Genomic DNA, 72,089 nt, shown 5'->3' on the forward strand with positions numbered 1-72,089 from the left:
CTGAGCAGACTCCATGGCCTCTGCATCAGCTCTGCCTCCTGGTTCCTGTTCTGTTTTGGTTCCTGTCCTGGCTTCCTTCAGTGATCATCTATGATATGGAAATGTTAGCCTAATAAATCCTTTATCCCCAGTTGGTTTTTGATCACAGTGTTTCATCATAACAACAATAACTCCAAGACACCATTTATCTGATTTTCAGCTTCAAAGTTTTGCTCTATTTTTTTTCTTCTATTTCCCTTAAGAATGCAGGGAATATCTAAACAAATTAGACATGCTTATTTTAGGTTTCCCTAACCCTGAATGTCCCATTCGGTTATGGTTTGGATTCTGTTCTAACCTCACCTTTTGGTCTTTTAGATTCTTTGTTGACTTTGTATTGTAACCTCACCTTTTGCCCAGTTTTCTTTCTCCCTCAGCTCCTGTCTTCTCGAATTGGTCCAGAGCTTCCCAACAGTTTCCCGATCCTTGTTCTAAGTCAGTTTTTGGAGTTGAGCTCCTCTTTTGAGTTTATCTTCCTTCATACACTACTCTGTTTTTTAACTCACGTTTGTGTTTATAGTATCCTGACTCACTACAGAACATAGATGAATATGCCCAGGCTTGTCACAAAGCTCTCTGATGGTTGAATTCTCTTCTCAGATCTCAAGCTGAATGGAAGGTTGATGGAAACAGCACTAGTCAAACTACCTCGATGTCATTTTCTTTCATATGTCTATAATCTCATTGTTTTGGGGGCTATCCTGGACTACACAGCAAGACTTTCTATCAAAAGAGAGGGGGATGAATATCTCTTGTAATTAAGTTATGCAAACATCTTTTTCTTGGTAAGATCTTCTCTGAAAACTGGGTAGGAATTTATCATTTGGTTCCCCTTTTAACACAAGGGTAAAGTTTGTAGGTGGAACACTTACCTTGATTGTGTGTAAGACCCTAGGTTTAATCTCTAGAACCTCAAAAAGAAAAGTAAACAACAGCAACAAATACTCCATTAAGGTTTTCCAGTTGCTGCCTGGATTTTACTGTCCATTCTTAGTTTGTCATCAGAAATATGTTTGAGGATGGAATTTAAAGTCTAGCATTCCTTCCCAACCTAGCATACAGTTGCTCACGCATGTCCAACTGATAGCCAGCTGGCTGAACATAGATGAGGTAATAAACTTTCTTAAAGCATTATGAAATAGTTTTCAACTTTTGGTGAGGGTGATTGCAACCTATAGTTGTTCTACTAGTTTGTTGGTTGTATATTTATTTGGCTTTTCAAGACAGGGTTTCTGTGTATAGAGCTTGCTGTCCTAGAACTCACTCTGTAGATCAAGCTAACCTTGAACTCAGCGATCTGCCTGCCTCAACCTTCCTAGGCTGCAATTAAAGGAGTTCATTAGTACACTTGGCTATCATCCTATAGTTCTTAAACCCAAACTTTCTATATGACAACATCACATGGTCTTGCCACACATGAAAAGATAGAATAAACCTTTGATATCTATCCCCATGGGGCAAGTAGACCATGTCACCAGACAGAAGAACTGGTAATGTTGAAGCAGGTTCAAAACCCTGGGGAATCTCAGAATTAAGAAAAGTAGGCATGGAACCAGTTCCCTGCCAAGCTCTACCTATCCTGGAACATGTAACCATGACACCCTACTGAGAGGACCATAACAATCAGTCACATAGCATAAAAACCTGGAGTTTTTCATGCTAATGAGGTATCTAGATAGGCCCTGAGTGTTTAGCCAATAAGCTTCCTTTCTTAGGCATTCTTTCCCATAATAGGTATTTAATCCCTGGTTCTCCCTGAGAAAGATATATGCATTCACGTTCAACAACAAATAAAGCAGTCCAGACAAGCAAGAACTGTCTCCTTCATCTAGGATTGCTGTGGGGGAAGGCCTTTGTAAAGAGCTGTGCCTAAATCTCTCAGAGAAGGCCTTCTCTCCTCCAGCCCCTCTGTACTCTCTGCACTCATTCAGACTAAACTGGATTTCTGTAGCATGCCCGGAAACTCTGAGACATATACATGGCCCACCACCAGATAAGCTCTAGCTTTTATGACCTGCATTTTCTTGAAGTTATTTACTTCAAATTTCAGTGAAAATTTTCACACTTATTTTTTTTCTAAATTCTTCTTACATAATTTTATTTTATTTTATTTTATTTCATTTTGACCTGTTATTTGTATTTTTTGCAACTAATCTTCCATCTTTAGCCCTTTTGAAACAAGGTCAAATCTAGAAACCAATTAATTAGGTACTGATGTTTTTATACCCTCATATTACATTATACTTGAGGGTAGAGACTCTGTCTTGCCAGTCTTTACAGATCCTGAGTGTTTCCATGTATGAAGGAGCATCTAAAAGTATTTGTAGAATTGAAACTGATCCATCCTTTGGGCTTTCATGTCAGTGATTCTCTGAATGTGGTCTCTTTGATTTTCTAAGGCATTTTAGGAATACAGGTATCAACCAACTGGTTATATATAAACCAGCAGATAATAGAAAACCAGTCATGACAAGTCTTGTGGTTGAATATGTGAATTCCTGGACTAGACTGAGATTATTATATTAAACAAATACTTAAAAGTATTGATTTTATTTGACTAAATAGCAGCTTGGCCAAGCCAGACACAGCTGCCAGAGTCACACTGGGCCACAACAGCTGGAGACAGACATAGGAAACTAGAAATTATTCAGTTGCAGGCCCTCCAAACCATGTCTGACATGCTATTTATCTTCTCCCACTGAAACTCTCTCTTTCTAAATAAATGGGGGTGGGTGATAGCTAGGGGGTTGTTTACCTTCTACTGAACAAACAAGTTTGAATTAGGAATTAGAATCAGTGAGTTTCAAATGATGAACGTGCTTACCCTGGCATTACTCAGAAAATGGGAAAAATAAATTTGATTACTACTTGGAAGGACCCATTGGTTTGAAGAGCAGTGGGGACTTAATTGCAGGTCTAAGGCAGCGAAACAAACGTTTTTCTTCAGTACAAGCTGAGACCTTTCTCAGGGAAATAGGTGGGAACCAGATTTCCTTAGAGGGTGCTGTGGTTTACAGCGAGTCATGGGAGAAGGAGAGCAGGCTGGAACCTGCAATGTTCCCTTTAATGATAGGGTGATATCATGTTTTTCATGGGCCCCAAGATTATTACCTGACATCTTGCTGAATGCATTTACTGTCTTAGAGGGCTTCTGGGCACATCTTTTTTCCTCCTTGGGATATGCTAGGGGAAGAGGAAGTATGAACTGAGTGACAAGACTTTTATTTCTTAGGCAGAGTAAACAGGAACACCAACAGCTGTCCTTGATGTGGCATATTCTTTTGAAATAACACATAACAACATAAAGCAGTTTGCTTGAAATTCTAATTAAAATGAAGTACTTCTCTCCTGCCTCAGCCAAATGGAGACTCTGGAACAAGACTTAGAAACAGCAAGAACTCATTTCAACAATGCACCTAGCCTGCAAAATCGAAGTTCCTAAGCAACAAAGTCAACACCGGAATTATGGGTATTGGTGTGACTGTTGGTCACAGCATTCACTCAAAGCACGTGTGAATGATGTCTGTGTGGTATGTGTGTGTGTGTGTACATGCTTATAAAGCTAAGGACTTGAATAACATTCACATAACAGTAACAACATGTGTTAGTATCAATGTACAATAAAACACACTAGAAGTTTCCTTTAATGGTAGCCTCCAGTTACATGGCAGTCTGACCTTTTAGATAAAATCATCTTATGATCAGGGTCATTTGTTATTTCAGAAATGACCAATCTGGCTGAGGCTCAAAGTCCACCAGTAGCCTGCTGCTTTGTCAATAGAATCCTAGTAATAGAGATTGGCACTCATTGTCTCTGAGTAGTTCTGTGTGATCCTGATGCATTCTAAAACTAAATTCTATAAGAAATCAAAAGGCATAAAATATGAAGATGTTCATGGTCAACTCAGATCAGCATGGATTTGTTATGGACATGCATTGTAATATACCAAAAATTGATATTACACTTGTTTATCTACAGTGCTAACCACAAAGTCCATTCATTACCCATCACACTTCCAGATGCAACATTACCATCTCACACAGCACAGAGGAAGCACCTTCAGAACAGTCCCATAAGTTCTCCCGGAGTCATGAAGGTAACCGTGGCCATAAGGACTTGAACTCAGACTGACTATTCCAGACTCTGGGCTTTTAAATACCAGTACAGAGAGTCAGCATGTATATAACACTCACTTTGGGTGCAACATTCGGTGCTTTGTGGCTTTGAAAGTCAGCTTTTACGTTTCCTTTCTTGGGTTGATACTGTAATTAACCTGGGTGAGTTAGATGTGATCAAGGCTCCCATAGCATTCCCAGGGTCGTATATGTGTTAAATAGGAGAGTGGCATGAAACCAGGGACTGTCCTCACTACAGTGCCCGCCTCTCTACACCACGACACTCCAAACATCTAGCAAGGCTTCCAATGCCTCTCCAATAAGTCTGCTCAGGCAATCCTTTCTTAGGTTTCAAATTCAGCATTGTTTTATATCTTTCTTATTAAAACCATGAAAATCCACTTACAAAAGAAAACAAGGAAGCTTCCCAAAAGTATTCTTTTATATCTGACTCTGCTTCTCTTTTGTGGCTGGCAGCTGGCAGCTGAAAGAATTAAATAGGTAAGATAGGCTTAGGGCAATGGGGGATATTACTGGACATTGAGATTTGAAAACTATTCTCATTTATAAGTCCCAGGTGGCTTCTTGGCAATAAATGAGTGGTCCTGCCTTAGCTATTACTTAGGCTGTTATGACAGATATTTCTATCTGAGTCCGGGTGATGAGGTGTATGAACAGGGGTGCTATAACATGAGAAAGCTAGGAAATCGAATAAGGCAAATTAATTTTAAAGTAACTGTGGTCTCAGAAGGGCCCCCAGAAGGTCAGTGGGTGCCAGAAGCTATACCATATGCAAAGCCAAGAAAAAAACCAACCGTAGGGATAAACCTGGTCTCAGAGGCTGTAGAAGGAATAGGGGGAGACAGAGAATATGTGATAAATTAGACTTGACACTGACACCAGTGTGTGCTCAGGGAATGCCAGTTCATCTTAGTAGTAACCTGGAAGGTTATAACCAGTAAAGCATAACTTCTTGTATGAGCCTCTACATCATGCAAATAAGTCTATAGTAAACTAGGTATGTACTCTTTGCTGTGTGCTTCTAAAGAGAAATTGCAGATGTGGACCAAAGGTTGAAGAAGCTAATATAATTAATAGAAAACTGAAATGCTGATGAAATTGAAACCCAAGGACATGAAACTTGGGTATATACACATAGATGAGTGTTATGATAAATATATACACATATACATATTCATATATTCATCTGGAGGTATTCTCAGGATATCTCTTCTCTTTCTAGAGACTTTCCATTGTTGCATTCTATCAAGTTACAGAAATTATCCAGACTCAATAATAATTATGCCTTATTAGGAACCACCTACCCATCAAGTGACTTTAAGATACCACACTTATCTTTCCAGCAGCCTGCAAAGACCACAGTTCTGCCTCGATTTTATGGAAGAAGAAACTGAATCTTAGTAGAGTAACTTACTCAAGAGCTAAGTATCAGAACAACCTGGGGCAGGAACTCAAGTTCGCTTGGTGCCAAAGTCCTAAGCTTGCTGTCCTGTAGGAGGACTTTTTCAGCAGAATGCCCTATCTCTGCATGAGAAAAACTACTGAGGATTCAGCCCTACCATTGTGGAGCCTCACATACTTCCCAGAGCTAAGCTTGCACATGAGTACCAGAAGGTTCCTGGTGATGCGGAGTAGGAAAGGTTCATGAGACTGAAGTAGACTAATACTTAAGTACACTATGGTTGGTCTGTAACATAGAACACTGGGCAGCTCTCAGTAGAGCAGGGGTATATAAACTGATTGAAAAAAAATCACAAAACTGTACTTAATGGACCCAGCCAGTTGCAAAGCTGTATTATGATACAGTGACATTTGTGTCTTTAAAGATATGAACATAAGCATATGTATACTATAAAATCATTAGACATGATCAAAAGGAGGATGCTTAGAAAAACTGGGGATAGAGAAGGAAGTAAGAATGAAGGAAATGCTGAAATTTTGCTCTATAATTTAAAAATGAACAAATTCATATGAATATTCAAAACTTTCATAGAAAGAAGTCATTATGCTCTTATGTGACAGAAGATTTTAGGTTTTGGCCACTGTAGTCATCTGGCAAAATTGTGCTTATATGTTCATTAAACTTTTAATATATGGCATTATACAAATTATTTTCTTCTTTAGGAGTTTGCTGGACTCTTTTCAACCTTTCCCCCCTCCCCACCCCCCGCAACTATTAGGCTGTGACTGTACTTTGAATGTATCCCAACCCCAGGTAATTTATATTGATAATGATTTCAGATAAATGTCTTATAATGGAAGAGAAGCATCAACCCACAGAAGTCAGCAATCTTAGGTCTCGGCAAAGTAAACATGTCACTTGGGACATCTCGTTGATAATTCTAGTGAGCTAGGAGCAGGCAAGGAGTACAATGGCCAATATTCTGAGACATCAGCACGAGAGAGTCCTCAGAGTTCACTGCTGATTCCCAAGGTACCTTTCTGTTCTCAAAGTTAAGAAGAGGGAACAGGTAGATTTATTTTTCCAGAAGAAATGACATGTACTAGACTACACCTACCTGGACATTTAGAATCCATCATTATGGACATTCAATCTGCGGGTAAAGATTTGTATGATGGATTTGTCCTCTGGCCAGAAGCAATATGCCCTCAGTTAGCTAGTCCCCATCACTCCAGTAAGTATGCAGGGCCAGAGTTAGAGGTATAATCTGTGTTAGATTGGAAGGTTGTGATGGTCAACTTGACAGCATCTAAAACCACTTAAGAGACAAACTTCGGGGAATATCTATCGGAGTTTCAAGATTGGAATAATTGAGGCAGGTAAGCCCACCCTACCCATCAGTGGCACTGTTTCATAGGCTGGAATCTTGAACTTGATAAATAGAAAGTGAGTCAAACCCCACATCTATTGCTCTGCTTCCTAACTGTGGATCCAATAGGACCAGACACCCCATACTCCCGCCCAGTTGCTTTCTTCACTATGATGAACTGTACCCTCAGACTGGGAGCTGAAACAAGCCTCTCTTTCCTTAGGTTACCTTTGTTGGGTGATTTGTCAAAGCAAGCAGGTAAGTAATACCAAAGCCGTGGGACAAAGAAAGTTGTGCCATTTTGTACTGACAAAAGGAGGGAAAGGAAGCCTTTTCTAGCCACATAACAGCTGACTTCAGATCTCTTGTAGTGTTATCCAAGTGACAATCCAAATGTACTAAGCTCTAGCTGAAATTCCCAGGAAGCCTGGCTACCATCTCATTATTCTGATAGTGCCAACGTGGCCTTTCACAACACATTGTCATTGTCATACTTGTCCTGGGAGCATCAGACGATGATGGCCATTAGTTTGCATTTTTGAAAACATGTCTGGCTATCTGACAAGTTTTACATACAAATTAAAATAATCACAAGATTCTCGCTGGTGGCCTGTCCTACAATTGTCCAGGGTGATATTATAGTCATGATGGCATTTCCCCCTGTTGGTTTCTAAAAGTGATGGAACAAACAAACACACACACAAAATCTGTAACAATAGTTCCTTTTGCTTGACAGTGGGAAATCTTTGGACACAAGCAAACACAATATGCCATTTCAGATACATGTCTGCCACATGTGAAGGAGCTGGTTAGGTTTGGGGGATTAAAGACTCACGTCGCATTCCTCACAGTCCTGATGGATCTTGCTTATTACCCCCTGAATCTGGCTTTTGTTTGGTTTGCTAATTATACCTCCTCCTAATCTGCAATTATCAATTTGCCCGTCCTGTTTTACTTTATCCTATTATCCATGCAAGTATCATCTGTTTAAGATTATTATCTCATGGAGAGCCACCATCAGCAATATTTTAACACTGTGTGCCTGAGTGCCAGGAGAGTCACTGAGCAAAAATGGGGGAGGGTATTGAGAAATAGAACGGGCAGTGGTTACAGCGGTTCCCAGAGGTGACTGCCTGGACAGGACTTCACTGTCCTTCTGCCAATCCAGAGGAAGTGGCCCCAGGAACTGCAGAGAGGTGAAGATCCCCCCCAAAAAGACATCTAGCAGGAGGTTGGCCTTAGGGGGGCCAGGAACATCTTGGGTTGGATTGTAAGGCCGGATGCTGTCAAGCACCTCTCAACCGTAGCTGCTGGCCTCTGCCACTGGGCCCAGGTCGCGCCGCTCTTATCTGCATTGTGCAGTGCTTAATGGCATGCCTTGCACCCAGGGTTTGTTAAAATACATATGATGACGGTAAATACAGATTAAAATAAAGTGTGGAGAAGCCGAGCCTATTAACTCACCTTGAGGTCTCAGGCCTGGTGGAGAATCCAGGCAGAACAAATGGCCCCACGATGCTCCAAGCCAAAAGCCCCCAGTGGGAAGACTTTGGGATCAGCATGAGTGGAGGAATTAACCACGCACTCCCTTTAATGTTCATCAGAACCGAACGCTGCCAATTTACAGCACTTCAGCACTTCGGGGCCTCTTAGAGTCTTTCCAATTATGCTAGTTGGGAGGTGACTAGCCCGTGGTCCCTGTGGTGAGATTGTGGAAGCAGAACTGAACACCAGAGTCCTGGGGTTCCAATGTGCCAGTCCTAATGAAGCGGCATTGTTCAGCCCATTCTTCTGCCCACAACCCTTGCACCCGATTAGCATTTCCTCTGCTGGGTTTCCCCTGTACTCAAACTGGAGAGAAGGAACGGACCGTTGGCGCAGCCAACTCCGGGAGCAGAGTGTGTGGAGCCTTATATTTCTAGTTAAAAAGCAATAAATCTTAAGTCAGGTAATGAATTTCATTCTGAGTAATTTCATTATGGATGTCTATTCAGAGGTTCTCCGACACAGGCAGGGTGACTGGAAAACCTGCTGTAATGTGCTGGCTTTTTTTCCCCCTATGCCAAATTAATGGCAAGGGCCTTTGAAGGGATGCTTCATTTAGGCTTTCTTATTATCAAAAATATTCTACAAGCTGGAGCTGGGGCCTGAGTGCAGTTGCAATGCAGAGGGAGATCTTAATCTTGGATCAATGGCTGGCAGAAGTCCACCACTAAAGGAGCCCTGCACTGAAATGCAGACTTCCACCCAAGGCCCCAGCTCTCTGCTGGGGTCTAGAAGAAAAGCGTCTGGGAGGAAGGTCTAGGAAGGGATGCTAACAAGCAGATTTCCTCACTGGGGTTTCTTTTTGTAAGTCCTGCAGGACCAAATGATTTATATTTGTTTGAGTCCATTTCTTTCTGTCTGTCTCAAACTCCATCTTCCACGTTTTCTTGCTATGGCCATAATGTTATGTTCTAGAACCTTAAATTGTCCACCCTGGAATTCAATGTGCTCCCCCTACCTTAACACACACATTTATCACCTGGGTTTCTTGACCCGAGGTTCTGATTCAGTAGCTTTGAGGTACAGGGTCCCAGACTCTGCTTGTGTAATAAGTCCCAAGCTGGACCACACTCGGAGTTGGAAGGCCTGAGAATACACCAGCGCTCAAACTTTGACTTGCCTGAGAATCACCAAAGGGTCTGTTAAAACAGAGATTCTGAGCCTCACCCTGAATTTCTGACTCTGTAAGTCTGGGAACGGGTCCAAGATTTGCATTTCCCATCAGTTCCCACCAATGCTAAAGCTGCCTCCCGACCAAGGAACTTGAGAACCATTGCTCTGGAGTAATAGATCTCAGTCCTGGCTGCACATACCCATCAGCCAAATGAGAAGGTATAAAAACATAAACTCCTCGCTCCAGCCCAGACTAATGAAACCAGAATTTGGAGTTGGAGTCTCCTCTCCTGTTGCATTAAGGACATGTAAATATGGACGGAGCCGCATTGCTCTGAACCATGGCTTGCAGCTTCTCCATGGACAGATGGGAGAAAGGTCTAGGCACTCCTCAAGTCTGCATGGAACTGTCATATCCCAGAACTTAGGTTAAACAGCATCTTCTCATTCAGATTACCTCTTCTGTGCACCGTCAACACCACCCGTATCCCCATCTATTTCCTGGTTCATCTCAACCCCCACTGAAGTTTCATGGACAGCTGGGTCCTGTCATCCTGAGCCTCCTTTAGACAGAGTTTCTTAGTTCCAGGAATGACTCGGATTCCCACCTCCCGTCCGTGCCCCTCCTTCAGTTCCCAGTCCTTTTGAGCAACCTCTGCAAAACCTGTATCTGCACTAGGCTCACTGGTAAACTAGTTCTTGCTTATCTTGCAGACACCCTTCAAAGCTTTGGGGTACCCCTGTCAGCAAGTCCTGTCCTCATATCTATCGATGGAATTGTTCCGTTTGATACTCTGTGGTCCTGGACATGTGCTGTCTTCATCCTCCCCACTGACACAGCCTGAATGTAGGGATTAGATCATGAACATCTGTATGACCCTGTGCCTTTCACCTCAACACAGGTGCCCCTTTCAATGCTCACTTCTTTAAAAGAATTTGAAGCTTGGGCTGTTGGAGTGAGTACCAACACAGTCTCCTCACATCTCCAGTAGGAATAAATGCTAATAATAAATATTTCCTTATGGAGATCTAGGAGCATTAATGAAAAAAAATGTAAGTAAAGCCCTCAGAACATTGAAACATTCAATAATGCAACATCAGCTATCATTGCCCAATTAAAACTGGTTAACTTTAATTGAATTTTAACTGCCACCTACAATAGACAAGAAAATGAACCACGGTTCTGCATGGATTTCAGAAACATGAAATGTAAAAGGTAATAAATAAAAATATTAAAAGCCCTTTAGCAAATGTTAAGGAGCATACCGAATAATTCCCGTGTCAAGCCTTTAAGCGATCCAGTGTGGTGAAACCTTTAAAATTACCATCCCCCATTTTTTTGCTGTGTCACTAGCTTTTCTTCTCCTGTGCAGTCCTTTCAGGCTGTTTTATCCTGCTTCACCTAAAGAATAACTTCATATAGTGAATTTTGTTTCTCAGACTCTTGGATCTCTTGTTGCCTTCACGATTACCTGAGCGGCCATAAACCACTGGGCTTGCTTGGCTGAAACCTGTGCACACACTGCCCCCTAGAGGATCCTTTCTGTCATCACGCTGAGGAAAAAACAAAAAGGCGAGAGCAATCCCTCAGCTTGCCCATGGCTCACCAGAAAAGCCCTGACCGCCTGCCTTGCTTTAAAACTAGCACCAAGCCACTACTGTGTGCACGAGCAGTGATAATTTTCAACATTGTTGAAATTTACTAAAATCTGTGAGGCAGAATCTAATATCTAATACTTGGGTTTAATTTCCTCGAAAGTTAGAAATGAAGGCTTTAACAATGAGTCTAGAATAGAGACTGACATGAACAGGACGGTGTGTTCAATGCTTACTATGCTGAGGAATTATTGCGTGACATTATCAACTGAGGGTATTCATCCAACAAATGGTGTTTGGGAGGCTACTGTGAACTGGACAATGTTCTCACACCCAGAACCCTGCTCCTAAGGGAGTGACATTCCAATTAATATCTGTGACCATCCATCATCATCTCTCAGATGTCCCTCAGGGATTCCTGGGAGTTTCCTTTGGCTCTGGGGAGGTGTGATCTTGCCTTGGAGCAGAAACTAAGGGTAGTTGTGTCTTGGTGACTCCCAGACAACGTTCGTATCATATACCACTCCCTCATGCCCCGCCCCTCATGCTCTGCCTCTAATGCCCCGCCCCTTGTGCCCCATCTTTCATGTCCTCTAATGGGCTGCTTTGACTTTTTCTTTCTTCCTTTCTGTTTTGCTCCTTATTAAATCATTTTAAATTTGCTTACTGGTTTTGTTTACTTTATCTCTGTGTGTTCCTGGCCTCACTCTATGCCTCTTAGAGTCTTACTAACTGTGTACAAAGCCAATACCTCAAACTAACCCCAGCCTGACCTCAGCCTTGCTTTGTTCTGTGCCACTTTGGGCCTCTGTCAGTGCTCCCATAGGTACAGTTCTAATTTCCCATCTCTCCGACTTAGACGAAAATCTCAGCTGCTCGCCAATGTGAGAAATAAACATTCAATAATATACAGGTTGCAATATTGCTATACGTATGTGCCAGGAAATATACTGCTTTGTCATTCTATCTATCTATCTATCTATCTATCTATCTATCTATCTATCTATCTATCTATCTCTGGTGTGTAAACTTTGTGTGTAAGTGTGTGTGTGTGTAGGTGTGTTGCTGCTTGTCATGAGATCTTTGTCTTGGCTCTGGAGTAAAGAGAGAGCAATGCCTGTAAGTCTCTGTCCCTGTTCTCATTCTGACTCCATCTGCGAGTCTCCTAAGCATCCTTCCTGCTACTTCTAATTTCCTTCTGTCACTCCTTTAGAGAGACCACCATGCAAAGTCCACTGCTCTTGGTATCTATCTCTTGAAGATGGTCAGAATCCCTTGGCCACTTTCTGACCTTCCGAATCTTTGATCCCTTCCTGGGGTCCTAGTTGAGATGGTAATGGAGCAGATGGTGAGACTAGAAACTATCCAACTCAGCATGGCTCTTGTGCCTGAATTCTGTGAGATCCTGTGGACCGCACAGGATTCCTTCTCTTTCAGGGCTCTCCAGAGATGAGACTGAAGAATAGCACAGAGAGGTCACTTTGCCCCACGCATTTCTTAGTGTCATCTATGGACCTTCCATGACTGTCCCTCAAGCCACTAAAGATTCATTCTTGGTATTTGATTTATGTCCCTTGTCCTTTTTTTTTAAAAAAAAATTATTTATTTTATGTATAAGAGTGCACTATCACTGTCTTCAGTCACACCAGAAGAGAGCATCGGATCCCATTACAGATGGTTGTGAGTCACCATGTAGTTGCTAGGAATTGAACTCAGGACCTCTGGAAGAGCAGTCAATGCTCTTTAACCTCTGAGCCATCTCTACAGCCCCCCTTCTGTGCTTTTCACCTTGTTGACCTCTTGTCTGTGGTAGACTTTCTGATACTAGAAGAATGTTTGTTAGAGAGATGGAAAGGCTCTTGGTAAAAGCATAGTGGTACATGCGTACAGTCCCAGCATTCAAGTTGTGGAGGCAGCAGAATCATGATAGTTAGGCCAGCCGGTCTACACAACTAAGATTGTGTTTTAAATAAACAAGCAAACAAGGACTGGGATGTAGTTCAGCTGGAGAGTGCTTACTTGTATCATGAGGCCGTGGTTCAATCACTAGCACTGAAAAATAATTGGCAGGTACATGTATGGAGAACGGCCCATTTACAGGCATTCTGAATTTTAACATCTTTAATAACCATACAGATAGTGGCTTCACAGATGAGAGACAGGAGTCTTATGAGAGAGTCCATGGAAGTCCTTCAGCGCTATATAGCTCAACACAGCAACAGCAGAATTTAAACCTACACCATAGTATTTTTCCTTGGATACAGATCCTTATTTGAGACCCACCTGCATCCTTATTTGGAGAGTAAAACTGATAACTCATGCCAATGGTTAGGGAAACATTCTCTAACATACAGGTTAGAAGCTGAGTTCACTATTGTTTGTCTTTTCTCCCATTCTCTCATTAAGGCTGGAGTTTAGACATTTTCTCTCCACGGCTGTATTACACGAGTCTAGCCCACAGGATTGACCCCCCCCCCCCGCCCGATCCCATTACCACTACCACCTAGCTAAATGCCAACTTTTGGCTGTGATTTTTTTTCTTTTCTTCTTTTTTTTTTTTTACCCTAGCCAGCCAGGTCAATGAGTGTCCCCAGGAGCTGGCAGCAGAGACAGGGGCAGAGCCAAACACTTGAAGTGTCAGTCAATGAGTCCCTAACAAATAGCTCTATTTAGACTTTCTCTCCTACAGGTCAGCTGCTGTGTGTCCGTCCACCGGTCCACCGAGGTTCCAAAGGCCACCTCCTGCTCTCTCTTTCCTGTTCTGGAAAATGACACCAAAACGGTAATGAGCTTAGAGGAAGCCAGACAGACAGGAAAGAAACAAGCTCTTGGGTGTGGGTGCTTGCGGAAGACTTTGGGGGACCATCTGTCCCCTGGGAAAGCGTTTATTTGATTCAGTCCTGGCCAGCAGTTATTCTCAATCTCATTAGTGGGGAAGGAACATGGGGATTCATTTCAGAGTGGACTTTAACTAGGATGACAGGGACGGACGGGGAGTGGCTCCAAGAGGCTGCTTTGACCAGGGTCACTGATAGTGTAAGGTGTTCTAGTGAGGATTTCCGGGAGCAACAGCTGAGCTGATGGGATATTATTTTTAGATAGTACTGGTATTTTTAGTGAAAGTTCAACAGCTTCTCCATTTTTGGGTGTGTGAAGGGAAAAGAGATGACTTCCTAGAGGTAGTCATTTCCTCTGCTGGCAAAGAGATTTAGAGACGCTTCTGTGTTGCAGGAAGTTCCTGTGGATGGTAAACACTGTTGACATAATGGGAACACGAACTGTTGTGTCAGGGTCCACATTCCTTCCTGGCCTTTGGACCCTGTTTGGAGGGGTTGTGCTTCCTGTTTTTTGGCTCTCTCCACTTCCGGGACCTACTCTGGAGAATAAATCATAAGAAATGCTCGAGTAAGCAGACATAGCGACAGACACCAGACAGTACTTTGGTAGCAAGAAACGCTGACTGTGCCCTGGCCGCTTCCAGAACGGCTGAGTCATCCCTCCCTCTTCAAGGTGCTTCCAGAAGCCAAGTCAGGTCGGTTCCAGCGTCATAATGCTGCAATCCTCATCTGAAACCCACTTGCCTGCCAGAGATGCCCTTAGTGCCTGGATCAAATCCATTCCGCCCATCCCACTGATCTCTCCTCTGCATTGTCTCCTGACTCTGGTTCCTCCCTTTCCCTCTGTGATGTCAGTGAGGGTGATCATGCTATCCTATGCTGTGCCTGTGTGCCTGATTGCAGTCTTTCCTGTGTGGCCCCTCCCCCACATATCTGAAGTAGCTGCAGTCATAGGAGACACAGGGCCAACTTATCACTGTTTCCTCTCTTCCTTTTTTTTGTAGTAGACACTGTTAATTGGCCATGACACCTTAACTGCCAAACCTATAGGTAGGCGACCACAGGCGACCTCCATGCTGCCCTTCAGCTCTCATGACCAATCAATTGGAACTGACATTTGACATAAAGTCAATTTGCATCTTGGTGCCCATGTTCTTTCCCTAAAAACTACATCTGACTGTATTTCTTTGCCAAAGAGAGATTTTCTGTCACTTTGGGACTTTCAAAGTGGTTTCCAAACTCCCAGCAGGTGATTGGATCTTTCACCAGTCTAACTTCTCCCCCTCCACACTTTTCCCTGCAATCAGTCTTTTGCGGGCTTTTTGCTCTTTTCCAAATGCTCCAGACTCCCGACTCCAGGAGCTAGAGCTCCTGATTCCTCTTCATTCTGCACAGACTGTTCTTGCTTTCTTCTTCTTTGTGTTCCATCTGCAAAATTTCACTTATGGTTTTAAACTCACACCCCTTTCTGTTATGTTTCTACGGTTTCACGGACAGAATTATTTTCCTGCCCAGATGTTTGCATAGATTTCTTCTCTTGTCTCCACTAAGCATGTATTGTTAGGTGTGGCGGCTATATCTATAATTCCAGCCCTTGGAGGCAAATAAAGAAGGGTTATGCACTCCAAGCCAACTCGGTCACGTCTCTAAAACAAACAACAAAATATGCATTACTATGCAGCATACATGTCATGACATATTGCAATCATTTGCATAATTATATTGTTATAATTTGGTTATGAATTTATTCATGAACTCTATACATTTTTACCCTCACAGTGCTGTGTTACTAATAGGTAAATTAATACACAGATGGGATGTGTATTATATGACAATAATAATGAGCATTATTGATTGAATAAATGATAATGGTCACACCAGGAGATAGAGCTCTCAAACATTCTTTTTATTGGTTGGATAATGCAATGTGTTATGAATATTCCACATGGTTTTGACTAATTTTTTATTGATGGATGCTCATTTTAATGTGTGTGTGTGTGTGTGTGTGCAAACGCTACAACATATATGTGGCAGTCAGAGGAAAATGTAAAGGGATTAGGTCTCTCTTTCCACTACTTGTGTCCCAGGGATCAAACTCAGGCTGTTAGACTTGGCATCCAACACCTTTATCCTCTGAAACCTCTGTCTGGCCCATGACACTTGTTTTTTGAGTTTGCTGTTATTGTCATCACTATGACCAATGAGACAAATGCATACGTAAATATCTTCATAGATGATGTCTTTATTTTTATGAGAAAAAATTTCAAGAATGGATGGCTAAGTTGAAAAGCAAAGTATGTTTAATTTCTCTTTTCTTCTAATTTTTCCCTTCCCCTCCCCCAAACTTCCTTTGAAACTAACAAACAAACAAACAAACAAACAGGCCTTCATGCTGGCCGTAACCTTCATTGATCCTTCTGCCACTGCTTCTAGTCCACTGGGACTACAAGAGAGAGTGTCAATGCCCAACATCAGTTTTTAAATTATTGCTAAACTCCTTTACTGAATCACTATAACACTGCACTTCTGCCATGATGTGTATGAGTACTTTTTCTGTCCATCACCACCACTGAGTGTGATTCATTCTTATAATTTGCATTTCTGGTGATAATAAAATAGCATGTTACTCTGTGTTGGGGGATGGGGATGTGCACATGTGTGGGTGTGCATGTAGAGGCCAAAGGTCAACATCAGATGTCTTCTTCAGTTGTTCCTCACTTTTGTTGAGACCAGGTCTCTTACTGAATCTGGAGCTGGACTGGATAGATCTGCTGGGCTTGGAGTTTTTGAGGTAGACAATGGGAGTCGCACTCGGGTCTTCATACTTGTATAACAAGCACTTGACCCACTCAGCTGCCTCACCAGCCCTTCAATATTACTTCCAGTGCATTCTGTGGTGGCTTGAATATGCTTGGCCCAGGGAGTGGCACTATTAGGAGGGGTGACCTTGTTGGAGTAGGTATAACCTTGTAGGAGGAAATGTGTCACTGTGGGGGTAGCCAATGAGACCCTCTTCCTAATCATATGACAGCTAGTCTTTTCCTGTCTGCCTTCGGAACAAGATGTAGAACTCTCAACTCACCCAGCACCATGCCTGCCTGAATGCTGCCATACTTTTGGCCATGATGATAATGGACTGAACCTTTGAACCTGGAAGCCAGCCCCAATGAAATGTTTTCCTTTATACGAGTTGCTTTGATCATGGTATCTCTTCACAGCAATGAAACCCTAACTAAAGCACATTTCTTTGAGCACATAAACAATTTCCAATCTAGGCTTGTTCTTAAATTATTTATTTATTTATTTATCTATCTCTTATCTAGAGTGTTCTTTTTTATAATTTCTTTAGATAATTATAGTTTTACTTTCTTTTCTTTTCATTTTTACCCTTTTGCAGAGCTGGGAATTAAATTTTCTCCATTTTTTACTGATGAATTCTTTGACTAATCTGAAAGATTTTTAAGAATTATTTATATGTTATTGAGATATCTTTTGAATATGTTTCAAATATTTTCCCCATCTCTTCTGTTTTCCTGTGGTTTTATCTCTTAGCTCTTTTGCTCTGCTTAGTCTTTATTTTTATATATTTAAATATTCTTGTCCTTTCTGATCTAATTCTTTAATCCCCTATGTTGGGTATCTTGCAGATCATATAAACAATCTCCTGTGATTATATATTACATAATATGTGATATATTATATAATATATGATGAATAATGTATAATATATAACACAATCTAGGATATATAGTAAATATAAGATGTACAACATACAACATATAACATATAATACAAAATATACAATACATATGCATGCATTTTTTCCAACTTTTGTCTGGTAGAATTTGATTGGCTTACAGCTGGTTCTTATCTGAGCTGTAATCTGATTGAACTAAGTGACATAGGACTTTCTACATTCATTGTGGGACAGGTAATTGTTAGACCTCTTTTTAGCTATCTAGAAACCCAGACAGATCTGTGCATGCTGCCTCCCCCATTCTCACAGTCACTTTTCAGTGAGTACTGAACCTAAAGACTAAGACCTATCTAACTCTCTCAGTAGTGAAAAGAACTCTATTCTCCATTGTTACATTGCCTTTGCACTGATAAACCTGTAATATTTTAGAGACATGCACTGTGGCATGATATTATATATTTATTTTGGGTATTGGAGATTGGACCATAGTCTCAAGAATGTTAAGCACATATTATAACCCTATGCCCTGGAATAATTTTTTTGTGAAATTTGATCACTTAGCTTCTAGCTTTTCCTCTTTTTTTCTAAAATCAATATTCTAATTTAACCCAGAAAAGCTCTTTTTTTTTTTTTTTTTTAAATCTACCTTCAGCTCTGGGATTCTGGTAGAGTTGATTCTATGCCCTCATCCAAAGGGTAAAATCAAAAGTTCATCCTAAAGCTTTCTCTCTCCATCAGGACGACTCAATGAAGTACAGTGACCAGAGCCAACAGAGATGCAGAGTCTTCTGGGGAAGAGTTATTAATTTTCCCTTTCTCCTTCCTAGTGGCTCTAAATTATTATATTACCAACATATGCTACCCGCCACCCTGGCATCAATTGACAAATTACTAAATCTAGAATAATACACTAACAAAATGGAAGATAAAATTTGATCCAAGTTTATGAAATGCCAAAAGAAATCCATGACTTTGTATAATTAATAGGCACTAATGAAAATATCAAATAAAAAAAAAAGAGGAAAGGGGATATAGCAGATGAAACTGGACACAGTGTCTAAATGATGGACCAAACTTAGTATAACATGAATCTTTTGTCTATCTAACTAAACGAACCAGGAATTTTCCTATTAAAAACAATCTATTTTAAGGACAGACGTGGTGGTATGTGCCATTAATCCCAGCACTGAGAAAGCTGAGTTAGAAACATGCTTGAACCAGTAGCGATATAGAAAGAATCTGTGTCAACAACAACAACAAAAACAACAAAAAAATGGGGGAAAAAACCATAAACTATTTTAGATCAGCTTTTCTATCTCTTGCAACTAAACATCTTAATACACGGGGCCCTTCTTAGGTGTAATGATTTAATCATGCTTCTCAAAGAATCTGAATGTGGTATAATTTCCCAATTATCATTCATGGTGAGGTATCTCAGCTTGAACACAATCCTCCTTCATCAGAGTAACTGAGAAAACCCAAGAAGCATTGTCGAGCAGGTGTGGGAAGCCTTCCCTAGAAACATTTGTGGAAAGACAGGGTTTAGTCTTTGTAGAGAGTCTGCCTGAAGAGTGACAGAGGCACTGAATTTGCCCCGGCTGAGGTGGAGGCAACTCTAGCCTGGGTTTGTGCCTAGTGTTGGAGCCCTTTAATAAAGGAAACTATGTACAAGATTTTTTTTTTTTTTAAGTCCCTTCAAGCGCTTTGCTACCATTAATAACCTATAGCACAAGATGCCAGTTCAATGTCTTCGAAGTTGGAGAACACTAGAGTAGAAGGAGAGAGACATGGCAGCTATGGCGAGATAGGATCGTATAGGATGATGCCATAAAAGAATGAGATGTGCTTAGTTGGGCAGATGGATGTACAGGACATAGCAGAACTGGCGGTGAGGCCCACAGACAGTGGTCTCAAGGCTGGAGAGAGCTTGGGTGGAGATCAGAGTGAGTGCCACTGGATAACTCAATGTCTTTCTCATGGGCCTATGCCAGATACCTTCTGGAGACTCCATGGAAAAGTCTGGATAGCAAGAGATTCGAAATGAATTCAGAAAGTCCTGCAGTCTGCATTGACAGATGAAAGGCATACCTCATGAACCATTTTACCATCATAAATGAGCTATAATGGCAGGTCACAACACATTGTGACTTTGTCAGGCTGCTGGTGGCACCATGCCTATTTCTTTCCTGGCTTGCTTTCCCCGGCACATCATCTTGCTAGAACCTTGCTCTCTCTATAAAAAAACATCTGTGATGTACACCAGGCAGAGCCTGAAACCCCCCTTATGTACTGCAAAAACACCTTTTAAACATATTCCCACAGCTTTCTATAACTGGCTTGTCACTTTGTCACACTCTGAATAACGAGTGTTCCTACTCCATTTTCCCAGAATGGAGTGAGACAAGAGCCCCACAGGATACACTCCAACAAATGTTTGTAGGATGGTCAACTGAATTTTTAAAACTGAATGTCTGGAGGATGAAGTAAGATGAAGTGTTCTACCCATGGTAGTATACTTGCCTAGCATGCACAAATCCCTGGCCTTGATCCCCAGTACCACATAAACGGGGGTGGGGGTGGGTGGGGTGGGGGCGGGGAGAGGACAGTGTGTGTGTGTGCTTGATTGTATTTTTAGAACTCAGGAAGTACAGACAGGAGCGATAGAGACAGGAGAGTCAGAAGTTTGCCACAATCCTTGGCTACACAGTGGTGTTGTGGATAACCTTGGTTTTGTATTTTGATGCAGATTCCACTTTCCCGGGAGGGGCTGCAGAGGAGGAGTGAATCAGTATACAGGTGACTTGTGAACCTTCTGCCCACCTTAATTTGTAGATTAAAGGCTAGAGAGAGCCGGTGATTGGGCAGTAGAAGGAGAGGTGGAGTGAAGAGTTTTGGGAGAGAGAGGAGGAGGACGGGATGGGTAAGAAGGTGGAAGGACAATGGAGAAGGACATGGCCTGGAAAACCCACAAGTTATAAGGGATCTCATGGATGGGAATAGAGTAGTGTAGCGGTAATTCTGCTCAATCTAGGCCTGCAGTTTGTATTTATAATATTTGAGCTGTGTTATTATTGATTGGGCCTTCTTGAGTTGGAGATTTACTGCAACATAGTGGGATACATCAGACTATATGAATAAATACATTAATTAGTAAATTAATAAATTAATACTGTTCTTTATATGTCTTTGATGTTCTTTATATGTCTATGTGGAACTGCTACTTCATTTCATTAATAATAGTTTAGTGGTTTCAATACTGAAATGTTTTGAATGCTTCTGCTTTCCTAGAAATCTTAGACACCTTTTCTGTTATTTTTCTTGATGGAAAGGGACATGGTTAGAAACTGAGGGCACCTCACTAGATTTGTGACCAGTGACCTTAATCTACATTGCCACAATCAACTGTCCTTTTGTGAGAACCATTTTGCTGAGAAAGACTTGGTACTTACCTTACTTCACAAATATAATGTCTCATTCAGGAGTGTGTGTGTGTGTGTGTGTGTGTGTGTGTGTGTGTGTGTGTGGATTCTCCCAAAAAATTGGATGTCAGTGGATTACTCCCCCTCAAATCCATGGAGTGGTGTATGTGAGGAAGGAATCATAAGAGAAATGACTGTACAGATGTCTTGGTGGTCAGTGCTGTCTTTTGCGCACCTCAGTTACGAGCCTCCTCACTGCCGACTTCACACCATGTATGTTTTGCTGCCTATGTCTCTTGTACACCCACCATGGGTCTCTCTTTATTGACAAATACTTGGACACTCTTCCAAATTAGGATCACATTCATGTTGACTCAGTCAGCTACCTCAGTTTCCCCTTTTACACCACCACCAGCAGTCTAAGGACTCTTTAAGATGGAGAGTGCCCTAAGAAAACTTTATGTCCTGATCAAATACGTAGTATTTGTACGTCCTGAGCAAATTTAAAAGAAAAACTCACAGGTTATGGTGCTCATTGAAAAAAAAAATAAGAGTAGAGTTACTTACTGAATATGGGGAAAAAAATCCTTTGAAGTGTGAATGCTCTGGACGCCTTGTAGTCTTTAAATGCATTCTTCATTACTAGGGACACTTTCACGAGAGTGGACATATTTTATTTATCGGTCCATCTATCTCTTCTGAGTAGCCGCCCCTCCCCACAACAAAAGCCTGAGGACAAGTTTAAGTTTCCACAAGGTGACTAACAGAGTAACAAACCCGACTGGTATTCCAGTACCTTCAATTTTTCTTAGATTGTCGCTCTGAAAATCCTAACGGCGTTGGCAGGAAGAAAGGTTTGCCCTTAAGGAAACAGATGCAGCATCTAACACCCGTAGAAGGGCCATAGCCCCTGAACATGTCATCAGAGCGGTCGGTCGTGTGATGTGACTCATGTGTCTGGAAGTCACTATTGAACATCACTAATGCCAGCCTAGGGCCAGGATTCAGGAATACAGTGATACAGAAATAAAGTAGGGCTTCCTGGGGGGGAGTGTAGAGGAAGGAGGTTTAACCGAACAAAGAACAGAGCTTCAGGTATTGTTGAGCTGCTGTGTAACAATCCCTGCATCCCAGCACAAAACGTGTCGCTTATTTTCTAAATAAAATGATTTTTTTTTCCAAAGATAGATGCCTTTAATGTGCCAGCTGCTCATCAGTACACGAGTGAGTAGTTTCTCAGGTGCGGTGTCCACTGAATCAAGGAGATTTGCTGGCAAAACGCTTCAGTGGCCATTGGATGCTGGCAACAGGGATACCTGCCAGCTCCCAACTAGCGGCGGTTGCCCCAGTTTCTCGCCAGGCACACTGCCCTGTGGGAAAATGGCATACTCCCAGTTCTCTGGCACGTGAATGAGATCAGCCATACACCTCACCAGCGCACGGAGATGAAAGTGAAAATAAAGTGTGAGGAATCAAAGGGAAGTTGCAGAATGTATGGCAGATGTTGTTAGGTTTGTCTAGCAAAAGCCCACGTGCCAAGCGCATGATGGATGACATTAGCAAGAGAGGTTAATAGCTCTGGACGGTGCTGCCTGGGCTTCTGAAAAGTACGCACAGAACAAATGCTAAGGCCGCAGCAGGAATGGCCAAATGAAGCAAGTGGGATTTTCAAAACAAATAGCATGTCATCTGCCTATGGAACATCAACAGTAGAGGTGAAATGAAGGCAGAGATAGTGGTCCCCATCAAGGCTGGGGCCTGGGGCCTGGGGCGGGGGCCGGGTATGACTGGGGCGGAGGCGGGGGCGGGGGAGCATTCTTTGCTTGCTTGCCTTGAAGGTGGCAGGTTTTTGAGTGGCAAGGAGGTCACTATGAATTCTGCAGGAGGCAATGCCATGCCTAGTTTACATCGTGAATATTTTGGCCTTAATTTATGCTGTGAGCAATGTCTGAGCCCAGGTCTATTACGTGCCCACTGAAGATGATTTATGTGTGTTTCATGTAGTCGAACTTTAATTATTCACATGACTATCAATAAAAAATAAGGACACAGCAGTGTTGGATTTGAACAGGTTAGTGGGTCGAACAGCTGATTGTAGCAATGAGACTCGTATCAAGAGGGGTGGCAGCTGCCCTTTCTTCCACATCAGGTATGAGAACAGATTCTTAAGTGGAATTTACACTTTCCCTCCCCTTTCTACAAACATGCAAACTGCCAACCTGTTAATCAACTCCCTGATGGCAGACAAATGTCTCTGGGAAACACATGCCAGATATCAATTGTTATTGGCCGAAACTCAGTAGGATGGAATGAATTGATGCTGCCATTCTAGTCTGTGCAATGCGATTGCTGATCAATAGTGAGTAATTGAACATCTCTGTGTGAGGACGAGACTGCTGAGGCAGGGATAGCACGATGAGTTATGGTGCATATTAATCACTGTCTAACTAGTCCATCGATATGACTTCCTTCCCGCAACGTGAGATGGGGTGAAACTCTTTTATGGGGGGTCCCAGTCAGATTCCTACATGTATTAATGTGAGGACTTAGAAAGAATGACCAAAGAAGTCCTAATTGGATGGCAGTCATGCTATGCCGGTGTGGCTTGCCTGGGTGTACTTCTTACAGTTTATGAAGCAAAAAATAAATAATAAAGAGAGAGAGAACACAAACTAAGCAAGTTCTTGTGGAATATGGCTTTTCCCCATACTCTTAAAAAAACATTTGTACTACATTTTACTTATTTTTTATCTTGTGTGTTGGGGGTGGACGAATGTGGAGATCAGAGGACAGCTTGCAGGAGTCAGCTCTCTCCTTCCTCCATGTAGGTCCTGGGAATTCAACTCATCAGGTCAGTGTGCTGGTAGATGCCTTTAGTCTCTGAGATGTCTGGCCCACCAGGCTGGTTCAGGTCTTGGTCTCCTCTTATCAGAGAAGTCACCAGAAAAGCAGCTTAGAGAAAGAAAAGAGACATTTCCTAATCAGAGCCAGGACAAAGGTGGACTACTGAGATATACATTTGTCCCCTTTTGAGTTGCAGATGTTTAAGGCAAGCAGACATCCTGAGGATGAGGCCTTTGATTGGGTGGTACCTGGGCCAGTTGCTATACTGTTACCAGCACTGTTTCTTGCCTGACTGTTGGTGGGTTGAACCCAGTTGTTGACACAGCATAATCCATTTCCTCTATCCTTAGGTAGGGAGTTTTTCTAAGGTTGAAGATTTAACAGTTCATTCTCAGTTTCTTTAGCTGCTAGCCAACTCCCTCCATCAAAGTACTGTTCCCAATTCTCTTGACAGTGTCAAGACAGGAAGATGAGAATTTGAAGCCAGGCTGGGGTGCATAACAAGGTCCTATCTCAAAACAAAGGAAAACCTTCTAATTTTTCCCCTCTTTTTTTACCCTCTTTTTTTTTTTTTAAAGCCTGTTTCCTTTTTCTCATTTTTCACCCTTCTGTTTTGAGGATAAAAGATATTGTACTTTCAGAGGAGGGGTGGCCTGGTGAGAGCCACAGCTGGGCTTTTCTAAAAGGGAAGCCCAAGGAAGTTGTTCTAGTAAGACAATCCAGATTCCCTGGTAAAGGCTGACTCCAGGACCACCAGAAGTGTCTCACTGGGGGAGGCAGCTTGGGAAGTGGAAAATGACAGGGGACATAAATGGAAGGTGGCTGGAGCACACAAAACAACAGCAAAGTGGCTTCCCCCTTATATTAAACTTAGGCCCATTGGGAACCTGTTCTGAGGAGTGATATGGTTTTTTAATCAACATTTTCCCAATTAGTGAGACTCTCACTGAAGTAAAGAGACATCTTAAGAGGAGAGAGAAGGCTGAGCCCCCTGGGGCCTTCTGCAGGCTCCCCGTTGGCCCCCAAACCCAGTGTAAGACACAAGCCTGTTGTAACTTGAACCTATTTCCAGAAGATGCTGTGCACTCCAGCTCCCAGGCAGCTCCCCCCACCCTCCCACCCCCAACTGCCTTTGAAGCCCTGTGATCTCCTTCAAGTCTTTGCTGATGAGAACTATTTGGAAATGGTTGGAACAGGATGACAGCCTGTTCACCTGGATCCAGCAGAGCTGAGTGGCTCACAGGGAGCTCAGAGGCTTGCCCTGATTTGAGATTCAACTTAGAAATCCTTGGGTTTTTCAAACTATCAGGAAACATTCCAAAACCAGGCTTCAAAGTGAAATTACCAGCACCTCTTCCTTGAGAGTGAGCTAGCAAACAGAGTCTTAGGCAGCCACACTTTGAAGGCTTAGGGTTTTTCTCTCAGTGCTGACCCCTGTTCTACAGAAATGAAAGAAACAGCGAGGTGTTTATATTAAGATGCTTTTCCATAATAATGTTTTCTGTTCGTATCTTTATTTTCACTGCTAAAAGCATTCCTATGATTTTCTTGATCCTCATAGTAATGTAATGTAAACATACAGATAATCTGGGCTCCAATTTATAGATGAGGAAATCAAGATTCTGGCAGTTATTTTACTTTTCAATAGTAACTACATAAAGGTTTGATACTTTAAATTCAACATTTCTTTCTTAATGCTGCCTCATAAACTTTAGATAAATTGATAAAGGACAGTCCATGAAAATGTAAATCTAGTTTAAGTGTCTTTTTTTTTCTCTCTTAAAACATCTTAGTTTCTAAATCCAAAAGATAGTCAGAAAAAGATTATGTGGTTATATCTTTTCCTTCCCCAACGCCAAGTGTGAGGCAGGCTCTTTAAATCATTCAAGACAGCTAAGAAAATCTCCTATTTTTAAGTTTCCCAAGAGAAGAAGATTCCTCAACTCCTATGGGTAACTTTTCCTGGTGTTTAACATTTCTCAAAGTCAGGAAATACTTTCTTGTGTCCTAAATCCCCGATGCTGTGACTTGAGCCCGTTTCCTCCCGGTTGGTCTTCGGTGGAGATGCTGAACAGCTGTCTGCCTCAACATAAGGGATCATTTCAAAGAGAAGGCTGTTAAGTTGCTCTGCAGCCTCGTCTTCCATGGCCCCGGTAATCCCATGCCTTTCACTATTTCTCATAGATCTCATTTTCCAGCCCTTTAACTGTGCCTCTGCCTTCTCCCACATAACTCAGGTTGCTGTTAGACAGGGGTGGAGCAGGTGAAGGACATTTGCTCTTGTGGTCAGGGAATCTAAAATCAAGAATGAACATGGCTCCTCTTTAGGCCTGGCTAGCTCCCACCTCTCACTTGGATACTGAAAGCGGCCTGAGCTGACACTCTGAATCAGATGTTCTCTAGAAACCGGATGGAATAGTTAATGACTGAAATACCGAAATGCCTCCAGAATTATAGCAGGGCATTTGACAAAATTGTTCTGGAATTTATCTGTGTCCAATGTGTACTTTTTTTTTTGTACTGAGACGGACTCTAAAACTTTCTTAGAAGTTATATTCTCAGAAAATAAGTAACTGGGGTATTTTTCTGGGGTAGAAATTTCCTGAATACTAGCTACTTAACCACGCATATGTTTCTTATATTTTTGCTTTGATACAAAATGGCAATCCATTAGGACACACACAGGCTGTGGTAATGTGAATGAGAATAGCCCTTATGGGCTGATAGGAAGTGGTGCTATTAGGAGGTGTGGCCTTGTTGAAGTAGGGGTAGCTTTGTTGGAGGAAGTGTGTCACTTTGAGGTTTCAACTGCTCAAGCCAGGCTCGGTGTTTCTCTCTTTCTCTCTTCCTGCAGATCCAGATGTAGAACTCTCAGGTACCTTTCCAGCACCATGTCTGCCTGCATGCTGTATGTTTCCCACCATGACACCTGAATGGACTAAACCTCTGAACTATAAGCCAGCCCCAATTAAATGCCTTCCTTTATAAGAGTTGCTGTGGTCATAGTCTCTTCACAGCAATAGAAACACTAACAAAGATACAGGCTGTATACAGTTTGATGACTTTCATCCTGTATTTCACATCAAGCCATTGATTCAGTACATAATCACTATAAGAATCACATTGTGATCAAGAGCAAGAAGTCAAGCAAGCAGCTGTAAATTAAAGAACAAAAACTGTGTGATGACTTGGAACTTCTCTATGTTCTTATTGAATTCCTTGTGAAATGCCTACAGGCGATCTCTGACCAGCTCTGAACACTACCTTGAGGATAAAGTCCAATGAGAGAAATTCTTCAAGGAGCAGCACTAACAGGCTATGCTTGTTATAGCAGCAAGGTTTGGCTAGGCACACAGCGGGCCTGGAGACCTTGGACCAGAGAATCGGAACAGCAATGCAGTGCCTGAGAAGGCCTAAAGTTGGCACCTGACAAAAATCTGAAGGTTGAAGATCCTGACATTGTATTTGAAGAAGGAAAACAAATGAATTCCTGAAGGCTCTCAAGATAACTGGTCAGAATGACACCAGCTGGCCTCAGTGGTTTTTGATAATTCATGCTGCAGCTGGCACTTTTTCTTCATTTATTTAGCCAGGAACTATTATTGAAAGACTTTTGAACATATGCCATAATGAATGTCAGTTTTTATTGTGAAAGGTGGTTGATGGTGAAGATAGAAAGTTTTTTTTTTTTTTTTTAAAGAAGTATTTATTCATAAAACCTATTCACAAGGTCACCAAATGACCTTTCCCCAGGCAGGAAACAGTGACTTACTTGTTTATTTTCTTCATTAGGACCAAATGACCCTCTTCAAATAATGTTGTCTCATTTCCCCAGCCTCTGGGGCTCCTCCCCAGGGGTTCAATAAGAAGGAAAACTCTGGGGTTGCTAGTAACAACGGGAAATCTAATTCTCCATCCCTGTCAAGGCTAACTGTAGGGAACCAGACTGAAAGCTGAGCCTCCCTGTTCTTCTTGCTACTGGGGCTCTGCTTATACCATACACTGAACAGTAATACTAAAAGGCCATAAATCAGAAGGTAATATGTGAATACTGTTCACACCTCAGGATACAAGTCACAATGGATCAAAAGATAGACCCACAAACTTAGGGAGGCCTCATCCTGGGATCTGTTCTTGTACTTAAACTCTGTTTTAAGCATTGACTGTCATGGTAACTTGCCTGAGTTACTTCTACTCTCATGAGAATTCCATAGACTTTTCAAAACAGAGCTAGGTACTATGTATAAAGTTCTTAGCACAGCCTATGTGAGGTAAAGGCTCAGTAAGTACTTGCTTCTCTCTCTCTCTCTCTCTCTCTCTCTCTCTCTCTCTCTCTCTCTCTCACACACACACACACACACACACACAGTCACACTATCATCTTATCTCAGGCAGTGTGAACAGAAATGAGTTGTCTGCCAAGAGCCAATACCTTCCTGTTCTTGGCTGTTCCTTATCTTTTGGAAGGTGTTTTTTTCCTCAAATGGTTTCTTTATCCATGAGCCACTCCTGCTAACAGCCATGGCCCGTGATTTTATCACCTAAATGAGTATTTGGGTTGTTATCTAAATCTGCATGAATAAAACACTGTAGAGTGGAGAGTAGAACATACGTTGTGTTCTGGATCAACACTACCTTGTGTACATTGCATAGTCCAACTTCCGCAGCAGGCCTGACAGATGACCCCATGGCTTGGGTTAACCTTCACTTCATGTATATATACCATTGTTTTTTTCTCCCTGCCCCCAACTATACTATGTGCAACTATACATAAATATCACCTGGATATACCCAGAATGCCAGTGAACAGTGTTGATTGCTCAGAAAGAATGATACCAAACTGTCTTTTGGAGGAAAAAAAAAAAAAGACTAAGTCTGTTTATTGGAGAACACTGGTTTTAAGTCCCTGTACACATCACCCTTAAATGATGTATGTCTTTCCTTGGATCTTGGAAACGGCTCAATGTGGTCTTTCCTATCTAAAGGCAAGAGGCAGCTAAGAACACACCAGGTCTTTATTCTTTTTTTTCTTTCTTAAATCTCAGATCAAAGCAAGAAGAAAATCCCTGGAGTTCAGAGCTCCTGGGGTGCTGGAGTTTAGAATCAAATCTCTTCATAATTTTCTTCTCCAGGCACTTCCAGGGGAAAATCATTTAGTCTTGGTACAAGTGAAAGACTTGTTTGGGTTTGACCTGCTAATTCTCCCTGAGTTAAACTGCTTGTGAATAAAGAACCTTTTAAAGGAGATCCAGGCTCAACCAGGAAACTTAAGCTCATTAAAGAAAAAGGACCCTGAGTGGAATCCTCTCCACCACCCTTAAAAAAAATGCTCTGAGGATAATAGAAGTGACTTTTCAGTTTAGCTATACATCCTTTGGGGTGTGAAAGGGTTACAGAAGCAAACCCTAGAAATAGGAAACAACATTATCCAACAACTTGAAATTTTCTTTTTCAGTCCCAGGTTTAACAGTGACTTTGAAACTCATTTAAAATATTATAATTACATTTTTCCTTTCTCTTTTTTCCCTTGAAAGACCCCCATATAACCCTCTTCATTCTCTTTCAAGTTTATAACCTGTTTTTTCCATTAATCATCATTACATGCATATACGTGCATGCATATATATTCCTAAATACAACCTGCTCCGTCTGTGTAAAGTTAGCTCTCCGTGTGTTTTCAGGGCTGATCATCTAGTTTTGGGTAACCCATTGGCGTCCTGTTCCTTGTTGAACACTATTTTGCCTGCTTTCAGTGTTCTTTAGTTGCCTGTAGTTCTTTGTGTAAGGTTGAGACCCCCGTGGACTTTTCCTCACCGGCGTTTGCATGTCCATTGCTTTTGTCCTTGTTCAGTTCATGTTTGGGTAGTTATGTTGGTGGAGCTTTACGGATATAGCTTCTGACAGATTTTTTTTTTTTAAGAATTTATTTATTTATTTTGTGTAAGTACACTGTAGCTGTCTTCAGACACCCATATGAGGGCATCAGATCTCATTATGGATGGTTGTGAGCCACCATGTGGTTGCTGGGATTTGAACTCATGACCTCTGGAAGAGCAGTCAGTGCTCTTAACCACTGAGCCATCTCACCAGCCCGCTTCTGACAGATTTTAACAGAATGAAACGAGTGGTCAGAATGAGGAGGAAAATTCTATACGTTATTGCTGGAATACCCACTGAAGTTTATCTGATGGCCTTAAATTTACCTGTAAGCATGACTTAGCCATTGGGCTACTCCGTTTCTAATATTGTAGCAAATATCTGAGACAGTCATCCTGCAAAGAGAAAAGGGAGTGTCTTGGTCCATGACCCACTTGACCCTGTTGCTTTTGAGCCTGAGGTAAGAAAGAAGAAACCACTTACAAACACCCACACCATGGTAAGAATATAGGGAAGAGGGGTGGGGAGGAGAGACAGGATTGAGGAGAGAGAGACTCACAGACTTGGGTGTTGCTTAACCTCCACAAGCATAGCCCCAAAGACATGAAAATGCCCTACCAGGCCTAACCTCTTAAAATTTTCACCACCTCCAAGTAGCTCCAAATGGTCTTTCAGAAACATTCAAAATCAAAGCAGTGACATTCTCCCTTCCTTTCTTTGTGTTAGCTTTTACTTTTACACTGTTCCCACTTCCTAGTCTTGCTAGAAAAGCATTTCTGAGCCCTCCATACTTCCTGATTTCCTACTGCACACTCATGAACTAATTTCCCTTTTTAAAACAATTTGCCCTTACATAAAAGCTAGGCTTTGTTTTCTGTACTTTACATTACAGTTTCTAGCAAAGGCACAGATATGTGTTCAAAAGTCTCTGATCTCAAGGCTGCATCCTACCTGGAATTTATGAGATGAGCATGGGATGTGAGCGTAGAGCAGAATGGAGTTTGCCTGTGTGTTGTGACCTTACACAAAAGCTTTCTCTTAAATATCGATTTTCTGGTAAGATGGGAACACCACCTGTCTTCTGTCATCTTCTGCTTGTGCATGGGGAAACTGCTGGTTCTCCATTTATATTGATCTCTTTCCATTCAAGAGCAAAGAATGAAGGTAGGTGGCCTGCAGAAGGATTATGGTATCTGGACCCCACCCCACAATCCTGCTCTCTTACACATACCCCACCCTCTCTCTCTCTCCCTCTCCCCCTCCCTCCCTCCTCTTCTCCCTTCTTTCCTTCCTCCTTTGTCAGGAAGACAATAGGTTTCCTGAGAAACATGTCACATGCCTTTAATCTCAGTCAGCACTTGGAAGGCAGAGGTATGGGGATTTCTATAAGTTAGAGGCCAGCCTGGTCAACATAGTGAATTTTAGGCCAGGGAGGGCTACTTGGTGAGACTGTCTTAGAAAAAAACGAAAGGATGAAGGAGAATGTTTATTAGGTAGCTGAGAAGGATGTAAAGAGGGGCATAGAACAGATTGGAGATGGTTTATAAGACACCTATTTAAGAAGAGGCTATTCTTATATCATATTCAAAGGGGAAAAAAAGAATTAAGGGAATTCATTGACCTGTAAGTAGAGGTCCCCATGGTAGATGCAAATGCTTTAGATTGTGGCTGGGTCTATAGGGTCCCAGGCATTCGATTTTCACTCCAAGCTGTGTGTCACGAGATCTCCCATAGGAAGATTCCCATAGAATCCTAGGAAGTGGAGTTTGTTTGATTGGCAGATTTGGCAGATTTCGAGCCTGAACAAAAGCAGGCATTGGCTAGTGTGAAGCCTGAAGGCTGTGGCAGTGTTTACATCAGTGTAGCTCCAGGAATCACTATGGAGATTGAAGGAGATGTTTATGTTGAATGCCTGATGTTGAAGGCGCTTGGGAATAGGCCCAATCATCACATGTCTACAATGGTGCTTCATCCCACATGGATATGGAAATAAACTCTGGGCAAGAAAATCAAGCACATGTGGGTTGTTCTACAGGGTACTCACTCTGCCCCCTTCCTTCAGCACTCTTGAACGATATTCCTAAGCCTGAGGAATAATCACATTTCTGTGCTTCAGCTTCTTTCCCTGAGTATGCTCTCCTCCGCGCAGAAACACAGGTCTGCCAAGACCTCTGCTGGCTTCAGAGCCCCGAGTCATCCTTTGGGCTTATCTACATCTGAATATAATAATACATTGATAAAATACCTTGTCAAGCTCCACAGCAGTTCTCTGCCATGTAGTCTCTTTACACCCTGCTTCATAATTAAAATGGAAAGAACACACGCCTGCTGGACCTAGAGTACAGCATGTCTGCCATGGAAGGAATGTCATGTTTGATTTCTGAGTCTAGACCCATATGCTGGCAGGGTCCTGAGGCCTTTGTTTCATGCAGTGATTCAATCTCTTCCAATTTTTTATCAGGCAAAGTAAGTGTGTGCGTGTGGGGGTGGGGTGGGGTGGGGAGTGGGTGCACTCACGCACTGTCTCCTCTCCCTCTCCCTCTTTGTCTCCCTCTCCCTCCTCCCTTCTTTCTCTCTCAAGTATTACTATTTTCTAGCTTCTGCTGAAGGCCTGAAGGGTTGAGAGCCTTGTGATAGGGTGAGTGTCAGTAAGCAATGCTTATGATAAAAGAATGACCCGGGAATGATACTAGAGTGCCATCCATCTGTTAGGAAGAAGAATGCATCCCTTCCCACAGTCATTACCATGCTATTTATGCATGGTAGAACTTATTTAGAATATCTTGTTGTTTGCATTTCTGGAGAATCCAGATATCCCGAAGGAGAAAAAAAAATATGCACATAGACATATCTTGAGGAGCTCTTCTTTTCTAGCACAAGCCGTCTACCATAGAGTCACAGACACGCCGCCTGGCTTTAAAGCACGGAATTCAGTCATGGAGCTGTCAGTCTCCTAAATTTGGCTAGATACTGCTTGTCCCTATGACAAAAAGAGGAAGCTGATCGTTCACATGTACCTACAGCTTTCTGTCCCACCAAACGCCAGCAGAGTCAGAATCTAGTCTTTACAAAGGACAATGGCTGTTTGTCACAGCTGATGGAGAGAAGCCATGTCTCCTGTAAACCAAGGTTCACTGCATCCTCTGCAAGAGAGGGAGGCAGATGTAACAACTTGTGGTTTTGAGAACATCTCAACTGCAAAATCTCTCTGTGCCTTCCAAACACCTATTTGGCTGAAAATCAGTTTTCAGGTGTTAGAAATGGCAATGTGAGTATCGATGTAGGGTACAACAAAATGTCAGGAAACACATGTAAGATGGTTCATATGATATCACTTAAGTCTGGACTTCTGTTGTGTCAAATGGCAGGGTCCATATTCAAACTATCTTAATGAAAAGAGAAGAGTTAAGGAAACTTATTGCCTTGTTCCAAAGAATTCCAAAGATCAATCCAAATGCTGTAGGCAGTGGCTGCCTCCATAGGCACAATGCATTTGTTTTTTTTCTCTGTCTCTTGATTCTGCTAGCCCCTTACCTGGCTTCATTCTCAGCTGAACTATCTCAATGAGACAGGCCCTGGTAATCTGAATTTATGTTGCCTTTTATGTCTGAGCAATTCCACGGAAAGAAAGTGTGTTAGTAACCTAGTGAAAAAAAAAAAAGGTGCAATAATCACAAAAATTTGTAAGAAACAATTTTTTCTTATACATGTGGGGGCTGACTGTTGGGACAGCAGAGCTGTTTCATATGTATTTCATTCCTGGGCATAGATGTAGGGAAGTTGTTTCTCCAAGGAAGTATTTTTCAAGTCAAAAGCAGATGTACAAATGAACGAGTCCCGGTGAACAAGGTGGTTTTGAGCCCAAGTTTGAGCCTTAGCTTAACATTGACCAAAGTAAGCCACAGGGCCAAGTCCAAAGTTATAGGGCAAGGAAACATATTCCAAATGCTTATTGGAGGAATCCTATAGTTAAATGGCAAAAGGTATAGATATAAGGAGAAGGAACTGAGATTAATATTTCAATGACATAAGACATCTCATTTCCAAGGCCAGGTATGAATATCAAGTGAATGCAAATAGGCTTGTTTGAATAACATGCCCATTTTTAAACTAATGTGAAGGATCCAAATTGGGAACTCTGAATGGCCAGCTGGAGTGGTCCAGCATATTCTATGGAAGTGATTGACAGTGGAAGACTCCATGTGTTGGAGCTTTGGCACACACTGTAGTGTGGCTGAGTGGGTGGATCTTCTAATAGATTGAAGTGGTTAGATCACTGGCCTCACTACCCTCATAAGGAGTTAATATGGTTCTTCCAGGACCCTAGTTACTTCCCTCAAGAGCAGATTGTTACAAAAGAGCAACTAGCCCTACTACCTGATCTCTCCTTTGTGAGTGCTCCTACCATGAAGCCATTTACCATGACATGATAAAGCAGGGAGGTCCTCATCAAAGCCTATCATAGTGCTACCAGGATCTAAGACCTCAAAGGCTGTGAGGTATAAAACCTCCTGTCTTTATATATTACCTATATTTTCATTATCAGTGGGAAGTGGACTAAGAGATGCATGCACATGCATATATTCAGATGGCTAAAACCTTACCTTTTGTGATTATAAGTATAAAGTTGATATTTTCTAGTTTTCACTGTCAACCATTGAAACATAACAAAATATCCTCAAATTTAATGACGTAAAGCAACAGCATTTATTTTATTTGTGAACCTACTATTTGGGCCTAGCTGATACAACTTAACTCTGTTCTGACAAGTGTCAGCTTAAAGGTGATCTCTGAACATGTGTGGAATGATCTGGAATCGCTTAGATTACAGAAAGGACATTGCTTTTTATGACTTCTCCTTGAAAATCTCATAATGTCATCTTTATTGTGGTCTGTTCATCTAGAAGTTCAGGAAAAAGCCAAAATGTGTTTGAGGAGAAGATATGGTCACTGTATAATTTTAAAAATAATTATCACTCAATATAAAATGGTAACTTTCATTATTTTCTTAGTTGGGGTTTCTATGGCTGTGATAAAGACTATGACCAAAAAACAACTAGAGGAGAAAAGGGTTTATTTCATCTTACAAGTCTCAGGTCTTCTCTATTACTGATGAACGATAAGTCAGGGCAGGAACTCAATGCATACACCTAGAGGCAGGAACCTGGAGAAAGAGCTGAAGCAGAAGTCATGGAGAAACAGTGCTTACTGGTTTGATCATGATTTGCTCAGCCTGCTTTTTAGATACAGTCAGGACCACTTGCCCAGGCTTGGCAGAGCAGTAGATGGATCTTCAAGGCCATATTAATAATCAGTAACAAAGAAAATGCTCAGTTGCAGGATATTTGATCACACTGTGAACCCTAAGATTGTGTTATTTACTGGGAAAAAAAAAAAAAAAAAACCCTTTTGCTAGTTATGGTGTGGCTCAGCCCTTAGCACAGGCCTTTAATCCCTCTGGCTAGAATATAGACATGCCCTTAGTACACACTTTTAATACCAAACCAGGAAGGTAAATTTAGTTTGTAGAAGGAAGCATCCATGTTTGAAAGTGATGTCTAAGTGAGTGGCAGACAAAGTGATGGATCAGAGAAAGATTTGACAGAATAGGGTATGCCCAGCTCTCATGAGAAGAGAGAGGAAAGGGAAGGTATTTAAAGAGAGAATACAAAGACAGAGTAGGAGGCAGTTTTACTGGGACAGTTTTACAGAGATAGGTTGAGAGAGAACAAGCTAGAAGCCAGTGAAGACAGAACAAGCCAGGGAATGAGAAAGAGCTAGAAGAATATAACAGGTAGCCAGAGTTAGTTTGAGGACCAGCAGAGAAAAAGTCAGAGGCCTAGAGAGAAGCCAGATTGAATCAGTCAGCTTGGAGAGGAGTTTGATCCAGAACAGCTGAGTTGAATCAAAAAGAACTAGGAACCAATGAGCTGATTCTGCAGTAAGTCTCAGAGGCTGAAAACATTTTAGACTTAGTTTAAATTGTACAAAGGCTAGAAGCTTTCAGGACTAGGCCTAGGTTGGCAGAGTGAGGCAGTAAGCCTCTGAGATGACAATTGCTACAGGAGAAGAAAAAGTTACATTTACAATGCCCCACTGGCTTCTTCACAAATGATTCTAGCTAGTGTCAAATTGACAACAACAACAACAATAAAACAAAAACAAAAATCAAAACAAAACAAAAATCCCAGGAGGGTTATGATATTTTCATGCTTGTATCATTTTGACCCCTATTACTGTCTGCCTCAGGCCTTCTTCCTCCCCTGGGACTCTACATTTTGGTAGATAGAGACATTGTTGCACAGGAGTATGTAGGACTTCAAAAATAGAGAGTGGCTGTTTATTATGTAAAATACAGTCTGCCATTGTCCTGTCCCCTTCCTGCTTTGATCTGAGTTGGAACAAAATCTGGCATTTGAAGTCATTCAAAGGCAGTTAATATTCTTGTTCTACTACTAATTGGCTTATGGAATTTTAGCTAAGCCTTTTTTCCACCCGGACCTTAGTTTCTTTCTTCCTCTCTTTTCTCTCTCCCTCTTTCTTTCTCTGTATAGATGTTTTGCTGGCATGTTGATCTGTGTCCCACATACATACCTGATGCCCAAGTAAGCCAAAAGAAGGTGTGAGATCTCCTGGAACTAGAGTTACAGCTGGATGGGGCCCCAACAAGGATGGGAATGTTACAAAAATCAGTTCTTGTGGAAATTAAAAGAAATGGTTTTGGTAAGATGCCCAACCAGTAGAACTTAATCCTCTCTCATTCTCTATAACTCATGGATCTATGACCACAGTTTTTCGCTGGCTATCAGGGCATATGTAATGCCATACCCAAGTGAGCCAGGAACTGACATCTGACCCTAACAGCAGAGCTCAATGCCTTCGCAGTCTATAGAGCTTTTAATTAAAGCCAGCAGATTTTAACTTAATTAGTGAGTGGCTAAGGGACACAATCGAGGTACTAAAAGTTGAGTTTGATAAAAGGTTTATTATAAAAATAAGCTCAAAATTGACAATACTATAAAAACATAGATTCAGGAAGAAACAATGTGGTGTTGGAAAGATGGCTTGGCAGTCATGAGTACTTGTTCTTGCAGAAGACTCAGGTTCAGTTCTCAGCATCAACAAAGAGGCTCAGATTACCCATAAGTCCAGTTTCTGGGGATCTAATGATTTTGTTCCAGTCTCCATGGCCAACAGATATGCATATGGTATTTATACATACATATAGGCAAAACACTCATACATATGAAATAAATAAGTCTTTAAGTAATGTTTTTAAAAAAACAGTTTTTCCAAATGAAGTCATGATCTAAATGTTTTTTTTTCTAATACTTCTATTTGATTTGTATGAGTTAACACAAAAATGTTCTGTCGGGCCAAACATGTATTTTTGGGCTTTGTTATAAGCCCCCATACAAAGAGTCCTCTTTTGAGACTTCTCAAGTTTTTCTTTTCTCAACAGATACAACTTTCTTTTGTGCGAGATAAAAATCTTTTGCCAATTCCCTTCCAGGACACCTCCTACTTTTAATAAGGAATTGTATTCTGCTCCGAAAGACTAACCAAATAAACATGACCATTCTTTCTGGAGGCAGCAAACTATGACCCTTGGAAAGCTTACAGTCTAAGCCATAGATCATCGTCTGGGCCTCTGTTTTTGAAAATCAGAGTTCCTCAGTGGTGGTCCTTACACAATTGGTTCGAGTCTAAAAGACTTCAAGAGAAAAGGACGTTTGCATTGAGTCTATCTTAAGATTTGCATTCAGAACATTTAGAGAGAGAGATATCTAAGTCATTCTAGAAAACAAAATATACACACTGACCTTATCTCTTCATATTCTTTAGTTTGGGATCCATTAAGAACAGATTCTGAGCACTGACCAACACTTTACTGGGATTAAGAGATGCTCAGTGTGATAGAGAATGAACTTACCTTATTAAGTGGTCCTCTAGACAGGCTCCTCTTCTCTCCCCAGCAGGAAAGCAAAGGCCTATGGGGAGGCTGGCTAGTTGTGAAATGACATACATTCAAAATTGTTTTCCAGATACCCCTCAACAACTTGTTTCTCCCCTGAAGTGTGAAATTTAATTACCCATGTTAGACATGCATTCGTGATCACATATTTTTATTGCATAAAACTGTTCAGTCTTTGAAAATATAAGGACAGAATCCCAGTTACAGAAACATCATTGACATCAGAGATTTATACAAGAAAAGATTTACTGGAGGAGCTGCTAGTAAGTATTGATTTTCCTTTTGCTGCCTTTTGGTGATGTTGGGCATCCACTTGTTCTCAGGTTTTGCTTGTTATGTTGACCAATGAGTTTTTATTAAACCCTCATCTCGCTGAGGTCTACTATCAAATCTATCCTAATCTTTTGCCAATCCTATTCCTTGCCGCTTCCCACAGAACATGAATCTTCCTCAACCTCTGAGCAAGATCGTGCCCTTCCCTGGCATTTTTCAATCTCAGTTCCACTTCTCTTGAAACAAGGTGACCAGGAGTGAAAATGAGACTCCACACAAGGACAGAGGCACACTTCAGTTTCAAGAGGAAGCCAATTAGGTGTGAAATGACCAGTCATGTTTCCAGCCATCTCCTCCCTTTTCTGAAGGAGATGGAAATGTCACACCAGGCTAATGGCTTTGTTCTTAGGGAAAGCTGAAGTTAGTCTCAAAGTGGCTACTTGTGACCATTAGGGCAAAAGGACAGGCAACGTACACGGAAAGTGATGATATCCATTTGAAATGTGGTTGTCAAGGCTTTTTGGAAAATTTAGTCTGGGTATTAGAACATGGATAGGGACCATGTTTAGTACTAGGGGCTATGTGTATAGAGAAGAGGGCAGATGGCCAGGAGGCAGGATAATAAAGAAGGTATAGATACATGATGCTTTCGCAGAACTTAATTTGTGCCAAGGACTACTTGGAAGTTCGTGAAGTGGTTAATTTAATTTCCCTCAAGCCTTTAAAAGTGGGAACTGTTATTATCATCATTTTATAGGGACATAGAATCTTGGAGAAACTTTTCTATAACTCAATAAGCCAACGATTTAACTTTAATGTCTTCCACACTATTAGGCCCTTTGCTTTAAATTCATTCTTTTCCTTTAACCTCCCAAATGAGTTTATGAACATAGTATGTTTCCTTTTGCAGGTGGAAACTAAGTCCCAGAGAGGTGAGTTCACTTCTCTGAGTTCACACATAAGCCATGGTGTGCAATCGGGTCCAAACCCAGATCTACCTGAGACATCAAGCAGCCATCCTCAGCACAGAACTAATGGCTCATGGCACCCATTGTCCTCTCCTTGTCTAGAGAAAGTATGAATTTGCCAGTCAGTACCTTGCGAAGACAATGGACAAAGTCCTAAGGCGCCACTCTAGGACTTGCATCTTTCTCAGTTCTTCACTCTTCTGTCTTTGGATTTCTTTAGTGCTTAACTGGACCACAGCTTTGGCATTTCAATCACTGCCCTGCCTTCTTAGGAAGCTCAAATTGCCTTGTTAGTTCTTAGAGGAAGCCGAGTTTGTAAGCAATTGCTGAGTCCAGCAACAGCGCATTCTCAAAGATCAATAATACCAGAAAAGCCGGGAGGCAAGTAGAATGTAATGGTCTGAAGGCACTGTGGGAAACCCCTCCACCCGCCATTCACCCCTCGACAACCCTGCAGCCTGGCCCACCCTCCTTCTACCCTGCACCTCATACCATCTACCCTTCATTTAGTTTCTGTTGGTTTTTGTTGTTGTTATTGTGTTTGGTTTTGGGTTGTTCCAGTTTTTGTTTTGAGATAGAGTCTCACCCTGTAGGTATGCCTAGCCTTGAACTTAGAATCTTGCATGTGTGTATCACCATGCCTAACTCAACTCCTCTTTTTTGCTCTTTTTTGTAACGTTATGTTTATTCATTTACCGGGGTTAGGCAATGTGCTACAGCATGTCTGTGGATGTCAGAGAACAATTCAAAGACTCGGACCTTCCTTTTGAGCATGTGGTTCCCACAGTTTGAATTCAGGCCATCTGGCTCTGTGGCAAGTGCTCTTTACCCTATGAACCCTCCTACCAGCCTTCTCCCCCACTCTTGAAAGGTTACCCCATCATATCAAAGTCTCTGCATCCCACAACGAGGACACTCTCAGATGTCAGAGGGGAGGCAAGAGCTGAATCTCTTTTGAGGAGTGTTCACCAAGTACAAGACTGGGGTGTGGTGTGTCACAGAAGTTCATTGTTAAGATCTCATAGGTGTGAAAACTGAACATCTGGGATGTTAAATAACTTTCCTAAAGCCAATAAGGAGTACCGTGTTATATCGTTCACTTTAAGTACTGATGTAAGGAGCTCTGGGCCCCAGTTCTATTCAGCACCCAAGTGTGCCTTTTTTAATTTTTCCCTAGAACTGCACTCCTGAAGACAATGAGTGGTCATTTTCTACCTCTCTGCCTTGTCACTGAGGGACAGTTATTTGTGTCTCCCATTCATGATTTTCATACTGTCTGTAGGACTTTCCCATGAGACAACTGATCAGGAGAACAAAAGCCCTGGCAGTTATGTGCCCTTTCTCTTGGTTTCTGGTGTCATGGAGAATACAGTTGTCAGCCTTTGTTTGCAGTACATGCAGCTAAATTTCTCAAACCTGCCAAACGAAGTCCGTGTACAGTTGGTCCAGCGAGCAACAGAACAAAAAGCTGCAAATCATTTCTATAGAACATTAATCGAAGGCCTCTGGACTGTAGAATCCTTCTCTCAATTAGAGAGCTGTCTCGGGAGTAATGTTCTTTCTAAAAATCATGATATACACAGCTCTATAAATCGATAGAAGACTTGTGACCATTAAACTTAATTGATACTGAATTTAGAGGAATGTGTTTCAATCATGTTGCCATTTTATTTGAAAATTAGTTTCTGGAATTACCTCTTCTCTTCTCTTGACATTCGAGGACACATAGTGCCCTGGGGTGACATATCTATGAGCCAGGGGGAAGCAGCGCTAAGCAGAAGGCCTCAGAACAGAGCAAACAAACAAGAGATGGTTCTTGATGCTCTGTACAAGGAGACATAAGACAGGACATAAAGGTGGGTTTTAAGTGACATCAGAGATGACTTGGCTTTATATTATACTCCATATATTTCTCACCAATCATACCCTGTGTCACTCACTCTGCAGTGTGTCAAGGTGGGAGGGAAGGGGGCCGCAAGGATAGTGCTAGGGAAATAATTAACTTTTAAATATTTCCTCAGACATGTTTTGGCACAGCTGTTTCCTTGAGATCTTTGTCAGGGAGAATGCTAAGGAGCTGAGGTCTGTGACTGGCTGTGAAAAGCACCTCTGCTAAAGAAAGAGCCAGGGCTGGAGAGGTTTCTCAGTGCGTAAGAGACACTGGCTGCTATTCCAGAGGAGGCTGGTTCCATTCCTCATTTCTACATGGTGGCTCCCAACCATCTGTGATTTCAGTCCCAAGGAATCCGATGCCCCTTTCTGGCCTCCTTGGGCACTGCATGTCTATGGTGCACAGACATACATGTGAGCAAAACACCCAAACATAAAAAATAAAATAAAAACAAAGGAAAATTTTTTTTCTGAAAGTAAAAGGCAAAGACAGCCTATAGTTAGGGTATTCTCAGGGCACATGTTCATACATAAACTGATGTCGCAAGCCTCGTTGTATAGTCCCTCCTCCTACATAGTCATGTCATCTGACCTAGAGCCATCAGTGAAGCAAACTGAAAAAAAGTACCTAAAAATCCACAACTGAGGTTCCAAACTGGCACAGCCACTGTAAAAGTAAGTGTGGATAATTCTCAAATAGCTAAAAATAAATCTACCATTTGACCCAGCTGTACAACTCCATAGATATCTAGGTTCAGCTATGGTCCTTGCTCTCTATTCACAATATCTAGAAAATGGATAAACCCTAAATGTCCTTTCACTGACGAATGGATAATCAAAACCTGGTGTGTGTGTGTATATATATAATTATATGTATATAATTATACACACACACACACCATGGAAAACGATTCTGCTGCAAAGAAAAATGAAATCATAAACTTTGCAGCTAAATGGTTAAAACTAACAAAGATCCTATAGAGCAATGTAATCCAGACCCAAAAAAGACAAACATCACAGGTTCTCTCTCATCTGAGTCCCCGGGTTCAGAGCTTCAGATGTAAATATCCTGGAATAGTTGCAGAAGCCAGGAAATGTAAAAAGGGACTATGGCCAGTGAGGAATGGGGGACAATAGGGAGGGAAATAGGAGGCTACAAGTGATCTGATGGGGCAATGGGAAAAGGGAGGATTAGTTTGAGAGAGAGAGGAAAATAAACACAGAGAAAGGAGGGTGGATAAGGAGCATAAAATAACAGTAAGGATGTCTGAAAAAAATCATAATAAATTGTACTATTAATTATTTACAAAAATTCCATTATACATATAAGTCTGTGTATAAATATACATATATAGCGTAAGTAAAAATTACTCATCTGAGCTGACAATGCTCCTTCTAAGAACCAGAGACAATCAAATATAAACCCCAGCAACAGCCATGAGAACCCTTCTTTTGAGTTGGTCAGGTTGTCCAGGAGATTCTCAAAATGTTACAGGCTATGCTCTGGCCCTTGGTCGCCCTCCAGGAGCTGAAAGGGAAGTTCCTATTGCTGAAGACTCTGTGATCTTCAGAAACAGGGCCCAGAAGCCCCTGAGCTAGAACTGACCTGAGAGCCTCCTCCCTGAGGACTAGCTTTTATGATGACAAAAGGAGCCAGGCAAGCTTATAAAAGAGCGAGACAACCAACCATCTTACCCAACTATGACACCCGTGAACAACAACAATCAGCAAGTCACAATGACCCTAAAGGTGATGTAGTGACACACATACCTTGGCAGTGACCAACAGCTAGCTCTCTCTCTCTCTCTCTCTCTCTCTCTCTCTCTCTCTCTCTGTCTCTCTCCTCTCTCACTGGTTATTTTATTTATTTACATTTCAAATGTTATCCCCTTTCCTAGTTTCCCCTTCAGAAACTCCCTATTCCAGACACCCTCCCCCCCTGCTTCTATGAGGGTGCTCCCCCACCCACCCACTCCTGTCTCATCACCCTAGCATTCCCATATGCTGGGGCATTGAACCTTCACAGGACCAAGGGCCTCCCCTCCCGTTGATGGTTGATGTCAGATAAGGCCATCCTCTGCTACATAGGCAGCTGGAGCCATGGGTCCCTCCGTGTGTACTCTTTGGTTGGTGGTTTAGTCCCTGGGAGCTCTGGGAGTTCTGGTTGGTTGCTATTGTTATTCTTTCTATGGGGTTGTAAACCCCTTCAGCTCCTCCAGTCCTTCCCCTGAATCCTCCATTGGAGTCCCCATGCTCAGTCTGATAGTTGGCTGCAAGCATCCGCATCTGTATTGGTCAGGCTCTAGCAGAGCCTCTCAGGAAACAGCAATATCAGGCAACCAACAGCTCTCTAATTGGACTTAAGGCCCACTCAACAGAAGGGGAAATTACACCTGGTACTGAAAACCTAGCCAACACTGGAAATCTTGGAGAACCTATCACTGCCACTTTACTAAACCAGCGTAAGTCCTAATGACATGCTAAATACTTGTTCTTACACCTACAAATAAGTGTATTCCTCACCCCTCATAACAGAAACTTACCTGCCCAACAGACAAAGACCACTACAGAAAACCACAACCAATCAAAATGCAAAGTTGTAGAACGCAGTCGCAGCTCATACATCTACAAAACACTCCCATACTTAATTAAGGTCAAGGGAATATTTCACAAGAGAGATGCAAAATTTGTAAGAGCCAGAGGATCAGGGAGTTTGCTGTGAGACTTTATCTCACCCATAAAATCTCACCAACATGGCTGCCTAAACATAAACAGAATGAGGAAAATGGCCATAGGCATGTTGAAGGCTCAGGAGACCTCTGCCCTCAAATAACTACAGACAGCTGTGGAATTCAGAGAGCAGTAGAAATCATCTTTCTCAGGGAAGAAGGTACCAACTGGTCAGTCAGTATCAAATGGTCATCCCTGAAAATAGACATACACATACATTATACCAACTGAAAAGTTTATATTAGGAATATATATGCATATGTGTGTATACATGGACACATGCTACAATTGATGAAAAGAGAGGCTGTGAATTTAAAAAAAAAAGAGCAAGGAGGGATATGGGAGGACTTGGAGGGAGGGAGGTAAGGTAAGAAACAACTTAATTACATTATAATTTCAACAATAAAAGAAAAAATGTTTAAAAATCCACAACTGCTTGCATCTAAGGTGCCCAAATGCATTTATTTTATTACCACATTCCAAATGCATTCATGGGAGATAGAAAATTTGCAGGAAAAAAGACCTGGCTTTCTTTTATTGAACAAAATAATAAACCCACGAGAAAAATGTTTTCCTCAAAACCTTCTGCAAATGCATTATGCATATGGTAATATTTTCCCAAACGGGCCATACTTATGCCTCTCATAAAGGCCTTCCTAAACACATGGTTCTTCTATCTCTTCTTTGCTGTCTTGAAATGCTATCTTATCTGTGCCAGTTATTAGTGTCACAAAACTATGCAATCTTCAAACCCTTTTCCTCTGAGAATTAAACTAAGTGAATAAGAATCATTGACTTTCTCATTTAAATTTCTCTCATTTTCCTTACCTCTCATTTTCTTTTTTAAACTAGTTAGCTAGTTGGTTTTATGTATGTGTTTGTGTGCCCAAGTATATGTATATGCACCACCTTCATCCAGGAGCCTGCAGAGGTCAGAGGTCAGAGGTCAGAAGAGGCATGGGATCCCCATAAACCGGAATTATGTACAATTGTGAACTGCCCTGTGGGGACTGGGAACAATCCAGGTCCACTGCAAGAGCAGTTTGTGCACTTAAACCTCTTGAGCCACCTCTCCAGCCTCACCTCACTCTTTCTTAATACCAGAGAAACACCAAAGAATATGTGAGTCTTTCTGGCTAGAAACAAACTTATACTGGAAACATCTGCCATTAGGACACTATTTTTTATTTACATTGACTGGCTATTTTACTCTACGTAAAGGTACTGGCTATCTGTAAAACAGCTGAAATATTCAGTTAGGTAAAACTAGATAATATAACAAATTTACTTAACACCTAAATGCTTAGTTGTTAAATTTTCAACTTTTTAATACATTATTTCTTTGTTAAGGTGAATATTATAGAATGTATTTTGTGATAATACAGTATTTTATGTCAAGTAGTGAGAGAATTTGTGTAGCTGAAAATAATAATATCCACATTGGTAAGCTATGCCTTGTGTGCTTCACTCTGTCTCACAGCATGCCTGGCCACTACTGGAAAACGATACCATTACCAAACAAACGATATGTAATGTCTGTCATTGTGGGAGCACGCTATCCAAGAGGGGCTGAATAGCAACAGATGTGACTGCTGTTCTTCCACTGTGGAATATTAATATTTGACATAAGAGTGATGCTACCAAAAGACAAAAGACAGAGGACAAATTTCTTTCCATGGGTTTGGGATAACCAGATAAGTCTTGACTGGGGGGAGTAGACATATGAAGGAATTTCTAACCTCTGGTGTCTATAAACACAGTAGACATTCTTTAATAAATATGGATTAGAACGATAGGTAAGCTTTTGTAAGCAAGGAAATTGATTCAAATTGAAGTACCTGCTTTGGGGAAAGAAGTGTGCTGACTGGTTTATATGACTACAGAACAGGAAATGAAGAGGAGAAAGATGAAAGTCAAATCAAGGACAACATGGGGCAACCTTCCTCAGCTGTGAAGATGAGGGGGCCTCTATTTTACTTCATGACTTGGAGCACTGGTACTGTATATGGTTTGTAAACAACTCACTTACCTCATGTTCAAAAGAACTTCCTTTGAAGGAACAATTTGTTACACTATAGAAACAGTCTGATTGCAAGTCCCCCAACAGTCTTCCAGGGTGCCCCCCTTTCCTCATTGCTGCTTTGGAACAACATGTGGGTTGCTTATACCCTGCCCTACATAGTGGTCATTAAGCTGTCCTTATCTCTTCATAACTCTTAGAGAACTTCTAGGTGAACTATCAGCCTAACCAAGTGTAGGTCACGGATCCACCCCTAGTTCTCTAGAACATATATCCAGCCTTCTGTATACCGACTATAGGTATCTCCAAATAAGAAAGGGAATTTATTAGGTGATCAAATAAATTCAACAAATGTTCATCATAGTATTACAGATGACACCATATATTGGTAACAGGTCAAAAGAGTAGAGTCAATTTCTCAGAAAGAATGATCAGTGTTTCTACGAGGGGAGGAAACAGAGAGTGAGGGAGGGAGAGAATGAGAGAGCAAGTGAGCAGTGGGCATCATTGTCGGGAAGTCATTTATAAATTTCATTTGCATATGTACTCAGAATGTATAAATGCATATTCAAATTGCATGTCACATGTAAATAGGCAGCTGTAAGTTTTGTTATACAAATTTATATATTTAAGAATCTGGTAGCTTATTTGGTGACAATTATTAACTCTTTGTAGTCAGCCTGGAGCCAAATAATTTAATTCTTTTCTGTGTGACTAGGTCTGAGATTTGAATGAGAAGCATACATTATATAATGTGCAGAGACAGGATCAAAAGAGTTTATATACAACCCTAATGTGTCTTCAGACTATTCTACACACAAAGTGCCAAGAATACAATAAAGTAGTGCCCAAAGCAGAGTCACAATCTCTGATAGCATTTACATGGTCATTCTAGCCCAGCTAAGCATCTTTGTGGCTATAAATTTGAATCTTAAGAGAGGCAAGCAAAGCGTTGTTACTACTTTCTAATTTGAACAGAATGTGAAGTTGATGGCAAGTGAAAACTCACAAATATGTTTGGGAAATTTATAACATGAAACATCCCAGCCATTGCAATATTTAAAGGTTATGTCCATCATGTTGGGGAGAGGCAAAAGTTTTCACCCTTTTCAAATAATTGGGCGTCACACTGATGGGTAAAATTGTGCGTGTCGCTGATTCCTGCACCGATATGGGAAAATTGACAGACACTGTTTAAAAGAAGCTAAAGTTTCTTTGCCTAGACATGTCATGCCGGGAATAATTACACAACTATTTTGTTACCCTCAGCACTGTGCTGTGTATTATATCAGCCACTGATTCTCCCAGAGTTCCGTTGTTGGTTTTGCATAGCACAGCAGTTCTGGGAGATAGTATTTGTGAAATGGTTGATGCTAGCACACATTATAAATAAAGCCAGAGCTCAGTAACACTGATAGACTCTGTCTTTACTGCCATGGGAGCATTCACATATGACCCTTACTCTGTGATCATTGCTTTAGAATTCAACAGAAAATTATAGGCTAATAGGTCTAGAAAGGACCTCAAGAGGTCAAACAATGTTTGTTGCAACTATTAGGTAAGCCCATACTGAGTACATTTGGACCAACACTGATAAATTCTTTAGTGCCCACTGTGTGTGTGTGTGTGTGTGTCTGTATGGTGTATGTACGTGTATATACATGTGTGCATGTGTGCACATGTGTAAGTGTGTATGCATTTGTGTATGTGTCTTTGTGTGTAAGTGTGTGTATATATGTGTGTGTGTCTGTGTGTATGTGTTCATGTTTGTAATGTGGGTTTGTGTTTGTATGTGTGTATATGCTTGCCTGAGTTTGCATAGGAGGCAGCGGGCTCAAGATACTCTGGATATCTTTAGTGATGTCTGCTCTTGACAGCTGATATTATTCATACAGCATTTCACATGTGCAGAGGGATTTTTCCAACATGTGTTAATCCCCAGAGCATTGGTACAAGGAAGGGCAGTCTCGTGTTATTTTTTCTATGCACAGGGCACAACAATTAAGAGGCTTAAAGAGGTCTGTAAACGGGTGACTAAAGGATTAAAGTCTAGAGGTCTTGACCCTATATTCTTTCCAAATCCACACTCGAAAGAAAGTTAATCTTTCGCTTGTATTATCTTAATCTATAGCTCCCCGCAGATCCAATGGGACCAGAGCCTAAAGTGAGACTTTGGAAGTTGAAAGCAAGTATCTACCGTATGATTTGAATGACAGACAAGTCTTATATCATCTGAGTGGTTTGTGCCGCTTCATGCCACTACCAGTCTAGCTCACTCAAAGCCCTAGAGAAAGGAAACCTGAAAATGGAGGTCCAACAGGTGCCAAACCTCCTTCCCACGAGGCCACAGGAATACATGTGTAAGCATAGCCATGGCAGGCTGAATGTGAAAGAAGGCAGTGTCTACAGTTAGGAAGATAATGTATTGGAATAATAAAGAACATTTTGACTTTTGTCTTCAGTGTTAACTAATACTGAAGGCCAGCTGTAGTTAATGAGCCTGCACAGGTGCAATGCAAGGCTGGGGATTCTGTTCCATATTGCAATAATTATTACCAGGCAAACCAGTTGGAATGAGAACCGGATGCCTCTTATTCTTAAAAACTCACTTCAGACATCCCTCTGGAACTAACAAATTACCCAGGTGAAAGTCATCCCCTGCCAGGTTTCTGCAATTTTCTCAACTTCACACAACTTTTCATTTTCTTGTTTCTTGTCATGAGCATAGAAAAAGGAAAAAGAGGCACCTAATACCATTGGGATGGCATTTGCAGTTCGGCTGCAAACCCGAAGTGCTGGACAAGGCAGGAAAGGGTTGTCTCTTACAACAGGAATTTGGAATCTGTCAGCTGCTTTGTAACATGCTGACAAATAATGATATGGGGTGATTTCTATCACGAACAGGAAGCACTTTTGTTTCACAGCGATAGCAAGGGATCGCTGACTTAATAGTACGCTATGCCAACTGGGCCCACTTCCCCAGGAGGTAACAAACATGGGTCTGACAGCACAAGGGCAAGAAGTAAAACCTTGCAGTCATAAATTATTAAGCATTTTTATCCTGAGAAGATGAATCAAGCAAGCTGAATACGGGTAAGTGAATGCTCTTAGAGAGCTGACAGGTGATCCATTGCTGCATTTTCAGACAGCTATTTTCCACTTTTATTAATAAACTTAACATACCTGTAAATATGTGTAGCTGTAAGAAACAAGGTGAGGTGTGGGTGGGAAGTGTTCCAGCAGTCAAGCCATAATAGTTTGATGGACTCTCTTAAACATTGTGGTTTGGGCATCACAGTCCCATAGCCAGGGCTGCTGAGTTTATTATCCTTTGCATTGGTAGTCAGACCAGGTGGAAATTGGCCTATCCATCTCAAATTCCCATAGCAATTTGTTATGTAATAAAACAACTCTCAAAGCATTTTACCAATAACGATGTCAGAGAGATTCTTGTCGAATATCAGTGAACCTTTAGTTTCAAGAAATTTGTGACTGACAGAAATGTGTTTGGCATAGGTAGGAGAAGGCTTGACTAAGAGTTGCTGAACTGAATAGGGGTTTGCATTTCTTGTGTAGGAAGAATTCTGTTTGAGGCATATTCTTGTTTTATTTCTATTTTTATGATAAAATAATCTGACAAAACCAGTTTAGGGGAGAAAAGGATTCATTTAAGCTTAAAATTCCAGGCTACAGTCCATCAGGTGGGGGAAAGTCAAGGCAGGAACTTAAAATATCTAGTCACATCACATTCACAGTCAAGAGCAGAGAGAAATGGGTGCGTACATACTTGCTTGCTTGAGCTTAAACTTATCTTGATTTCTCTATTCTTATACAGTTTAAGATCCCAAGCCTAGGGAGTGGTACTGCCCACAGTGGGCTGGGTCTTTTAACCTCAGTTAACTTAATGAAAAAAAGCTCCCACAATCATGCTCACAGGCCCACCCAATATAGACCAAGCCTCACTGAGGCACTTCTTACATGATTCTAGATAGTGTCAAGTTGACAATTAGAATCAACCATCCCAGAAGTGATGAAGCTTGGTATTAATCCCAGGACATCATTAAAACAGTCTCTACAGCAGTGGTTCTCAACATTTCTAATGATGTGACTGGTTAATATAGTTCCTCATGTTGTGGTAACCCCAACCTGTTGCGGCCCGAGCTGCCCCACGTTTGGGGGCCAAAATGTCTCAGACTGCTCTATCAATGTTGAAACCTGCACTGCCAAAAGCCTTGGGGGCTAAGTTGTTAGAGCCTGCACTGCCCCAAGCTGCTCCAGTCTTTGGGTTGGGTTTCAGCAAGAGAGAGTGAGGACGAAGGGGAAGAATGAAGACCAGACAGAGTGTGATTCAATCCCGTTTATTCTTCAGTCTCTCTTCCTCTCTCCAAGTCCCTAGTTCCTAGTGCCTCCAAGTTCCAAGTTCTTTCTCCAAGTGCTAAGTGCCTAATACTTAATAATAATTCTTCTGAGTTCTCTAGTCTAAGTGTCTTCTTCCTCAATGCCTAATTCCTACTCCAAGTTGTACTCTAAGTTGTACTCTCTAACCTAATTCCTAGTTCCAAGTTGTACTGAACTCTTCTGTCTGCCTTTCGCCTTTTATATGTCTTGCTTCTAATGTACCCCTCTAAGTCATACCTTTAAGTCATGCCCTTAGACCTTGTCTCTAAATCTAATCTCTAAGTCACACCTTTAAGTCTTTGCTCTAAATCACAGCTTTAAGTCTCACACACCCAAGGGAAGATCCTGGGTATCTAAAGCAAGATGGTATCGGAGTGTGCTCAGCTGTTGTAGGCTATTGTAATCAAATCTCTTATCAGGATATGTGGCTCAAGATGGCTACAAGGATGATAGCCGCCTTCTGTCAGCTCCCCACACCAACCCATAACTTTTTGTTGCTACTTTATAACTATAATTTTGCTGTGGTTGTGAATCATAATGTAAATATTTTTGGAGATAGAAGTTTGCCAAAGAAGCTGGGCAGTGATGGATTAAGTGATTAATCCCAGCACTTGGGAGGCAGAGGCAGGCGGATTTCTGAGTTTGAGGCCAGCCTGGTCTACAGAGTGAGTTCCAGGACAGCCAGGACTACACAGAGAAGCCCTGTCTCGAAAAACAAAACAAAACAAAACAAAACAAACAAAAAAACAACAACAAAAAAAGAAGTTTGCCAAAGAGACATGACAATGTGCTGAAGGACAGACAGACAGACACTCTGGAGATTCTACAACATCATCTAGTCTGCATGAAAACACGGAAGATAAGGAGCAAGGGGACTGTTATATTGTTATAACTGTCCCTTTTACCTCATACAGCTTTCTCAAAGTCCTCCATTGATTTATGCCTATATGTTATTAAACTCACTAGGCCATGTACCACTTTAAACAAATGAAGCTGAAGAAGTGACAGTTTTATTTTGATATTCTCTATAGTAGTATTTGACGAGGGAAGCACAGGATTACATTTGGGGTTAACTACTTAACAGTGTCTTGTCAATAGGCCCAAAATATATTCACAGGTTTTATTTTTTAAAGACACTCCTTTAACTAACATATCTATACTTACCCTTCATATTAGCCCTGAAATGGCCTCTCTCTCTCTCTCTCTCTCTCTATATATATATATATATATATATATATATATATATATATATTTGTATTACTCCATTTTCTTTGAATGCTCATCACATTTGACCCAGTCAGCAAGAGGACAGGATCAGGTATGGGGAGAGATAGGAGGGATGCCCTGAGGGCCAGGAGAATAGATCACAATATGCAGCAGAGTGGGGGTTAGGGGGCAGGGGGAACCTCTAAAGTCCCAGAAACCTTGGATGTCAGAGGCTACACAGACTCAAAGGGGCTGGTGTTAACTGAAATGCCCAACAATGGGGAGATGGAAGTGGAAGAAACCATCTCCAGGAGATAGATGACATGGTCCCCAGTTGAAGCAGGGAACCACCCACCCATCTTTAAAATTTTTAACCCAAAATTGTTCCTGTCTAAAGGAAATGCAAGGACAAAAATGGAACAGAGATTGAAAGAAAGGCCTCCCAGTGACCAGCCCAAATTGGGATTCATCCCATGTGCTCACATCAAATCCAGACATATTGTACACGCAAACAGGAGCCTGGCATGGTTGTCCTCTGAGAGGCTCTACCAACAACTACTAAGACTAATGCAGATACTTACAGTCAACCATTGGACTGAAGTCAGGGATCCCTACTGAAGAGTTAGGGGAAGTACTGAAGGAGCTGAAGGAGATTGCAACCCCATAGAAAGAACAACAATGTCAATTAACCCAGATCCCTCAGAGCTCCCAGAGACTAAGCCAAAAACCAAGGAATGTACAAGGGCTGGTTCTTGGCCCCAGGCACATGTGTAACAGAGGACTGCCTTGTATAGCCTCAGAGGGAGCAGATGTACTTAAACCTGTGGAAAACTTGATGCCCTAGGGAAGAGGGATGCTGGTGGTGGTGAGGTGGGGGGGGGGTGTGAGAGGGCAGGTGGGGAAGCACTATTTCAAAGGCGGGGAGGAGGTAGATGGGGCGAAGAACTTGGGTAGGGGATCAGGAAGGGAGACAACTTTTGGAATGTAAATAAATAAAATAATTTAATTAAAAAAAAAATAAAAGGAGCTAAAGTTCAAGGCTAAATCCTGAATTCTCAACACATCCTGTCTGGTCTTCCTGGAGGCCTCATCCTGGCAATAAGTTTTTGCTTCTACTGGACTACATCTGTCAACTTCTGAAAAGCTTTGGACAGCAGTTTTCAACCTGTGGGTCACAAACTCTGTGGCAAACCTCTTATCTCCAAAACTATTTTACACAATAATTCATAACAGTAGCAAAATTACAGTTATGGAGTAGCAACAAAAGTAATTTTATGGTTGGGGGGGTCAACACAACATGGGAACTGTATTAAAGGCTCGCAGCATTGGGAAAGTTCTAGAAGATCAGGAAGAAAACTCAAATTCAGCATCTTTGTAAGTGAGCACATACATGGTCTTCACCTGTTACTTCTCCAAGCCGATTCCTTTCCTTTCTTTGGATATCAACTCAAACACTGCATCTTCAAGAACTTTTTCAAAGAATGTCCTCACAGATCTGTCCTCTATAGGTGTTATGCCATGGCAAAACACTCCCTGCAATAGAGCACACCCATACTGTCATTTTGAATTGACCTTGCAATTATTGGGTCAGTGACTCCCTTCACTAAGAGAATCTGAGAACCGTGAGCTATGTACTTCCTCAGTCCCCTTAGACCTTGGCATGATGTTGATACGTTTTTGACAGCTACTAGTTTTATTGGATTAAATGATGGGGAAGGGAAGCATGGAGTAGCTAAGGCTCGTATGTAGCAATGGTTCCCATTTGCTCTTCATTTGCCAAACAAATATTTCATTTTCCCAAGATACAGATTTTTTTAAACTTATTTTTGAAACTGTGACTTAATTTAAATGCGTTTTCCTTCCCTTTCCTTCCTCTAGACCTTCCATATACTCTTCCCCACCCGTGTTCAAATTCATGGCCTCTTTTTTAGTAATTGCTATTGCATACATATATGTTATATTTAGGACTATACTGTACAATTGCATATATATATATATATATTATACAATTGTATATATATATGTATATACAATTGTATATATATGTATATATATATGCATATATATATATGTATATATATGTATATATATGCATATATATATATACATATATATACAATTGTATATACATATATATATACAATATATATATGTATATGTATATATACATATATATATATACATATATACATATGTATATATGTATATATGTATATATGTATATATATGTATATATACACAATATTGTATATATGTGCGATATGTATATTGTACCATGTATTCCTAAATATCACATGTTAAGTCCATATAATGTTGCTTGTATGTACATTTTCAGGACTCATCATTTGGCACTGAACAACCAACTGGTGTGCTCTTCCATGGAAAGGACTCCTCCCCACCCAGCTTTACACATGTGCATGTAGTTCTTTGTGTGGTGTTGAGTCCTCGTGCAATTTCCCCGCCCAGCATCCCTGCCCATTGGTGTTTCTCTTTCAGCTCATGTTTGGGTAACCATGTTGTTGAAAATTAACAGAAATAACTTCTGGCACTAGAAGACACAATCTCACAGCAAACTTGCTCATCTTTCCGTCTCTTTCAATTCTCCTGCCCTCTCTTCCACACTGTTCCCTGAGCCTTAAGTACAAAAGTGCTCTGTAGATGTATCCACTGAGACTAGGCTCCACAACTCTGCATTTTGATTGGCTGTGGTTTTCTGTAGTGGTTTCCAAACAAGCATTTATTAAGTACCTACCATAGAGGGGTAATTGAAATAGAAAGACACATGAGACAGGGTGCTTGTGAGGGCTGTATTCAATTTGGTGAGACAGACATAATCAACTGAGAATACAAGTTGAAAGTGTACATTTCTATCTACTCAACACTCAGACACAAACTTGACAGCAAAGTCCTTCCCCTATCAAACAGAAACATGTTCTAGGGACTTGCTGTCTTTTTTCGCTGTCAACTCCAGGCACTTCCCCTACCTCAAGACTTTTTGCTTAGATTATTTCAGCCTTTGGGTCCACAGAATGCAATTATTCAACATTAAGTTGGCTGCTTCCCAGTGAATTTACAAAGGGGCTAATTTTTATACACAGGTTAAGCTTCTGTCATAGGAAACTTGTTTTTAGGCAGGTTTCTGGCAGGCATCTACTGTTGCAGCAGGTGTATTTATTTTAGAGGTTTCTCTCATTGAGAAAAGAACTTTCTAAGAATGCCCATAGACTGTAAGTTCATGTATTTTTAGACCCGAAATAGCTCTTTTCCTGCTACCATGGTACCATCCTCGGTAAAAAGTGGTTCCTGAGACAGGAGACAAAGTTGTCAGCAACTCAGAAACAATCTGTCATTTTTCTGAAAGTAAAACATATTCCATAGACGATATCTGAGAAGTAAGTGTGCTACAAGGGGCCAGACTACAGTGGCCTTGTAGTTTGCTATATGTTATGAATGAAGTTTGGGGCATTCCCTTGTAGAATTAGGTGATTCCTTGTTGGAAATCTACTTTGATTAGTTGTGCCAATCCTTTTATTAGCTTCTTTGATAGATGTAAAAAAAAAAAATCTGTGTCACACAGACCTAAGTTCTTTAGGGATGTTTTACTAAAAGCTACCATGCCTGAACATCCTAGGAATGGTCTCAGTGAAAGAGTGAACATCCTCTCTGCTGCAGATATGTGCCAATCACTGGCTGGTTGTCATATGAGCTTCCTTTATTTATGTCTCTTCCTTTAAATACTCCTTTTTTTATGCCTCACTATCTGTAGCCATCTTAGAAGAACAATTACTGTTTCTCATTTGAAGGTCTTTGGGAGTGAAGAGTCCAGAAGTTTTCTCCTTCTCTCCTAAGACTGGGAATTTGTAGCTAGTGAGACAAGAAAGACCACTAGGATCTCACTGATGCAGAGAGATGCAATAATGTTGGACCACCAGCTTAGTTCTGCTGAAGGACATGGATTGTCTTTCTAGCTTTGTGGACTTTCAGATAGCTTGATCCTCGACGCTACCATGCTACTTTAGTCTCCTACCACATATGCACACCTCAAAATATCCCTCCAAAATATTCCTTAGTAAGATGTGTTTGCTCAAGATAATGAGGGAAGTTTCTATAGCTTTCAGTTCTCGAGGGCTAAAGAACACACACACACACACACATTCACACACACATACACACACCACTTTTATATGTTATCACATAAAACTGAGTTTCATTATGACATCTTTATACACATGTGCCATTAGGTTTTATCCTAACTCTTCCCACTACATTGCCCTCCCTGTCCCCTTTGCCACTGCTGGCTATTTCCTTTCTTTCCCCCAGATAATGTCCCCCTTTTGATTTAATGTTCCACTACTCTCTATCCCTTACCTTCTTAAAACCTCTTATTTCTCTCTTATGTTCCTCTTTATAGTTTCATTATTATGTGCACACAAACATACACATATGCATATACATTTTTACCTACATATGTATGTTCTGTGTGTGATACAAAGCCTGGATTATCTACTTTCCAAGACTGTTCCCCCACCCCTTAACATGATTATTTCCATCTCTACTTTCTTCCAAACGTCCTAACTTAGTTGTTTTTTTTTTTTTTTTTTTTTTTTTTTTTTTTTTTTTGGCTGCAAAAAGTTCCAGTTTGTGCCACTTGTGCTTAAAAAAATCCATAGAGCTATGATTCTGTACTATGAAGGACATTTAAAAAAAAATATCCTAGTTGTATGTAAATGGGGATGGAATAGGGGTTCTCTAGGGAGGGGAAATGGGGAAAGGGGATTGCATCTGAAATGTAAATAAAATATCCAATAAAAATAATTTTTTAAAAAAAGAAGATACACGAAAAAAAAAAATCCTGGTTGTATGTAAACACTTCCATTTGCAGTGGAAAACTCCAATGCATATTTTTACAACACATAACTTGATCAAAAATGTGTGGCCATATTGAATGAAATTGATTCTGTGAATATTGCAAATATAGTAGTTTAAGACAACATAAATGATGCTGGGGTGATGGCTCAGTAGCTAAAGAAATCATTGTAAGTATACAATTCAGGCTTATGAGGACCTAAATTTGAAACACCACCGTTCATGTGAAAGCTGAGTGTGGTGTCATGTGGTTGTACTATACATGGCAGTTTAGTCAACTGGAAAACTCTGTGTTCAATAAGAGAATGGGTCTCAAAAAATAAAATGTGGGATGAGGAGACAGCTCAGTGGTTAAGAGCATGTGCTGCTCTTGCAGGGAACCATAATTTGGTTCCCAGAATCCACGTGGTGGCTCACAACCATCCATAACTCCAGTTCCAGAGTATTCAATGTCCTTTTCTGATTTCTGCTGGTATCAAGCATACATGTGGTGAATATACATAGATGTAGGCAAAACATCCACACACATAAAATAAATGAATCTCAAAATAAGGTGGAAAGAAATCAAGGAGACATATCTAGCCTCCAAGTGCATGTATACGCATATGCATGCATACTTGCATTCACTTGTTTGCACATATGTAACATACACACATACGTTATCACCCAGTATCGCTAGGCAACTTCTTTGCCCTGCCTATCATATAGGCAAAAATCTCAAGATATTGGTCAATTTGAGCTTTTATCTGGTGGCTCTGGAAGATAGTCTCCTGAGATCATTAGTGTTGCTAGCAGGACTCAGTTCCCTGGGATTGCTCATCTGGACCCTACCCCCTTCCTTGTTGCCAGGTGGCCAGGAATTTGTTCTCAGCTTCTGGAAGTCCGCCAAGTTCTCATGCCCCACCTTACTCCCATCTCTGAAGTCAAGAGAGGGCTGAGTCTTTCTTGCATTTGATCTCCTCAGATGCATCCTCCTGCTCTCCACCACGCTCCCATCTGCCACCCCTATCTGTCTCTTCTGTTAAAAGAGCTCATGGGATTATATTGGACCCATTCTGATAATTTCAGAACAGCTGCTCCATTTTCATGTTGGCTGGCTAGTAATATTAATTGCATTTGTAAATCTCCTTCACGATTCTTAAGTTTTTGATACTACAACCAAAGAATATTAAGTTTGGGGGACATCTTTAGAATTCTGACTACCATCCTGAGTTCATGATTTTTATCACCTGAGAAAATGCTTCCAGGAAATAAAACTGGAACGGAATTCTTGTAAATATAAGCTTTAAAACATCTTTACCAAAATTATATTAAGCTAAGTAGAGCAAAATTGCTTACAGAGAGGCCCATCATTGCTGGGTGGGTACAAAGCACACAAAAGCAAAACGTCTGATCTTATTAGACATCTTCACTCAATGGTATAATAACACTTATTTCATTTTATTTTGTCCGGAGAGTAGACTCTGAACCAAATTACCCCAGCATATTTCATAAAAGCCTCCCTAAAATGAGGTTTCAAGTTTCAAGCGATATGAGCTGACTTTAAACATTATGTTAAACATTTTTGTTTAAATATTTGTATAATCATTTTTGAATACAATTTCACCAAGGATTTAGCTTTGGAGGATCTCGGTTATTGACTTCCTTGAAAAATCACCACAAAGACAGTTCACTTGGCATCCTGAGAAGCAGAGGTAATGGGCTGGGATGTTGAAGTGGGGATGAAGAGCTAAGGATGGTAGTTTGTGCTGTAATCCCAGCACTGTGGAGGATGTGGTGAATTAAGGGTTCAAAGCCACCTTGGAGCAGGATGTGTTTTAGAAGCAAAGCCAAGCTGGGGCAAGGGAAGAAAGTCAAGGAGGGGACATAAATACATGGGTGATGAGTTGGTCAGTGGTGCACACAACCGCTGGATCCCCAGGACCTTCTGAAGCTACTTTGATGTGCACCTCAGTGCTTCCTAGGGAATGATGGGACAAAGTTTTTCATCTATGGACTCCCATTCTCCACTAATCTATGATGACTTTACACTGATGGACTCCCAGGTCACATGGGCACTACTGAGGAATAATACAAGCTGGAACTGGGCAAAGATGTTAGGATCTACATTGCCCTCCCTACTACAGCAGTGGCTAGAGCAAGAGGCTGGACCTGCAGCAGCTGAGTGTCCAGTACAATACTATAGTTTACTTTAGATACATATTTCATGTATACATAGAATATAGATAAACATATAACTGCACAAACATACGATGCGGGGTAGTATTCCTATATGTACTGATCCAAATCATTCAAGAAGCAAAGGGAAAGGTGGGATTAAATGTACTAGAAGTTATGGCTGCAGAAAAAAATAGAGGAGCACCAGGAGAGACTGTGCGAGGCAAATGCGACCCTGAGTGGAGACAGGGAGGGAAGGAAGGACGATCATAGACCATAGGTCAGTTCTAGAGTCTGTTTGGGTGGCTGTTGAGAGTCCTCAGGTCCAGTCACAATGGTTGTTATCCCAATCATTCATCCATACCCTGGTGTCTATTCTTTTAGTTTCACATTTAGAACCCCCAGCTCCTACTTCCTGCATGGCAAGCAAACTTCCTACTCTCTCAGCTCCTCAGCATTCAGCAACACTCACAGTCAGCATCTCTGTCAGCTTAATCACATTAAAATACACGCACTTGCAGGAAAAACACCACCACCGTAGCATGGTACCATGGGTGTCTGGGCCTATTTGAAGAGCATCTCCCATGAACGAAAGCAGATGTGGAAGAATCAGGTTCTCGTGACTATCTGTGATTGACATTTCACAGAGGTGTTAAATACATGGCTGAAGTTTTGGAAACCTGGTTTCTGCTGGGAAACAGATATGCTATTCACATTCCTCTGAAGTGGTGGTCCTTAGAAACTCTAACTAGAAGCAAAGAGACCCTTGTGATCACAAGTCAGAAAAACAAATGACTTGGGGGCAGTTTTTTTTGTTTTTTTTGTTTGTTTGTTTTTTTTTGTTTTTTTTTTTGTTTTTTAAACAAAGCTGCAATACTTGGCAAATGCATGCTTCTTTTCTTTTTCTTGCTTTAATTTTCACGTTTTGACACTCCCCCCGCCAACCCCCCATGAACTCCTCAGGGGTTCTCTTCTTCCACTCACTTGATGCTTCTATAGTCAGCACAGGGGCTTCTTCCAAGTAAATCTGAATGAAGAAAAAGTAAATGTTGTTAACTGAATATCAAGAGCACCCTTGAGGAGGTTAGTGTCCTGAAGGTCTTGTTTGTCTGTAATGGAGGTATTATGCTGAAAAGAGCAAGTTTATTGAATAACTGCTTATTTAACATTTCCTTTGTTGGGGCAAGTATTTCTATATATATATTTTTAACATGAATAAACTTATTTTATCCATTCTCTCTGTGTCCTTAGTGCAGTTAGTAGATTGGAATCCTGTCTCTGTCATTATAACCCACTATAATCTTAGTTATAACCAAACCTATAAATACAAAATAGGTCACATGAACGATCCCAAGGCAAAGCCATGTGGTTTTCCTTGCAGATGATGTTAAATTAGGAAAAATGTAGAGTGATCTAGAAATTCCCTGAATGCTTGTGGTGTGTGAGCATCTTGTGAAAAACATGGATCTATTAATGTATCAGTCAGACAAATATTGAGAGGGATGGAAAATAGGCTTCGGCAGCCAGAGGCTTCGAGGAAGAGCAAAGGAGATTCAGTTTCACTGTTTTTTTGGATACTGTCCCAGAGCCATAGCTCTTTTTCACCTTCTGAAAGGCATGTCATGTGGACTTGCAGAAGACAGGGGTGGGATTTTTGTAAGGAGTTACAGTTTTAATCCCTTTCCTGTCACACCAAGCAGATAACTCACCATGAAACACTTGGGAAAGGGCTGTAAACTCCACTATGACACGGAGCTAAGTTAAAATGTCCAGATATGAACATTAAGATGCTGAGCCATGAGGTCTGGGTTACTGGGTTGTTGTGGCAGCAGAAACATAGGCATCACTTCATATCAGTTTTATTCTTCATGCTTGGTTGTCTCTTAAACTGTGAATCAGAGAATCCTCTAGAAGCAACTATCTAGATGCAAAATATGTGGCAAATTTGCCCCTCCTCCGTCCCAGAGGATTGCCAATGCTCATCAAAGTCTGAGATTACAGAGGTACCTGTCCACATCTCCTCTTAGAGAGCAGGATTTGGAGTGGCCAAACCTGAGTCGTTGAAAAGTAAAGACATTTGTCCAAGGTTATCCTGTGGAGCTAGTCAGAAATAATAGACTAGAATTAAAACCAATTCACCTGCCTTTTATTACAATATGTCAGTGTTTCAATCTTTCCCTTGGACATTACTTCTATATAGAACTCACATCCACACAGAGATTTCTTAAAAGACCTATATTTAAGGGTACTTAGGAGCTCAGCTATTCAAATGTCCCCACTCTAGCTACCACCGCAGAGAAAGAAAACAAGGCGAGAATTTAATGCCCATTGAAAGCTGATTCAGAGCATGTAAAGGTGAAAGTGTGTGGTCGGAAGGCTTAGCTGCCTGTTGAGTTATTTTATTCAATAACTCAAGTAGCCTGTTGTGAGCTGTGTTAGCGCTATTAACACATCTGGAGCTGGTGGTCATACATTGGGGACTTTTTAGAATGTAAAAGTAGCTTTGTAGACAAACTTGTGTTCAAAAGAAATACTTTGGAAGAACAAAGGCTAACTTTATAGAGTATACCCCTCTCTCGCTGACTCAATTCCACCGGGCTTTTGACAGAGCATGTGTTTAACCTATATACTTAGATGGCATAATAAAATTTCTCCTGTTCTTGGTTGTGTTTATTTTTAAAGTAGCCCTTTGGCTTTCTGAGCAGATCCAGAAATCAAACAAACTAGTGTGATGGTCCACAGTGGATAGACAGACTCTAATGACCCCCCTATTCCTAAAGCTTCTCCCCTCCCTGCCCCAAGCCACCAAGGCTAACCTGTGGGATAGCACCAGTGGGAACCTTACCAAGGGTTGCTGGTTGTTAGTTACTTACTACAAGGAACATGGTTTCCCTCTTAAGACTTCTATAATCATTTAAACAGACCAGAACCTGGTAGGAGCTAACTGCTAGAAGTTAGTAGCCAGAGGTCAGAGAGAAAGCAGAGGTTGTTGAGGTAGGGGGAGGCAACGTGTTCTGTGTGTCTGTTTACATCTTCCCTTCTGCATCTCTAGATTTCTAGAAGTAATTTCCAGAGCAAGAGTACATGATACCTGTCAGTTGGGAGGTTCTAAATTCTCATACTAAAGGTTTGGCTGTTAGCCAATAGTCTTCTCTCTAAAGTAGCTCCCGGTTCAGATCTAGTAACTGTATTCACAGGCTAACAGGCCCAACACCAAAGAAAACATGATCAAAATGGATCAGGAGCAATAAAATGAAAGAATAAATAGATTCTCTCAGGCCTTATTGTTGGGCTATGCACTGTGCATTGAGGAACTACTACGAAATAAAGGCAAGGGGCATGGGATTTGAAGTCACAATTTACCCTTTGTTTCCTTCTCTAAAAATTCTCTTTCTTCCTTATTGCTTTTCCAAAGGCAAGTGACAATCATGGGCAAGAATAATTTCTGAACCAAAATGCAGTTTGTCCTGAGAAAGAACGAAAGAGGATTGAAGGATGGATGCTTATTCGCCAATTTATTCCTGGAAGTTGGAGAGGCAAAGGATTAAAGGATATCAGGATGCAAACAGGTGCTCACATGCTACTCTAAATAAGCACTGGGGGTCTCCCAGATGTTCGGGTACCCTGACAAGGTTTAGCACCAAGCTACAGTAACCTGGTATGGTATTGGCTCCCATTCTGAGATGTTCCTGGAGACTCAGTATAGCCAAGTGTTACCATGACAATGTAACCATTTGATATGACATTCACAACAACCAGTTCCCACCAGGATCTGGTCTGTTTATATGATTAAAATAAGCAATAAAAGTCTTAAGAGTGAAACCATGTACCCAGCCATAACTGAAGACTGGTTTACTAGAGACAATAACTCTAAATGTTGGCTCTCAATTATAGCTTCCCTTTTCTCAGTGTCTGAGGAGACTGGAAGTTCTCTCAGTTGACGCCAGGTCCTGTGTGATTTTGTGAAAGGTCTTTTGTCCTCAGAAATATTCTAGTTGTGGTATATATTATCAACTGTGAACCACACCACCTTTATTTTGTCATACTATCCTTTGGAGAGCTCAAAGCACATTCAGACAGTTGCTTTAATGGTCCTTTGTGAAAACCCCTGAGGTAGCACACACCTGCTTAGTGCTAGAGGCCCCTGTAGCTTGTCTTTTGCTGCTTTGTTGAGTTCTTCTTTCTTCTACCATTCTCCACCCTTTTCCACCTTTTCAACCCCTAACACTAGGCAAGATAGACAAAAGGATAGAAAGGAAAGGGGCAACACGATAGACTACTTCCTGTTGATTTGGGGCATCGGGTTCCTTGGGACAAGGTTGATCTTCAACATCAGGATATGTCATTTCTTCTTGTTTCTTCTTTGTACATAATGACTTGGCAAACTGGCCCACAACAGCCAACAACCCACCTTTTCATGGACCTAGCATTTATATACCCTATGAAAGGTCCCCAGAATTCCAAACATCACATAATCGCAACTGGCAAAATCACTCCCCTGCCAGAGCACAAGGTAAATCTTAGGTAGACGCCATGGACAATCTGCAGAAGCCCCATGTCCTACTGGGGATTAAAATAAAATGTATTCACCACCTGGAATTAAAATGAAAATGTATTTTTATAATATTTCTGGGGTTTTTTTTTGTTTTTTTGTTTTTACTGGATATTATATTTACATTTCAGATTTTATCCCTTTACCCCATCCCCCCCACCCAGGAACCCCCTATCCCATCCCCCCTCCTCCTGCTTCTATGAGGATGTCCCCCCAACTCCCACCTCCCCACCCTCAAATTCTCCCACACTCGGTGTCCATCCTTCATGGGACCAAGGATCTCCTCTCCTACCTATGCCCAACAAGGCCATCCTCCCCTACATATACAGCTGGAGCCATGGGTCTCTCCCTATGTGCTTCCATGCTGGTGGTTTAGACCCTGGGGAGCTCTGGTTGGTTGGTATTGTTGCTCTCCTCATGGGGCCACAAACCCTTTCTGCTCCTTCAGTCTTCTCTCTCACTCCTCCATTGGGAACCCCTTGATCAGATCAATGGTTAGCTGTGAGCATCTGCCTCTGAATATGTCAGACCACCTGGGAAGGGCAGTGTCTTTTTCAGCTCTGGGGGTGGGTGGGGGAGATTTGACCAGTGACAGAGCAAAATTTAGTCTAGACTTGTTGTTTTCCTGTTATTTTCCAAGACAAGAGTTCCCAGACAGCTATGTCAGGAAACCTAAATACTTTCCAAGTCTCTAATAAACAGCTTTCTGGCAACTGTGCCTCCCCCTCCATGGGTTAGCGCCATCCATATGTGTCCTAGAAGTAAGATGTAGGCATACAAGGAATGAGAAAACTATATAAAGTCTTATTCTAGTGTCTGCTTTATTCCCCCAGGCAAAGAAAGGATTTCTGCCTTCTTCACAAAAAGATGGAGTATTCAACCTTTTATACCTATTACTCAGTATTAAAAAAGATTTGGCTACTAAATAGCCTTTAAAGTGCATTCCTCTCAGCTTTCTGTTCCAATATGCTTTTGGTCACTTTCATTCATCTGCTCATGGCTGGCTGCCTGGATTAATTTTCTGGACTGAATACATTTTTTTTGCATTACCAACATACGGTGACAAATAACCAATCTGACTCATCAAAATGCATTAGAATGCAGTGTTCCAGCTACTGAAGGACATTTGAAATTCAGTAGTCTTCTGATTCTTACCGCCAGCGACGGTTTAAAAAAAAAAAAAGGCGAAGAAGTGGAGATGATACTTGAACCTGTTGTGTGCCTAGAATCTACATTAGCCATGCTCCTGCTGCTGATCCAAAAAATCTTGGACCCACCTCTGTTTGTTTTGTACCTCTTAAAGTATATTTCAAATTAAAATCTGAAGTGTAACTAGAGTGATTTCTGAGAAGCCTAGCATTGCCCAGACTAGATCAATTATCCCAAACAGCAGCAAGGGACTATGCTTGATACCTAGTGCAGTTTCAAGTATTCTAAATATACCATTTCTTTTCTAGGCCTATTTCTGTATTATGCACTCCAGCATGGGCCTTCTAAATCAGGATGCAGTTAAAATAAACCTACATGAGATGGAAATGAATATGTTGCGAAGACCATGTGTCTAACCCGGCACAATGGGCGTCTATCAAAAGGATCTCTTCATGTATGCAAGGAGTCCCTGGAAAGCTGATTCATACAGTGTCTCTTTGAAGAAAAATGGAGTGATTTTTATAACTATGTGTTATCAAATACATATTAGGAACAGTATGAATGCAAAGAGCTGCCATGGGGTCAGAGTTCCAATTGCTTTACATAGACAAATGCCTGAACCTTTTAAAAGTTGATATGCTAATGAATGACTTGTGAATATATATACATATATATACATATACTTATATACATATAGCCATATATATACATATACATACATATATATGTATATATATATATTTATTTCAAATAGTGGTTTTCTATGGTTTAACCTTATTTCTTCTCAGGGGGTTTTTAGACACCTATGCTTGTGTCATTACATGCTTGGAGCTCTTTTCTATAGGAGACACATTGGATTAGGGGCCTCCTGAGAATCCAGGAGCTGCAGATGCAAACATTTCCCACAGATTTTCTTTCTAAACTTGAGTGACCTGCTCTTTCTTCTATTCTCTAATATAGAAAGCAAAGATTGCACGTGGTTCACCTCTGAAGGCAACTGTGAAGGGAGAAACCTCTCTTATGAAAATACCACAGAGTCCTTTGCCACTACAATGTGTGAAAGAGACACAGGTGGGCATTCAGATTGTTGCGTAGCGGGGCACAGAAACTCATTTTCACCCCAGGAAAACTCGTGCCTGTGCCTCTCAAACATTGTTGGGGAAAAGTGTTCACCTGATCCAAGTGAGCAAACCAGGCCTGCAGCGTGTGGTCAGCTCAGTGAGAGCGAGAACTATTACAGGAGATTGTGTAGCTCAGTGTGTCAGCCTGTGGGAGTTCGGGGGTCTGGGGTTTGGCTGCCTATGTTTAAATCCGCCAGCTTCAAGCACTTTACCATTTGTTTAGCTTTGGGAGCATTTGTTTGATCTTTCTACACCCCTGTTGCCATATTTTTGGTGGTGATGATAAAGAATCATCTGGAGAATACATATGAACCACTCTGCAAGGCATTGAGCCAGGAGTTAACACTCACACTTGTTAGTGTCACGTGGAAATGCGTGCGGAAGTTTACAGATATTTAGGCAAAGGAAAAGATAATGGAATACAAAATTGCACTTCCTCGTTTCAGGGACCCATAATGCAATTGGAGCAAAAGCAAATATAGCCAATATATAGGAACTGCTATAGGTCCCCAGAGGGTGGAGAGTCATTAAACTTCAGGCCTTGTCTTGTTTAGGAACTTAAGAGAAGGGAAACACTAGCCACATGTGAATAGACCTAAATTGAATTTGGACTAGCTAGGACTAATAACAAGACAGGTCAACATTTCTATTGCATGGAGTTGGGGTTTTACGTTTCTTAAAAGTGTTCTTTTAGAGAAAGTTCCTTCAACACCATGCCAATTTGTGTGCTTTCTGTGAGCAAGCTATATCATGCATACCATGTTAGAAGCATAACTTGTTTCCTTCCTAACTTGGACTTCCTAACTTGGACTTTCTGGATGAGTACAGCAGCCTCTCCCAGGAACACAGATTTCTGTCCGTTTGCAAACTCCTTGAATACTTTAACATCTCTGAAAGTTGAATTGAGTTTGGGAAAGTTTGAGTTAGAACTCAGAAAATTTTAACACAATTGGGTATGATCATTTGAAGAGTTTTGTTACTTTTGTTTCAAGTGTTCCTTGACAGACTCAGAGCAGGCTGGGAAGATGACTTTGATCTCATCAGTTTCTCTCTGTCACCTTTATGCTGGGTGAAGGGGTGTCTTGAGCAAAAGAAGGTAAGATTTTAAAATATCATCTATCTAGCCTATGTAACAGTGACCCTGCTTGTACCCTCAATAAGATTATGCCAAAGCAGCAGCTGGCTGCATAAAATAATGCCTCTAGCAGAGGTGAGGGACCCAAGAGCTTGAAGGAGGTAAGCATACATATTAGTCAGAGAATTCAGATTAGGTAGTAGTTTTGATCTGAAGAGAAACAAAACAGTAGGTCTGAAAGGTATAGCAAGAAGAATGTTGAGTAAGTTCTGAGTTGAAGGAGAACAAGATAAAAAGATCAGCTTGGGGCCAAGGATATGAGACTGTGGTATAATGAATAGCTATTTGGTCTCTCCCTTGGTTCTTGGCATACAGCTCCCTAGCCCCTTGAAACTCCTTAAGTGATGTGTCATTTTGTGTGCTGCTGAAATGACTGATGTCTGGGAGCTCCTTGAGAGCCTCAGGATAGGGACTGGTTGCCAGGGGAACCAATCATATCATTAGAAGGTCGAAACTCTCAGTCCTACTCTCAGAGCCCCTGGGAGGAGAAGGAACTGAAGGTCAAGTTGATTGCCAGTGGCCAATGAGATAATCAAGCATGCTTGCATGAAAGAACCTCTAGAAACATCGCCAAGCACTGGCTTCAGAGGGCTTCTGGATTGCTGAACACGCTGAGGTGCCTGAAGGGGACATAGAAAGTGCTCATACCTGCCTGATATCTGCACATCTATCTCTTATAAGTGGATGTTCACCTCCACCCTTTACTGTATCCCTTATTATATTGTGCCAGTAATCGTAAGTCAGTGTTTCCTTGAATTCAGTGAGCCATCCTAGCCAATTAATCAAACCCAAGGCAGGGGCTATGGGAATCTCCAATTTGTAGTTGGTCAACCAGAAGTATAGCTGCCAACCGACTACTCGTGACTGGCTTACAATGTGGTGCAACCCTGGGGGATTGAGCACTAATGTGTGAGATCTGAATGTATCACAAGGTAATATCTGAACAGCATTAGACTGTAAGACGCTAAGTTGGTGTTCACTAGAACAGGAGCACTGTCTGATGTATGTGAAGAAGTCATGCCCTGTCCCTCCAACACACACACACACACACACACACACACACACACACACACACGTATATAATATGGTGAGTAGTCAGGGGTAAAGTCTTTGGAATTGTACTGACTATATAAAGTATGAAAATGTTGGTTTCTACCTTCTCAAAGAGGATGAAAACAGAGAAACCACAGAAGGACACAGACTGCAGATGGAGGAGACAAGGATGATATTAGCAGTTAATATTAACTGAGCATTCATCGTGTGTTCTGTTCAATTCTCACAAGGGCCTGTATTCTCTTTCTTTGCATAAAGGACCTGTTAGCTTTGCAGGCCATATGGTCTCTATCACAGCCATTTGGCTTTGACTTTGTAGCATAAAACAGCCATAGACAATATGAAAATGAGCTGGAATGGCTGGCTTTGGCTTATAGTAGACTGGTAGACCAGATGTAGCCCAAGGGCCACAGTTTGGCCTAGTCACTGCTCTGGAAGGTGGGTAGTATGATTCTCTGTGTCACAGACATGCAGAACGGGCCTCAGCTGTGTGGAGGGAGAGTGTTTTAGTTCCTGTTGGCAGGAACACATATAAAGGGCAAGCATGAGCTGCATCTGGAAGAGACATATAAAATGTCCAGCAACTGGAGTAGCTAACACTCTGCGCAGGTAACCAGCAGGCACCTGACGCCTCCACACAGTAACCGGAGATCTCTAAGACTAAAAGCAGAATGGCCATTAGCAGGCTTTGTGAATTCTATAGTTTGGGAGAACACTGGGCCTGAAAATATTAGGAGGAAAGGCACTCAGCCTGGTGGAGACTTCAGCTGCATCCTTCAGGCACATCATCCTGATCCATCTCCCTTTGAGAAGACATGGGGGACTGGTGTTTAGCAACTGGTCACAGTCTTCAGTGACAGACAGCCCTGCAGAACGACTCTGTTCTGCCTACTAACAAGTCTTGGGCATTGGACAGATGGGTCCCTAGCTCTCAAGAGCCTGAAATCTAGAACAGAAGGTGTGCAACAGATTTCACATTAGCACAGATTTTCTGAAGTGGCTCTGCTACTGCATCTTCAAGATGAACATATTGGATCATATATTTGCTATTGAAGTCTTGTGTTTGACAGTCCTTTAAGGTTACAGTCCTCTGCTGCCGCCTAACTTTGGGTATTTCCAACCTCAAACTGATAAAAATAAGTATCAGAAATAAGAAAGGAGATCAGTATTTTAATTGCCAAAAGTCAGAAATCTTCACTAACAGATACACACAAAGACACACAGAAGACATGAGAGAAAGCATTTGTGACCCCATGCTTCTTGGTTCTGCCACAGTACAAACACCAACAAGACAATGATTTCACCATCACTGGCCAGTTGTTATAGCTGTGGGAATCCATAGATATTGGTCTACAGTTGGGACAAGCCCCACCTTGTCTTTAGTAGCTCTTATCTTATTCACCTCAGAATAAAACAAGAAACAACTTACAAGTTAAGATAGCATTCACAGTCTGCTAACTTTTCTGAGAGCCCCACTTTGTTTTAGAGCAATGCAAACACTTCCAGCTGGCATTGCTTTGGTGTACCAGGGCACCAGAGCTAGGGCTTTGCTGGAGAATCAGGAGTCCTTCATGATGCTTAGTAAGGAGTTCTTAATTGGTCTTTTCTGACCTAAGTCTTCCATGATCCACTTACACTTGAGGGGTATGGTTAGCATGGATTCGTCTTTGAACTCCAGTAGAGTGCAGTATAAACAGATCCTGTGGTCAGTCTAAGAGGCCATAAGCTATATATAGTTGCTTCAATATAATCAGAGAAGGTCAAAAATTTATCTCTAGTGGCCTTAGTCACCTTGGTTGACTGCTATTTTATTGTGGTCATTGGAAGCATGGACACAGAACATGTCCACAACTTGAGGAACTTCTCTGGGATGGTATTATCAGCATAGGCTGTTATAGACACTCACCTTGTAACTTGTCCTTCTGAGATCCTACCTTTAGGAACTGACAGCCACAGGCCAGTATGGTGCCAGTGTGAAAATCAGTCCTGGCTTTACTGTATTTCAGCTATCTGGCTTAAAATCACATATTAATAAGGTAAACCTTCATGGAAAAAAAGACAACAAGAAAATATAACAAACAACAACAAAAAGCCCATTGTGACTATTTCATATGATGGGAATGTGGGCGTTCACTTAGTTTCAAGCTACTGTCCAGCAGTTTTTAATCTGTTCCCCCCTCCCCCAACCCCAAGATGTAGTCCCCAGGAGCTACTCACTGCTTGAGTTCCTGGAACAAGCCACGCCTGAAGCTCAATCCAGTCCAGCTGGATTCCCTCATTATATGAGCCATTTAAGCTGATTTGAATTAGGTTTTATTGCTTATAACCAAACAAATAGTAATTTGCCACTTTCGTGGTTTTCTATACCTTCTACAGTGTGCATGCATTTCTCCTAAAAGATGAAAATATTAACATTCAAAACTTACACATAGTCAACAGTGTTCCACTGTATTTCCTACATCAACCATGTTCTGGTATTCAAGAGCTCTTACAAAGCAGTGTGTCTGAATAAGCTAGAGCTGATTTGCAAAAATCCACAAGAAACATGGCATAACTTGCCAAGATAACTATGTTTATTAAAGGGAAATTTGAGACAACTGTTATTGCTGAATTGTTTTGGAGTTCTGGCAGAAAACCTCCCCCCAAAAAATCTGATTGGAAGGTCTTTGGTAACTCCTATGGTCAGACTTGGTTGTAAAATACAAAGTAACATCTCACTTGACCAAACAAAACACACATTAGCATAATTTATCATTAGAGAACATTCTCATCTGCTAATCTGGCTCGGTCCAAGGATACTAAATCACAATTTTCCATTCTAACAAATGAGCCTATTTGCAAGTCTTCTAACACACATAGGTTTGGCAAATGAAAGGAATCTACATGCCTTGGCTCTAGGCTCTGGCTAGGGAGCTTGCCCTGGGATGGTATTTTGGTTGGCGATGCTACTGAGATTTGGAATCACCCCATTCAAAAGATCCTTCTTCCCTCTTAATTGACTGGCTGGCGAGAGAGAGAGAGAGAGAGAGAGAGAGAGAGAGAGAGAGAGAGAGAGACATGAACACTTACAGCTCTTTTCCTTTTTTTGAAACTCCACTAAGCATCGAATGTGTGTGTCCCCTTGCCTATAATTGTTCATGTAACTGGTGAAAAGCTAACAGAAAATGGCTCATTGCTGAGGGCTTCTTCTGTGTTTCTGGGCTCTTTCGTGAGTGTTTTGGCAGTGGGCTTGACTAGGACTTTGAACACATTAATCCTTCCCTTGAAGTCACACATTCCACAGTTTGCTTGGAGGTGGCAGGATCATGTTGGCTGGAATAAGTTGCCTGCTGACCCAAGCTCCCCAAGAGATTTGTCACTGGCTTGCTATAGCAACCAGCACCATGGCATTGTGCTCCCCCTTCCAGGGGGAAGGCTGACCCTCAGGCAGGGTCATCTAAGGGCAGGAGCATCTGCAGCTGTGCAGAAGGAAGTGATGGCCTGCAGGAATGGAAATACTCCCTACCTGCTCCTCATGCAGCCCCTCTTCCTCCTATTGTTTCTCTATGGACTTTCCCTTCTCAGTTCCAAAAGACAGAACTCTTCTTCACCCCTCCAAACTGGCTCCCATTCCACAGCCGTTCATGTCCCAGGTTCCCAGGATGGCTTGCCACACCTACAATGTCTGTGGCTTGTGTAAACTTGGCATTTCTCCCAGCTGTCGTCTTGTCCAAACACCACCACTGTGGCTAGGGCACACATCTGTCCGAAGGTCTTCACGTTTGCTATCTCGTTTGACCCTCAGGCCATCTCAGGCTTGGGTAAGGTAGGATTATCCCCAGTGTTCAAAAATGACTATGTTGTTGCATTTCCTTCTTACTTTAAATCTAACAAGACTTCCTTGTTTCTCATTTGACTTTATGGTTCTAGGATTTGTGGTGAATGCATATCCCAAAGGAAACAAATGGCTGCAGTGCTCTGAAATCATAGAATGGGTGGCATTAAAAGAAGTTATCAGGGCGCCCATCATCAAGAACAATTTTATTAATTATTTATGGTTGGGTATTCCTATTCAATTTCTTCAAGTAATATCAAAATATGTTCGTATTCTGGTTTTCACTGGGAAAAATAGTCATATAGTCTGAATTTTGTCATAATTATTATTAATAATAATAGGATATTTATTGTAATCTTTGTATGCTAGAGACTATGTTAAGTACTTCAGACAGAATATAAGATAGCAGTATAGTCTGGATGTTGTGATAATTAACAATGATAGTGATGCCTACTGTGATACTTTTATGTATGCTGGACACTGCTAAATAAATCACACAGATAGATTATTCATCTAAACCTTGCAAACAACACTGCAAAGCAGCTCTGTTTTGTTTTGTTGTTGGTTTAGTTTGGTTTGGTTTTGAGACCAGGTTTCTCTTTGTAGCCCTGGATGAGACAAGAGGCATGTACCACCACCCTGCACAAAATATTTTTTATAAAGACAAAAGTGACTATAACAGGGGACATGGGAGAGGTGACTGAGCATCTGATTAAGAGCATGGAACTTGTCAGAGTGCAGAGAAGGGTCAGCTTTGTGCTGGACCACATGGGATGCTACATCCCATCATAGCCCTAAAACTCAGGGACCATCTCAGAAGAGAAAGTTGGCCTCTCTGTTGCCTTCATCTCTCTGTTTTTCTCTTTGAAAAATGACAATACCTTAGCGGCTATTCTAAGATGAGTGA

The 72,089-nt window shown here is 41.4% G+C and overlaps 1 long non-coding RNA gene across 1 annotated transcript; it reads left to right on the forward strand.

The window, feature by feature from the left end:
- Window positions 1-13,836: 13,836 nt before the first annotated feature.
- LOC143441817 (uncharacterized) lies at window positions 13,837-40,725 on the forward strand. The gene is made up of 6 exons (XR_013109512.1): window positions 13,837-13,983; window positions 14,433-14,733; window positions 26,853-27,510; window positions 36,430-36,598; window positions 37,921-38,113; window positions 39,034-40,725. It is a non-coding gene; the product is annotated as an uncharacterized LOC143441817 (long non-coding RNA).
- Window positions 40,726-72,089: the final 31,364 nt, after the last annotated feature.

Source organism: Arvicanthis niloticus, chromosome 3 (assembly GCF_011762505.2).
Source record: "Arvicanthis niloticus isolate mArvNil1 chromosome 3, mArvNil1.pat.X, whole genome shotgun sequence".
Classification (NCBI taxonomy): domain Eukaryota; kingdom Metazoa; phylum Chordata; class Mammalia; order Rodentia; family Muridae; genus Arvicanthis; species Arvicanthis niloticus.